The following is a 72,089-nucleotide window of genomic DNA, read 5'->3' on the forward strand; positions in this document are numbered from 1 at the left end:
CTGGGCGTAGCCAGCTTGACGTCACTCATGTGGATGGTGACTGTGGGGGCTGGGCAGGTTTAGAGAAGGAATCCAGGGGACTCCTGTGGGTAGGGTGGGAGGTGGGAAGCTCACCCCATGAGGTGAGGCAGGGGGCAGGACAACTACAGCCACAAACCATCGGCCACCGCACGCTTGCTGCCTTTTGTGTGTGGGAGGAATGGTTTCCGGCTGTAGCCGCAGCCTGCCAGCCCCTCAGCTGGCCAGCTAGAAAGGCTGCGATGCCGAGGTGCATCGAGTGGCGTTTTGCCAGTAGACCCAGCAGTAAGAGGGGGAGGGCACAGCCCTTCCCCACCCGCTACCAGACCCAACATACGGCACCCAGCCGGGCTTTCCTGAAGCGTGGCAGGTGGCGGGGTAGGAAGCGGTGCCCGTCCTAAAGCTGAAGGAAGAGGGCCTTTCTGTGGGAACCGGTTTGGGCAGTGCCCTGCCGACTCATCCTGCTACCCCCGAGTCACCTATACAGCAATAAAGTGTAAAAATGTTATGGAACAGCTTGCCTTCAGAAATTATGGGTCACTGGAGGCTTTCAATAGAAGCTTGGATAACCGTTTGTCCAGAATGGTATAAGGTCTCTCGCTTAAGCAGGGGATTGGACTAGGAAACCTCTAAGGCCTTCCAATTCTGTTATTCTGTATTCTATAATCCCTCTGACAATGCCTTTGATCTGAGTAAAGGAAGAAACAACTACTTTTGGAGAAAGCTCTGAGCAAGAGGATACTCCCAACAGCTACACATATCTGTGCATGAAGATAATGCAAGCTTCAGCACTTCTTCTTCATAGATTCTTGATGCTGTGTGTCAACCTTTCAGTTCTGCCCAGAAGGATTAAAAAAAAAATCTCTGTAACAAGCCAGGGATAATTCTACCTTGCTTACTTTTGGCCATCTTGGCAGTATTTATTGCAGGTTCTTTTCGACATCTTTTCTTCTCTCTGGCATTTTCCTCCTTAACTTTCCCTTCCTTATCCTTCGGTTGCCCCTTCCACAACAAAAGCTTTACACCAGTATTTCATGTCTTCATCCAGCCTTAAGTGCCTTAGATCAATTGCTGTGTAAGAGGTATTTATTTGCTGCTAGCTCAGCCAAGGAGAAAGGGGGCAGGGAACAAATTGCAAAGGAATAGAACAATACAGGTTTCACCCTTTCACCAAGCAACAATTTATTTCTCCCCATTGTCTGGGTATTCTGGAGCTACCATTTCTTCACACGTTTCACCAAATTGTCGGCATTTTATTCTTCAGAATAATAAAAGTTGGAAGGGACCTTGGGGGTCTTCTAGTCCAACCCCCTGCTCAGACCCTATACCATTTCAGACAAATGGTTCTCCAATCTCTTCCTAAAAATCTAAATAATTTAAGATTTATTATTAGTATCATAAAGGGACGTGGTGGCTCAGTGGCTAAGACACTGAGCTTGTTGATCGAAAAGTCAGCAGTTCAGCGGTTCGAAATCCTAGTGCTGTGGAATGGGGTGAGCTCCTGTTACTTGTCCCAGCTTCTGCCAAACTAGCAGTTCGAAAGCACATAAAAAATGCAAGTAGAAAAATAGGGACCACCTTTGGTGGGAAGGTAACAGCATTCTGTCCACCTTTGGCATTTAGTCATGCCAGCCACATGACCATGGAGATATCTTCGGACAGCGCTGTCTCTTCGGCTTTGAAATGTCCCCTAGAGTCGGGAACGACTAGCACATATGTGTGAGGGGAACCTTTACCTTTTACCTATTAGTATCATTAGTATTGTACTTGAAGCCGTCTTCCTAATTAGCAATCCGTTTACAATAAAACACTTTTTCTGGAAGGAGAAATGGTTTTCCTTTTTCCAGCCTGGGTTGTTTTACAAACAGTGTAATTTGATTTTCTCAGTAGAACATGCCAAAAAAGTTACAAACTTTTTTTCTCATGTTGTCTTCGATGCAGCTCACCAACAGAACCTGCGCAGATTTCCATTACCATCTTCAGTGTGTCTTAAATAGGAATAGAAAGATAGTCTCCTTTGAGTCCAATTCAAATTCATGTTATTTCCTTGGCAACAATATAGAAAACAGAACAGAATAATTGCATTGGAAGGGACCTTGGAGGTTTTTTTTATTCCAAACCCCTGATCCAGCAGAAAACCCTATACCAGGGGTAATAAGTATCTGGCGGGCTTCACAAATGACTCCACAGACATGTGGATAACACCTGAGGTAATTTCTTTATTCAACTCGTAAACTGGAATACAAACAACTCTTCCCTCAGAACAGAACAGAGAACGTTCGCTGACAGCTCTTTTATACCGGCTGTCAGTCTAACCAACCAATCATAAAACTTCAACCTTTCCTACATTCCAACAGAGGGCTCGCGCAGGGAACCTGCTCAGTACACAACACCCCTTCATCCCTGGAAAGCACAAGCGTAGTCTTGAAGGTGTGTTGGTCGACGCCGGAGTCGGCCAGAGCGTCGGGGTCCTTCCAGATCTGACCGTTTGTCTGCACCTTCCATGGCCCCGGCTCCCACGACTCTCGGATTTGGACGGTCACCAATGGCTGAAGGTACGGGCCCCATTTGTTCCTCCATTTGGGTGGTTGGTGCGTCTGTTACCGATGTTTCGGCCCCTGCTCAGTACACAACAAGGGGTGTCAAACTCAAGGCCTGGGGGCCAGATCCAGCCTGCAAGTTGCTTAGATATAGCCTGTGGGGCCACCCTGGAATCATTGAAGGAGCAGCCTGCAGTGCCTCTGCCAGCAAAACGGAGCTCAGGAGGGCCGTGCGACAGCCTCCTATAGTGGTCTGCCAGTGGAAATGGAGCTTGGGAAGGCTGTGCTCTGTTTTCACTGGCAGACTGCTGGAGGAGGCCATCACAGCTTAAAAACAGAGCTTGGGACTGTGGGGTACTGGTGCCCTGGGAGTTTGAGGGCCAGGCTGGGTGCTTGCCCTCTGCTGCCTAGTGCTCTGGACAGCCTGCGCCACTGTCTGGGGTCCTCCACGTGGCCTGAGAGGGACAGGGAGTCTCCTATGGAGGACAAGGGTTTGGTGCTCTCCCTGGTCTTGCCTTCCTCTGCTGGAGACAGTGGATTCCCCCAGCGCCGCCCAGGCTACCACAGGCGCCCCTGACACGAGTGACGTCAAGCTGGCCATGCCCACCCTAGCCACACCCACCCAGCCCCCTGAGGTCAAACACAACCCTCATGAGGCCCTCAATGAAATCAAGTTTGACACTCCTGCCCCAGTGGTGGGATTCAAAATCTTTTACTACCGGTTCTGTGGATGTGGTTTGGTGGGCATGGTATGGCATGGCATGGCATGGCATGGCATGGCATGGCATGGCATGGCATGGCATGGCATGGCTTGGTGGGCATCGTTTGGTGGACGTGGCAGGGGAAGGGTACTGGAAAATCTCCATTCCCGCTCCACTCCAGGGGAAGGATACTGTAAAATCTCCATTTCCTTCCGATCAGCTGGGACTCGGGAGGCAGAAAATAGATGGGGACAGGGCCAGTCAGAGGTGGTATTTACTGGTTCTCTGAACTATTCAAAATTTCTTCTACAGGTTCTCCAGAACTGGTGAGAACCTGCTGAATACCACCTCTATCCTGCTCTATATTATTTCAGACAAATGGTTGTTTGATCTCCAATGATGGAACACCCATAACCTCTGAAGGAAGGTTTTCCATTGATTAATTGTTCCAACTGTCAGGAATGTTATCTTTATTTTATTTTATTTTATTTTATTTTATTTTATTTTATTTTATTTTATTTTATTTTATTTTATTTTATTTTATTTTATTTTATTTTATTATTCATATTTCTATGCCTCCCATTCTCCGAGGACTCTGGGCGGCTTACACCAAAGACAGTATACTAAATAGCATATTGCCCCCAACAATCTGGGTCCTCATTTTACCCACCTCAGAAGGATGGAAGGCTGAGTCAAGCTTGAGCCGGTGAGATTTGATCTGCTGAACTAGCAGTCAGCGGAAGTAGCTGCAGTACTGCACCCTAACCACTGCGAACCAAACTATTTCTAGGTTGATTCTCTTCTGGATTAGTTTCCATCCATTGTCCTATCTTCAGGTGCTTTGGATAATAGATTGACCCCCACACACACACTTCTTTGTGGCAGCCCATTAAATATTGAAATATTGCTATCATGATGCCCCTAGTCCTTCTTGTCATTAAACTAGACATACCAATTCCTGCAATCGTTCTTCATATGTTTTAGCCTCCAGTCATCCTTTTTTGGTTCTTAAATTGTAGAAGTCTGCTTGGTTCAGGCACATTAAAAAAAAGAAAGAAAGAAAGAATGTCCAATTGCCACGCAAATTTGACACAGTGGTAGAAAACAGCTAATTGTCAGGTTTCAATTTACTCTAGTGCTGACACTAATGCAAAAATAGTGTTGGTTTTCTGATATTTCTATAATTAAGATTTATTATGAGTATCGTTAGTATTATACTTGAAGCCGTTAATTATTTTTGCCCTTTTCTCTGTTGAATTCTTTATACGTAGTACTTTCATAAATTATAGATATCAACATGGATAAGAACTACATATCCTAAATAAATGTTTATTGACCAGCACATAATGCAAAGACCCATAATAGTTCTTTAATGCTAGAAAATTAGGGAATTAGTAATATGAATATCACTTGGCTTCAGTTATCTAATGATTAGCTGGGAATTTTTTCTATGACTGATTTGCCACATGAAGAAGAGCATCCAAATTACTTAAACTAATAAGAATATTATTGCTTGACTCTATTATTTAAGCATTTTTGGTTACTGTTTGCATGATTTATATATTCAATACCAACAGTCGCTGCAGCTTTGCATGGCGTATTATTAGTCTCTTGTGTTGAAAATGTCTTTGCTTTTCTCCCATCTCAAGGGAACCTAATTTAAATATGAATACAACCCCCAAAAAAAAGAAGTATTAGATACTGAAAGTAATACTCATTTGAAAGAAAAAGAGATTTGTAAGCAGTGATTCAACTGGCTTTTTAAAAAATTAGGATAACTATAATAAGAGTAACAAGACTCTGAGCACAATTCAGCTCATTGAGCTCCCCTAAGCCCTCCTGGTTGTTTAATGTTAGAATTAACTGTGTATTTATTTTTTGCCCTTAGGAATTTAAATCCATAGATCAGGGGTGTCAAACTCGTGGCCCACTGGCCAGATGTGTCACAAGCTGGCCACACCCATGCCCAGTTTAGTGAAAGGGGAAAACAGTCATGTGACAACGCCGTGATGACACAGGTTTGACACCTGTGCCTTAAATCACGTTCCTTTCCCCCCCACCACCCCAGGAGATCAGGTAAGCAGGCAAGAGACAAAGACAGAATGTGGTCTACAGGATATGGTCAATAAAACCAAGATGGCAGCAGCAATGCTGTAATTGAAACTACTCCTGGTGTTTTTGTGTATCACATCTACAATGGGCACAAAAAAATGAGAACTTTGATCTTGTCTTTTGTCTTCTAAGTTCTCGGTGTACATAAAAAATACATTCATCAAGAATCATAAGATACAACACTTAGTGATAGTCATAGGATACTAAATAAGCAAGCAGAATCATACTAGGAAACTAAATAAAACAATATAATCGTAAAGATACAAGCAACAAGGTTATAGTCATAAGCAGAAGGAGATAGGTAATAGGAAGGCTGAGAAGAATAGTCTTAGTAAATAATTTGACAATGTTGTGGGGATTAGTTGTTTAAGCAGAGTGATGGTATGCGGGGGGAAACTGTCCTTGTGTCTAGTTTTTCTGGTGTGCAATGCTCTATGACGTCTTTTTGAGGACAGAAATTGAAACAATTTATGTCCAGGATGTGAGGGGTCTGTAGATATTTTCACAGCCCTCTTTTTGACTCGTGCAGTATACAGGTCCTCAATGGAAGGCAGGTCGGTAGCCATTGTTTTTTCTACAGTTCTAATTATCCTCTGAAGTCTGTGTCTGTCTTGTTGGGTTGCAGAACCAAAGCAGATAGTTATGGAGGTGCAGATGACAGACTCAATAATTCCTCTGTAGAACTGGATCAGCAGCTCCTTGGACAGTTTGAGCTTTCTGAGTTGGCACAGAAAGAACATTCTTTGTTGAGCTTTTTTAATGACGTTTTTGATGTTAGATATCCATTTTAAGTCTTGAGATATGATAGAACCTGGAAACTTGAAGGTCTCTACTGGTGATACTAGATTGTAAGAGGTGGTAGTATAGGAGGGTTTCTCCTAAAATCTACCACCATTTTGAGTGTATTTAGTTCAAGATTGGTCTGGTTACACCACAAATCTAGTTGTTCAACCTCCGGTCTGTATGCAGATTCATCGTTATCTCTTATCTTCAAACTTATACCCCACCGTTTTTACCAATTGAATCACTGGTGGGTTTCAAATTTTTTTACTACCAGTTCTGTGGGTGTGGCTTGGTGGGCATGGCATGGCTTGGTGGGCGTGGCTGGGTAGGCATGGCAGGGAAGGATACTATAAGATCTCCATTCCCACCCTACTTCAGGGGAAGGATACTGTAAAATCTCCATTCCCTCCCCAATCCAGGGGAAGGTTACTGCAAAATTCCTATTTCCTCCCGATCAACTGGGACTTGGGAGGCAGAGAATAGATGGGGTTGGGGCCAGACAGAATTTTTACTACCGGTTCTCCAAACTACTCAAAATTTCTGCTACTGGTTCTCCAGAACTGGTCAGAACTTGCTGAAACCCACCTCTGAATTGAATATACATTAACACGATGAGCTATCATTTCCTGGATCCCTTTAAAAATGAGGTCTTTGTTGATTTGACTCTTTAGCGGATTTTTTGCACATTGTAAGAATGTGCTCTTTGAGCTTTTTCCATGCTGCCTTAAAGCCTGCTTGTATTTTTTCTAACAAAGTTTGTGTCTCTTTTTGTTCTTGTCACTGCAACTTCCCATCTATCCAGAAATAAAAAGGTGTTTGAAACCCCAGAGGACCATGTTCCCCTCTACATGTGTGATACATCTCTTTGCATCATTGCTCTGTCTGCCAAGGTCAAGGAAATGTTGCTACTTCTGTCCTAAGTTATGCCACTCTGTGCCACCCAGGGGAGAAGATGGGAAAGGGTTTTCAATTTCCTTCCTTTTAACCTTTTTAAATTTTAATGCAACACATGGATTCCTCTTCCCCCAGCCATCCAGAAATACTGGTAGATACTATTGTAAATAAAATAAGCCAACTTCAGGGAGAAGTATCTTGAATTGTAAGGTTAGAAATCCTCAGACCGTCTCAGACAAAGGGCTGTCACCCTTTGCTTGAAATAGCAATAACACTTTCCGTATTTTTCGGAGTATAAGATGCACCGGAGTATAAGATGCACCTACCTTTTTTGGTGAGGAAAAGAAGAAAAAGAAATCTTCCTCTGCCTCTGAGCAATTTTGCCTCGTTGCAGCAAACAGCAAACAGCCTGCTTTACTTTCATTTTTGTTTTCAGCATAGCTTCATTAGCACAAGGAAAAAAAATAATCTGCTCCAGCAATTTACCTCTTTGCAGCAAGCAGCAGAGCCCTGCGCAAAACAGCTGAGAGCAAATCAGTTGAGAGTCAGGAGGCCGATCCAATCAACTTGTGCTAATTAGGTTGTACTGAAGCTGAAAGGAACTGTTTTTTCTTGCTGTTTGCTTGCAAGGAGGTAACTGCTGTGAGGCAGAGGCCAAAGGTAGGGGCCAGTGGGTGGGCTGGGCTACATTCAGTGTATAAGATGCACCTAAATTTTCACCCCCTTTTAGGGGGGGAAAGGTGTGTCTTATACTCCGAAAAATACAGTATATATTGCTTCACCGTGCTTTACAGCCATCTCTAAGTGGTTTACAGAGTCAGCATATCGCCCCCAACAGTCTGGCTTCCTCATTTTAACAACCTCAGAAGGATGGAAGGCTGAGTCAATCTGGAGCCAATCAGGATCGAACTATTGGCAATGGGCAGAGTCAGGCTGTAATACTGCATTCTAACCACTGCGTCACCGTACATCTTGGACAAACCTCCAATGATATCTAGGAGTCAGATGATTTCATATAATAGCTGTCACAGGCAGAAAATTCCTCCTCATTTCCTGTACAAGTATTGGAAACCTTCTATCAAGTTTCTTCTTAGCCACTTCTTCTTTAGGCTAAAATGTTTAACTCTTTTAATGTTCTTCATAGGATCTAACCTTGAAGCCCCTCACCTTGTTGCTCTTTGTTGCTCTTCTCTGTACTCATACCAGTTCCTCAATGTCTCCCCCGCCCAGGTGGTATAGTGGTTAAAATGCAGTATTGCAGGCTAACTATTCTCACTGCCAGGAGTTCGATTCTGACCAGCGCAAGATTGACTCAGCCTTTCATCTTTCTGAAGTCAGATTATTGGGGGCAATATGCTGACTCTAAACATCTTAGAGAAGTAAAGCACTATGAAGCGGTATATAAGTCTAAGTGGTATTGCTATTGCTATTTTCTATTTGGGGTAACCAGAATTGGACACACTATTCAGGTGGAGTTTGACCGATGCAGCCTAGATGGTCACTATCACTTTCTTTCTTCTCTATGCTATCGATGCAGTCTAGGATTACACTAACTATTTTCACAGCTTCTGCACACTGCTGGCTCCTGCTTAATTGTTGGTCTATAAATTCCTGTGATTGGCTTGCTTTGACAGAAGTATAATGCTAACGTCCCAGGAGTGGTAATCTGCTACCCTGGTCCAGACTACATCTGGAATATTGAATCCACTTTTACTGGGGGCAATTGGGAAATCACTGACACTTCCTAGCTGACATGTGGACAATTCTGAAAAGAAAAGGAAGTTTCTTCAGTTGATGTTGTTATGAGCATTTAGCTACATCAAATCTGTGGCTTTCTACCTGCAGAAAAATGTGTTTTGTTGGTTTTCCCCTTCTTCTTCTTCTTCTTCTTCTTCTTCTTCTTCTTCTTCTTCTTCTTCTTCTTCTTCTTCTTCTTCTTCTTCTTCTTCTTCTTTATTTATTTATTTATTTATTGGTTCAATTTATATGCCGCCCTTCACCGGAGACTCAGGGTGGCTTACAATGCGTTAAGCAATAGCCTTCATACTTTTGTATATACCTGCTTAGTAGGGCTTTCGGCCCCCCATAAGTGGTGTTCTTTTTTATACAAAGTCAACTTATTTCCCCCACAATCCGGGTCCTCATTTTACCTACCTTGAAAGGATGGAAGGCTAAGTCAAGGCTTGAGCCTGGTGAGATTTGAACTTGCAGTAATTGCAGGCAGCTGGTGCTACTTAACAGCACTTTAGTCTGCTTTGCCACCAAGGCTGCTGCTGCTGCTGCTGCTTCTTCTTCTTCTTCTTCTTCTTCTTCTTCTTCTTCTTCTTCTTCTTCTTCTTCTTCTTCTTCTTCTTCTTCTTCTTCTTCTTCTTCTTCTTCTTCTTCTCCTTCTCCTTCTCCTTCTCCTTCTCCTTCTCCTTCTCCTTCTTCTATGATATTTTCTTTATCAAGAATTCATTTTTCCTCCTGGCAAGAACTTCCTGAGCCCCTTGGTCCCCAGATTATGATCTACAGTCACATGTCAACTAATAGTTGATGGAATAAATGACCATTTTGACAGTAGCTGCATCTTTTTCTTGAAAATAGATCTGGCTGGTCATTCCTCTTGCTATTATTTTCTCCCTGCAAGCCAAATGTTCAATTTCCCACTACTGTGTCTTCCAGAATGTGGAAAAACCTAGAATGCATTCCTTTCTCTGCATCTGTTCTAAAACTGGGTTCTACCAATAAAGGAGAATATTTGTAGCTCAGGGTTGAAATGAGGGGTCCTAGGTGTTCTCTGAGCTTGCTTGTTTTCTTGCAGATGTTTCATTACCCAAACTAGGTAACATCATCAGTGCTAGTGATGATGTTACCTAGCACTGAAGGTGTTACCTACAATAGTTAAGGTAATGAAACGTGTGCAAGAAAACAAGCAAATTCAGAGAGTGGCAGCATTCCAAGTAATGCACCCATTGAAAGCAGAATTCCGAGGCAGGTAGATTCCTCAAATAACACTTTACTGGATACATCATATTGACACAACTGGTGAAAACCGACTCTGAAAGTTCCTGTGGTTTTCACCTAATTAAAAAGTGAAAGTTCCCCCTTCCCTTCAGGTCATCAGTCACATTGTCCAATAGTGGTGCTGTCTGATTACTCCACTCCTCCTTTTCTCAGCCACCTGTTGGAATGACCTTGGTTCCCACAAGAAAACTTTTTATTTTGATGGCAAAGCTGAGATATCTAAATTTCCCCCCCTCCCTTTCTCCCCCTCTGCTTTGTGGCAACCATGAAGTCTCAAAGATGATCTCAGCCAGGTTTGCTTCAGGGTTGACAGTCAGCATCATGGCTCCCTCCCTACTTTCTATTATTGTTCTTTTGTCTTTTCACTACATAAGATCTCCAAGGTCCCTTCCAACTTTGTTACTCTGTATTTTGTATTGTTTTCTGGTATTCTGTATTCCTGAAAGTCTACATTTCAGAATGATCACCTATCATCTTACCTTTGAGACTTCTGTGGTTGGATTCCGTATATGATCTATTTCTAATAATATCTGGCGGATGTCATTAATGACCTCCTGGTGTTAAAAATAATGATAATTTTTAAAGGACTAACTTTGGTTTGCATATGGGAGAGTTGACATCCAAGCTTCAGTTTAGAGCCGGATTTAATAGCTTGGTATCTTTTTTACAGTATATCCTTAATACCTTTAGACATCTTCCAGCTGCCTTACATTTTAAAACATTCTCTGTTTTGAGCAAGTCAGAGAAAAGTATGCACAGAATAGATCATGTCAGCCAGGAAAAAATAAGTTGAATTTCCATCCAATCAGCAAACAGACTGAAAAAAAAAATGTCCAATGCTGTCAAAATCTTGTCCTAAAGTCTAGAGGCTGTTGGGGTCTGGATAGGGACAGGTTCAAGCTCAGTCTTGATGAAATGTGGGGTTTGAGACCACTCAGGTCTGGAGATGTTCTACCTTTGGTCCTTAGTCAGGTTACATTAAGACGGAGTAGTGGTAGTAATCTGCCCTGGGTGCAGGCAACAAGGGGGTAGCAATTTGGGGATTTTATTTAGTGTATGACAATGTTACATTAGTGAGGAGACTACAATGCTAATATAGATGTCAGAGTGCACACAGCTTTACTACGTGAGACAACCCAGGAGCAATAACAGCAAACAGAGGTTTGTAATAAATAGTGATTTTTATCTACAAAAGAATATATACTATACATACATGTGCTATAGGCAGAAGTCAAACAATCAGTAAATTACAGCAGGGAAAAACACACGGTGAGAGTGAGACACCCTAACAGGCTCTTAAAAGGATAACAGTCAAAAACCTTGCTGACTCATTCTCACATCAGTGCATGATTGCATTATCGTAGCAGCTGGTCAGCTCTTAAATCATTACCTTGACAATAGAGTAGTAATTTGTCTCCCTAAGACTGATAGACCTGTTTGGTTCATGCACACACACTTTCCAAGGGGTGCCCCAGTGGGGTGAATTAGTGCCACACCAGAAAGAAAGGTGAGTAGCATTCTGCAGCAGCATCTGAGGCCCTCTCCTTCCAACAAAGCCACCTCACAAATGGGGGTCACAACCGAGAAGATCCAGTGCCAGCATGAAGCGCTGACTCATCTCCTCACCAAAATGGTACCTATTTATCTACTCTCATATAACATGCTTTTAAACTGCTAGGTGAGCAGAAGCAGAGGTGAGTGATAGGAGCTCGTCCTGCCCACACAATGCTAGAACTCAACCTCTGGAGCAAAGACAATCACCAAAGTCATTAAGCCACTGAGCCACCATGCCTCTATAACTTGGGGGTGATATGAAGGCAATGCAGTGGGTTGATGGTGAGTATGGAGCCAAGTCTCTGCGGTCATTGCACCAATCAGGTTACGGGCAGAGTAGCACAGTAGCAACAGAGGAGTAAACTGCTCCAAGTGTCCAATCCATTACATATTCTACTGGTTGTACTTCATCACTTTGGATTGGGGAGGAGTTGGAAGGTCTTCTTGGACTCAGAGCTCCTGCTTGAGGAGCAGACATCAGAAAAGCCATTTCCCCCATTTCAATCTCTTCAACTGCAATTTGGGCGGATATGACCTTGTAGACAACTCTCACTCTGGCAAGGACCTTGGAATACTCATCTGTAATGATCTAAGTGCCAGAGCTCACTGTAACATCATTGCCAAAAAGGCATTAAGAGTTCTTAACATAATCTTGTGTAGCTTCTTCTCTGGTAATATTGTACTGCAAACTAGGGCATACAAAACTTTTGCTAGACCAATTCTTGAATACAGCTCATCTGTCTGGAACCTGCACTGCATATTGGACATTAATACAATTGAACGAGTCCAGAGATATTTCACGAGAAGACTCCTCCACTCCTTTGCTCACAACAGAATACCTTATGCCACCAGACTTGAAATTTTGGGCTTAGACAACATAGAACTTCGCCGCCTTCGGTCCAACCTAAGCCTAGTACATAAAATTATCTGCTACAATGTCTTACCTGTCAATGAATACTTCAGCTTCAACCACAACAATACATGAGCACACAATAGATACAAATTCAAGGTAAACCGCTCCAATCCTGATTGCAGTAAATATGATTTCAGTAACAGAGTTGTCAATGCCTGGAATGCATTACCTGACTCTGTGGTTTGTTCCCCAAACCCCCCAAACTTTAACCTTAGACTGTCTACTATCGATCTCACCCGATTCCTAAGAGGTCTTTAAGGGGCATGCATAAGCGCACCAGCGTGCCTACCGTCCAGGGGCAAGTTTCAAAACCTGTCGCTACCGGCTTGCTCGTGGATGCACGCTCGTATGCGTGTGTGATCCTTCTGCACATGCCTTCTGCCACCGCTACCAGTTCGCCTGATTTGGGGTGAACCGGTAGCAACCCACCACTGCTACCATCCCTGTCCTAATGTTCCCTTTTATTTGTACCCATTTTATGTATTCATAATCATGTTTACACTTATATCTGTTATCTAACACATGCTTGATGAAATAAATAAATAAATTAAATAAATAAATGTTCAAAAATATGTTCTGAAAGAGTTCCCTTGTCTTCAAATTGAGAGACTGTGGTTGTTGTCTTTGAAACAAGGTTGTCATTACAAGGCAGCCTGTTCAGAGACGGCAACACTAGCAAGTCAGGTTGCTTCATCTCCTCTCCTCTCTCTCTCTTCTTCTGCAGATTCAAGTGCTTTTCCACCCTTCATAGATTAAAAAGGAAGGAGGGGGAGATAGAGTTGCAGTGAGGCTTTCTCCTTGCTGAAGTGAAACTTTTTCAGCTGACGTGTCACCCTGGAAGAAGCAGGTGTGGATCTGATTAGACGAGAGAGCTAGACACCGTACAGTACATTACATCTTGGCCAACCGTTGAGAACTTGATGAACAAGTGAACGAAGCATTCATTCTTTTCTAGGTTTGAGAACTTTTGCTTCAGTGTTGCTCCAGTGCCATCGGCATTAGACAACATTAGGTTATAATAATGCATTCAGTACTTAGATTATAACCAGTGATACAAACCAAAGCAACATTCAGTTCAAGTCCATTTTGGCACCTGGAAAGTGTCCAGAATAATTGGACCAAACCCAAGAAGGGCCACTTTGTTTGCACCCAACCCAAAAACAGGAGCAGGAAACAAAAGTGGTCTGTCTCTCATTGACCAGCATTGGCAACCAGGAGATGACTGTAACTCCTAAATGTTGTTTTGTTGTTGTTAGTTGCAAAGTCATGTCTGATCCATCATGACCCCATGGACAATGTTCCTCCAGGCCTTCCTGTCCTCTACCATCCTCTGGAGTCCATTTAACTCCTAAATAGGGAGCTATTGATCAATGTCATTGTAGGAAGTTAGCATCCACCCCTCTCCTAGGAAAATGAAATATTTTAGGAAATATTAAAAGGGCAGAATGTTTTCCCTAAAAGGGAGGCAGAAACTCAGCCCCCCCCCACCTTTGTCAATGGGCCATTAAGGCCTGGGCCATCCTATTCTACATAACAAAGATCTACCTCCTTCAGGCAGAGCCATAGTAGGAATTGCCCAAAGCCCTTTCATTATATCATCACCCAGCAAGAATCAACCAAGCCTGGGACTCAAAAGACAATCTAAAAAGTTAGCCCTGCATGATGGCCCCATGGGAGTCTGACAACCAATCAGAATACAAGCTCAAATTCAAAGCCCAACAAAGGGCATACATATCTCTCTCTCTCTCTCTCTCTCTCTCTCTCTCTCTCTCTCTCTCTCTCTCTCTCTCTCTCTCTCTCCCTCCCTCCCTCCCTCCCTCCCTCCCTCTCTCTCTCTCTCTCTCTCTCTCTCTCCCATGTGCCTTCTTGCCCAGGACCTCAAAACCATGTGGTCCTGTCCACCATTAAACCATCTTTTCAAGCAGTCTCCATGTTTCCAGTGTCTTTCTTCCCCACTTGGAACTGAACCCAGATGGACATTTCTTCCAACATCATCAATGTTCCTCAGTGGATGAAATATAGGTAGTTCTCAACTTACAACCACAATTGATCCCACAATTTATGTTGCTAAGTGAGACAATTATTAAATGAATGTTACAACCTGCTTGCTGCAGTTTGTTAAATGAATCAGTGCAACTGTTAAGTATGTAACATGGTTGTGAAGTGAATTTGGATTCCCCATTGACTGTGCGTGTCAGTAGGTCGCAAAAAGTGATCACACGACCCTGGGATATTGCAACTGCCATAAAAGTGAGTCAGTTGCCAAGCATCTGAATTTTGATCGATATTGACCTCAGGGATGCTCAATAGTCGTAAGTGTGAAAAAAGGTCATCGGACACTTTTTCAGTGACATTGTAACATTGACCAGTCACTAAACGAATTGTTGTAAACAAGACGACTGACTACCTGTAAAGTCTCCAAATTTTAGCTTGATTCCTGAGAACTTTAGAAATGCTGTCTTGTCATTTTCTTGGCACCAATAATGAAATGGTTTCTCCCTGTCTTTTTCCGATGTGTTGTTGTTAAGTATTATTTAGTTTGCTGTGTAATTTGCTTCCTGGAATATCGTAGAGCCCTCCCCTCCCAGTACTAAACAGGACAAAATTGGCTTAGTTTTTGGAGATCAGCAGAGGTTGGGAAGATGTTGCCATCTAGCAACTTTTTGTTGTTAGTTGCAAAGTCGTGTCCGATCCATCGCGACCCCATGGACAACTTTCCTCCAGGCTTTCCTGTCCTCTACCATCCCTCGGAGTCCATGAAACTCACACCAACTGCTTCAATGACTCTATCCAGCCACCTCATTCTCTGTCGCCCCCTTCAATCTTTCCCAGCATTAGGCTCTTCTCCAGTGAGTCCTTCCTTCTCATTAGGTGGCCAAAGTATTTGAGTTTCATCTTCAGGATCTGGCCTTCTAAAAGAGCAGCCAGGGTTCCTGACTCCCCTAGGACTGACTCGTTTGATCGCCTTGCAGTCAGTAGCGGGTTCCACTTACCTTCGCTCCTGGTTCAGAATTGGGAGCGTGTTTGTGCATAGCGCTTCTGTGCATGTGCAGAACCTTCTGTGCATGCGCAGAGCATCCATGTTGATGTCCAGATGGGTGGGCGGAGCCTCCCACCACCACTACTGGTTCACCCGAACCAGGGTGAACCGGTAGAAACCCACCATTGCTTGCAGTCCAAGGGACTCGCCGGAGTCTTCTCCAGCACCATAGTTCAAAGGCCTCAATTCTTTGACGCTATATGGTTCTAGCAACTTAGAAACCTCCTTAAAACCTTTAAAAACTTAGTATGTCTAGTTTAATGAAAAGAAGGACTGGGATGACATGATAGCAGTCTTCCAATATCTCAGGGGCTGCCACAAAAAAGAAGGGGTTAACCTATTCTCCAAAGCAGCTAAGGCAAGACAAGAAGCAATGGGTGGAAACTAATCAAGGAAAGAAGCAACTTAGAACTAAGGAGAAATTTCCTGACAATCAGAACAATTAATCAGTGGAACAACTTGCCTCCAGAAGTTGTGAATGCTCCAACACTGGAGGTTTTTAAGGAGATGTTGGTCAACCATTTGTCTGAAATGGTATAGGGCTTCCTGCTTGAGCAGGGGGTTGGACTAGAAGACCTCCAAAGTCCCTTCCAACTCTTCTGTCATTCTGTTAGCAAGGCTTGAGCAGATGAAGCAGAGAGAAATTGGTGGAGGGATTTAGGATCTCTGTTTCTTTAAATTCTGTCTTTGTTTCTTAAAAGAATATAGATTTTTGCTTTGGGACAAAAGTAGAGGACCTTTTCAGGCAGAGCTGCCCCTCCTCTGGGGATTTAAACCTACTCATTTTCCAACTGATACATGCAATTGTTTTGTGCTAAAGGAGCCATTAGAGACTTGGGGAGGAAATAAAAGGGTTGCTGTTTTTAAATGGATAATGTCTATAAAAACGGCAGACACCAGCCAGGCTGCAGACAAATAGCTCTGCAGCTTTTGCAAAAGTCTGCTTGCAAAAATGTGGCTCTCTCCATGGATAGAAATGGTCTTTACTGAGAAAAGAGTAGACACGGAGGGTGAAAGTTCATTCTCTGAGATTGTGGGTTGCTTTCTGAATATTTCATTACCAGCCTTGGTAACCTCTTCATCAGAGTTTAGGGCGATGTCGGTGTTCTTCTATTTATAAGGGCTTCCGGGCTGGGTGTGTCAAGTGAGGGTCTTGTGCAGTGGTGAAATTCAGCCGGATCTATCCGGATTGTGCAATCCGGTAGTGCCGGCGGCGGGAGGCTCCGCCCACCTGGCTGGATGTCATCACCTTCCATTGTTGACCCTCTGCACATGCGCAGAAGGCTCTGCGCAGGCATGGAGGAGGCACATGTGCTCACATTTGCGAACCGGTAGCGAAGGTAAGTGAATTTCACCCCTGGTCTTGTGATAGGTCTTGTGATGAGTCAGGTGTGGGTTGCCAATTGAGAGTCACCACACTATAAAAAGGACTGTAGAAAAAGTGCAGAGGAGAGCAACCAGGATGATTAGGGGGACTGGAGACTAAAACATATGAAGAACAATTACAGGAACATGGTTAGTCTAGTGAAGAGAAGGACAAAGGGAGACATGATAGCTGACCCTGGGACACTGCAGCTGTCATAAATATGAACCAGTTCCCAAACATCTGAATTTGGATCTCATGATCATGGGGATGCCTTAACAGTTGTAAGTGTGAAAACAGGTCATACGACTTTTTTTCAGTGCCATTGTAACTTTGGTCAGTAAATGAACTGTTGTAAATCGAGGATTACCTGTACCCAGTGGTGAAATCTAAAATTTGTTACTACCGGTTCTGTGGGCGTGGCTTGGGGGGGGTAATGTGACTGGGTGGGCATGGCCAATTTTTTTTTTAACTTTTAAAAGCATTTTTTCTACAACCTCTTCGGCAAAGAGGTTGTAAAAAAATGCTTTCAAAAGGCTCTGACGATCCCAGCTGAGTTGCCTGATCGTCAGAGGGTTTTTTAAAAAGCCTCTGCTGAACAGGCAACTCAGATGGGATCGTCAGAGCCATTTAAAAGAAAAAAAGCCTCTGATGATCGCACGGCTCAGTTGGGCATGGGGGGGGGGCAGGGATTTTTACTACTGGTTCTCCAAACCACCCGCCTCCATCGCTATCGATCGGGCGATCCCATCCACACCGGGAGCATTTCACCCCTGCCTGTACCTTCATTAAAGCAAAGCATTTTTTTTTTTTTTGAAGCTCTGCCTAGAGCTAAAATGCAGGACCAAACTCTACTCAACACAAAGATACACGGCATATATCAACATTTTAAATTTAACTTAATTCCATGAATCAACATTCTTCCTGCTAGATACTGTATTTAAAGACTCTCTGGTGACCCATTTCTTAGAAGGAGTCATTTGGTTTTACTTTCTCTCTCTCTCTCTCTCTCCCTGACCTGGAGAAACTGAATTTTAAAAGAGTGGTTTGTTTTTCCCTTTTGCTCTCTCTAGAGTTCCTGTTTCATGCAGCATTCAGAAGGACCAAATCACTCACACCTTCTCATGATTCTCTTAATCTACTTGCAGACACACTGAAGTTATGTCAGGTAGAAAAATTGCTCAGTATTATTCCTTTAACGCTTCTTATTTGATCGGATGAACAAAAAAAAAAAGAAATTGTTCCAGGAAGTGTTTCAAAGGTGAAGAAAAAAACAATAACTTTTGCTACAAGATGGTCGAAGGTGTAATAATGGAATGTGAGAAAGACCTTGGAAGAAGGAAGGAGGGTGGGAAAAGATTCTGCCTAAGGAGCAACTAACTAACTATTTAAAAATAACACTATTTATATAAATTTATATATTTATATAAAATATATTTATATATTTATATATAAAAAATAATACTATAAAAGAGATGTTGAGAAAAAGTGCAGAGGAGAGCAACCAGGATGATTAGGGGACTGGAGACTAAAACATATGAAGAACGGTTACAGGAACTGGGCATGGCTAGTCTAGTGAAGAGAAGGACCAGGGGAGACATGACAGACGTCTTCCAATATTTGAGAGGCTGCCACATAGAAGAGGGGGTGTCAAGCTATTCTCCAAAGCACCTGAAGACCAGACAACGAACAATGGATGGAAACTGACCAAGGAGAGATTCAACCTAGAAATGAGGAGAAACTTTCTGACAGTGAGAACAATCAACCAATGGAACAGAAGTTGTCTTCAGAAGTTGTGGGATCTTCATCACTTGAGACTTTCAAGAAAAGATTGGGCTGCCATTTGTCAGAAATGATATAGGGTCTCCTGCTTGAGCGGGGGGTTGGACTAGATGACCCATAAGGTCCCTTCCAACAATCTGTTAAATCTGTTAAATCTGTTAAAAGGGGGATAAGCCCAGAACTGAGTAATGGTCAGAGAAAAAATATTAGCTTATCAGGTGATAAAAAATGATGGTGGGAGATTTGTATTCTCAGACTTGCAAGATTGTTGTCAACACCCCTAGTAGACCAGACAGAAAAAACAAAAAGATGAACTAATTCTACTTTATTGTAAAGCTACTTTTTTTTTAAAAAAAACTTGCAAGTCTGTTCTCCTACCAATCTGTGTCTCTTTCCCTCATCTTCCAAGGACATTCTCAAATTCCAAGTAGGTGGGATTCTGCAATCATCTCTGTAACGGGCTGCAGTCTCCCGGGATTCCCATATTTTCACCAAATCCCAAGGAAGGACCACAGGAAGAAAGTCTTACTTTGATGGTTTTCCCATCCTTCTGCAGCTATCCTTCCCAAGAAGGAGTCCTCCCCTTGAGAAATCTTTCTCTTTCCCAGGAGCAGAGATGGTATTCAGCCGGTTTGGACCGGTTCACCTGAACCGGTAGCGGAAATCACTGGTGGGCCCAGCTCTATGCCAACCTATTTAGGTACATTTTTGAGGCCGGGCGCATGCAAAGAACGTGTGCACGTGAGCATGGAAGGCAGGCATGCGCATGAATTGGGTGCATTTGCGGCGAAATGGTAATAACAAAATGTGAAACCCACCGCTGCCCAGGAGGATGGAGGAGATCAGAGAGAGAGAGATTGTTTATTTTTCTTTGTCCACAAACACAGGGAACAATTTCTAACTTCATTTCAAAGGGATCCTAGACCTATTTGTGAGAGACCCAATTGGTATTGTGGTTAAAGACATCAGGCTAGTGAGTTCTAGTTCCACTTTAGGTATAAAGCCAGCTGGGTATCCTTCAGCCAGTCACTTTTTCTCAGACCCAGAAAGAAAGCAATGGCAAACCACTTGCCAGGAAAACTTCAGGGTTTAACCCATAACCCCAGTCATAGCAACCGCAACAGTTTTCCAAAATGTTTGGAACACCCCTATTTTTAGAAATGGACCATTCTGGTTGCCAATAGCTTTTGTTTTCCCACCAGTAAGAGTGTATGCAGCATCGCGCTTACGTAAGTTATTTGGTGTTTTCTGTAGCGGCATTTGAATTTGAATTGCGATCATTTTGACCGCAGATCTTTGTTAAAGTATATATTTTTTATAATGTCAGGGCCATGTTTTCCATGAAAAAAAGGGTGCGATTTGGTGACCCAAACTTCGAAGAAACTGTTCTAACATGGTATGAAGAAGCAGAGAGGGATCTGAGTGAAGTGGAATCAGCAATGAAAATTTTGTAATGGACGATGAGGAACCCACAGCCGCCACCGATTCTGACATCAGCAATGATGAAGCTCCTGATGAAATTGATGACCTAGATACAATCTAGGTCATGCAATAATTTATAAGGCAAGAACAAATTCAAATGGTCTTCTGTACCTTTTGGAAGCAATAGATCCAGAACCGCTAGTCACAATATTGTTGTGCAATTACCTGGACTACAGCCAGCATCTAGAAAACTTGGAAATTCACCTACTCCCCTAGAGATTTGAAAATTATTATTTTGTAAAGAAATTATTAGCACCATCATTCAGTGGACCAATGTAAAAATTAGAGAAGAAAGACTGAAGTTCAAGGATGGAGAAACAAAAAGTGACCTTTTAAAAAAAATTGTAATTTTATTAAAAACACATATTGGACATTTACACAACATACAACATATAAATAACTTATCATATTTAAGCATTGTTTCATAGTGGTCTTCCAATTATTACTTTATTCTTCTTCCCCTTTATCTTAATCTATTACTCTATCTTCTTCCCCTCCTTTTCCTTCCCCCTCCTCTTTTTTTTCCTTTTCCCCTATAGAGAACTATGCATTTTAGTTATCTCTTTACTATTATATATTTCTACCTTCATATTATATACATTTCTATTCCACTCCGCACATATGATACATCTCTATTTTGTACTTCTATTTTTCTCTCCTAATAGTTATTGTTCTTTATTGTTAGTCTTAAATAAATACCATTTATTCCATATTCTATAATATTCTGTCACTTCTTTTTCCTTAATTTCTTTTGTTAATCTGTCCATCTCAGCACATTCTAAGATCTTACCTATTAGTTCTTCCTCCATTGGGGTTCTTTCCTGTTTCCAGTTTTTTGCATACGTTATTCGTGCTGCTGTTAAGATGTGTAGCATCAAATATTTTATTTCTTTGGAATATGGTTTTGTAAAAATTCCTAACAAGAATGTTTCTGGTTTCTTTTCTATTTGTTGTTCTGTTATTTGTTCTATCCACTTCTTAATATTTGACCAAAACTTTTTTTTGCTGCCGGACACATCCACCATAGGTGATAATATGTTCCTTGAGATTTCTTACATTTCCAACAAATTGCACTGTTGTTCGGGTGTATCTTTGCCAGTCTTGTCGGTGACAGATGCCATCTATAAAACATCTTCAACTGATTTTCCTTGTATGCTGCCGATAATGTTAATTTTGCATTCACTTGCCACCTTGTTTCCCACTCCTCCAAGTGACCTTTGATAGAGAATTTGATAGAGATCAATACATTTTTTAGTTTACTGCTTTATACATCAATTTTTAGATCCAAGCATGAAACCATTGAATGTATTTTTGCTACTGAGGTCATTATGACCTCATGTCTATAATAGCATAGCTGAAATAGTACGTCTGTGGTTAAGGGTTAATCCAGGTAGCCACCAGAGTTCCTTCAACTCTGACTTGAAAGAACGAAAAGGGGTCCACTTGTTTTGTCCCTATAATACCAATCCAAAGCTATCTCTCTAATTCCAACTTTTGAGATTCAGCCCAAGATGCTGCACATTCCTAATCTCGACCACACAGCAACAAAGACGGTGAGTAAAGAAATAAAATTAATGTTCTCTGCAAAATACTTCTCCTATTTCTCTTTTGCAAGTGAACAAAGCCTTGGAGTGGGTGATGGATGGAAACATTTCTTTTACGAAGCACTAGATTTGAAGTTCTGTCTCCACTGTTTTCCTCTTCTTGAAATGAAAAGAATTTCTGTCCACTGAATGAGTGGGAACATTTTAAAAAAAAAAAAATTCTGGTGGCAGTTTGTTTATCCTTACCTTGATTTTACTATATGGTGATTAAAAGGGTTTTTTTCCCCCTTCTTCTTTTGCTATATTTTTAAAAGCCTTGGTAGCTTGGCCAATTAGCCTTCCTATCTACCTTCTTTTTTTCCTTTCAGCCACATTGTTCCTTCTGTATTAGATTGCCATGGAAACTATCTAGCCAATCAGGGATCATAAAAAGTGGGATGATGTCACAGTGCTATGTATAAAAATCAGATTTGAGTAGTGGTGATATCTTTTCAGGCAACTAAGTTGAGTAGGGATGTATCTTTTTCTTCTCTTTCCAATGACAGTTTTGTTTTGTTTTGTTGGAAATTATCAGCAAATTCTGTCTCAGAGGCTATTTCATAATTTTCTTTTTCTTTTTCATTACACCATTCTGTTCTTACAGCCAGGGCTTTACTAAATTTATTTATTTATTTATTTATTTTTCATATTTGTATACCGCCCTACTCCCGAAGGACTCAGGGCGGTGAACAGCCATAATAAATACAAATACATATAGAAGTTAAAAACTATTAAGAAACAGATTAAGTAATTTAGGCTCAAAGATTAAAAAACATCCAAATTTATCTAAAGAGGTTTAAAACCCAATTTAAAAGACAGTTTAAAAGCCAATTAAAAAGGGAGAGTTAGGCCAGACCAGCTTGTTGGAATAGAAATGTTTTCAGGGCTCGGCGGAAAATGCGTAAGTCTTGGATGTTTCGTAACTCCGGGGGAAGCCCGTTCCAGATGGTAGGTGCCCCCACAGAAAAGGCTCTCCCCCTGGGGGCCATCAGTCGACATTGTTTGGCCGACGGCACCCTGAGGAGTCCCTCTCTATGGGAGCGAACTGGTCGGTGAGAGGCTATTGGTGGCAGGAGGCGGTCTCGTAAGTACCCTGGTCCTGAGCCATGGAGCGCTCTAAAGATAGTAACCAAAACCTTGAAGTGCACCCGGAAGACCACTGGGAGCCAGTGCAGCTCGCGCAGGAGGGGGGTTACATGAGAGCGCCACATTGCTCCCATTACCACCCGCGCGGCCGCATTCTGGACCAGTTGGAGCCTTCGGGTGCTTCTCAAGGGGAGCCCCATGTAGAGAGCATTACAATAATCCAGGCGTGAGGTGACAAGGGCGTGAGTGACCGTGCGTAACGAGTCCCGATCCAGAAAGGGATGTAACTGGCGAATCAGGCGAACCTGATAAAAAGTCCTCCTGGCTACGGCCGTCATATGCTCTTCAAAAGACAGCCGTGAGTCCAGGAGGATGCCCAAGTTGCGAACCCCATCTGTGGGGGCCAACGACTCGCCCCCAATAGTCAGAGATGGCACCAACTGACTATATCGGGACGACGGAAACCACAGCCACTCGGTCTTGGATGGGTTGAGTCTGAGTTTGTTCCTCCCCATCCAGATCCATACGGCCTCCAGGCACCGGGACATCACCTCGAGGGCATCATTGGGGTGGTCTGGGGTGGAGATGTACAGCTGGGTGTCATCAGCGTACTGATGGTACTTCACCCCAAAACCACGGATGATCTCACCCAGCAGCTTCACATAAATGTTGAATAGAAGGGGCGAGAGGACCGATCCTTGTGGCACCCCACATATAAATGAGCTGGCTCTTCTGAAGTTGAGGCAGAATCTACAGGAAGTTGAACTCTTTGCATTCTTTTGCATTTAGTTAAACTACAGTTTCAAACTCCACCCATCTCCATTTTGGGCATTGTGATTCAACAACCACACACTTTCCTGGACTGGGAGGCAGGGGTGCTATTCAGCAAGTTCTGACAGGTTCTGGAAAACTGGTAGCGGAAATTTTGAGTAGTCCAGAGAACTGGCAAATACCACCTTTGGCTGGGCCCAGAGTGGGGTGGGAATGGAGATTTTGCAGTATCCTTCCCCTGGAGTAGGGTGGGAATGGAGATTTTGCAGTATCCTTCCCCTGGAGTGTGGTGGGAATGGGGATTTTTGCAGTATCCTTCCCCCTGGAGTGGGGTGGGAATGGAGATTTTGCAGTATCCTTCCCCTGCCACGCCCACCAAGCCACACCATGACCACCAATCCATGCCCACAGAACCGGTAGTAAAAAAAAAATTGAATTCCACCAATGCTGGGAGGCCTTGCTCACAGTCACTCATGCCTTGATCATCTCCCGTTTGGATTACTGCAATGAGTCTACATGGAGCTGCCCTTGAAGATCCCCAGAAATTTCAACTGGTCCAGAATACAGCAATGCATACAGCAATGGGTAGCCATAGGTTTGCCTTCTGCTGCACAAGCTGCATTGGATTCCAATTTTTTTCCAGGTGCAATTCAAGGTGCTGATCATCACTTTCAAAGCCCGATATGATCCAGGGCCAGGTTATCTGCGAGACCTACCTTTCTCTAAGGACCTCTATTTTTATAGCCACCTGGAGTCACTTGATTGAGTTGAGTGGCTACAGAAATTGAATGAATGAATGAATGAATGAATGAATGAATGAATGAATGAATGAATGAATGAATCTGCCCATTGTACCAGACCAGATAGAATGTGGACCTTCTTAGTAAAGGTAGGTAAAAGAGTCCCTGTGCATTTTACTCTGTTATTTGTAGCCAATTTTAGGAGGAAGTGCTCATCTTTATTTCTTTAAGCCATTGTACCTGCACTGTCTGAAGACATTTCCATGGTCATGTGGCCAGTATGACATCATGCCACAGTGCAAAACATACGTTGAAACGTGGAACACTGTTACCTTCCCACCGAAGTGGTACCTATTTATCTACTCGCATTTGCATGCTTTTGAACTGCTAGGTTGGCAGAAGCTGAGGCAAGTGACGGGATCTCACCCCATCACACAGTAGTAGGACTTGAACTGCCAGAGTATGAACCTTCTCCAGCATCTTTTAAGCCACTGAGCTACCACGCCTCACAAACATTCTGAGTCCCTTCCCCTAAATATTGCCATTAGATGGGAGTTAGGAAGCAGTGCCTTTTCTGTGATAGCCCTTGTCCTATGTACTGTCTGCCTTCTGAAGTTTGGCAGGACTCCATCCTCCTAGTATTTTGTAAACATTGAAAACCTGGATTTCCCCCAAGCACTGGGTTAAGATTGAATAATTGGATTACACTTTAGAAGTTTGACTTGGTGCCAGTCTTTGCTGTTTTAAATGTTTTAATCTGCTGAGTTTTGTAGTTTTAATATGATTCTATACGCTGTTTTAACTTTTGATTGGGAGCCACCTAGAGTTGATAAGACATCAAGTGGTTATATAGAATAGAATAGAATAGAATAGAATAGAATAGAATAGAATAGAATAGAATAGAATAGAATAGAATAGAAATAGAAATTAGAATGGAATGGAATGGAATGGAATGGAATGGAATGGAAGTAATAGAATAGAATAGAATAGAATAGAATAGAATAGAATAGAATAGAATAGAATAGAATAGAATAGAATAGAATAGAATAGAATAGAATAGAATAACAGAGTTGGAAGGGACTTTGGAGGTCTTCTAGTCCAATCCCCTGCCCAGGCAGGAAACCCTACACCACTTCAGACAAATGGTTATCTAACATCTTCTTAAAAATTTCCAGTGTTGGAGCATTCACAAATAAAAATGTTTTAAACAAATAAATATCTATCTAGATATTTGATATTCTCCTTTTCCCAGTCGAGAACATCATGGCATCAAGAGCCGTGGTGGTGTAGTGGTTAGAATGCAGTACTGCAGGTTACTTCTGCTGACTGCCAGCTGACAGCAGTTTGGCAGTTCGGGTCTCACTGGCTCAAGGTTGACTCAGCCTTCCATCCTTCCGAGGTCGAAAAAATGAGGATCCAGATTGTTGAGGGGAATAGAATAGAATAGAATAGAATAGAATAGAATAGAATAGAATAGAATAGAATAGAATAGAATAGAATAGAATAGAATAGAATAGAATTCTTTATTGGCCAAGTGTGATTGGACACACAAGGAATTTGTCTTAGGTGTATATGCTCTCAGTGTACATAAGGAGAATAAATCATTCTCCTTATGTTCATCAAAAATAAAAAGATACAACACTTAGTGATAGTCAAGGTTACTAATAAGTTATCAGATCATACTAGGAAACAAATAAAAACCATATAAATTGAAAGATACAAGCAACATGGCTACAGTAATAAGTGGGAAGAGATAGATACTAGTAAGGAAGAGAAGAATAATAGTAATACAGTCTTAGTAAATTATTTGACAGTGTTGAGGGAATTAGTTGTTAAGCAGAGTGATGGCATCCGGGGAAAAACTGTCCTTGTGCCTAGTTGTTCTGGTGTGCAGTGCCCTATAGCGTCATTTTGAGGGTAGTAATTGAAACAGTTTATGTCCAGGATGTGAGGGGTCTGTAGATATTTTCACAGCCCTCTTTTTGACTCGTTCAGTATCCAGGTCCTCAATGGAAGTCAGGTTGGTAGCCATTGTTTTTTCTGCAGTTCTAATTATCCGTCGAAGTCTGTGTCGGTCTTGTTTGGTTGCAGAGCCAAACCAGACAGTTATGGAGGTGCAGATGACCAATATGCTGACTCTGTAAACTGCTTAGAGAGGGCTGTAAAGCATTCTGAAGGGGTATATAAGTCTAAGCGTTATTGCTATTGCTATCATCAATGTTAGTAAATGTGAGAACTGGTTTCCTTTGTCTCTGACAAAATGGCTGCAGCAGCTCAGTGTTTTAAACCCGATAGAAGAGCAGCTCTGAAACCCTCCGTCCCATTAAAATATCAGCCGAGTCAGGCAATTTGTTCTCTCGGTTCATTATGGATTTACTGATTATCCTAATAGCAAGACTCGTGGCTAACCAGGTCCTGACAAAGGCCATACAAGCAAACTCCAACATCGGTGATCTTAGTAGCCTTGAATTCACGTGACTCTGTTCCGTGACCCAGACAGCGAAATATTGGTCATTAAAGCTGAGGTGACTGCAAGGAAGACCAGCTCCTGAGCTGATTGGCAGCAGACATCCCCATCTTTATATAATTGCAATCTTCTTTAGGGAGCCATCTATTTTAATTTCACAGGGGACAAGTTTGGAGCAGTGGCAGTTCAATCCGATCCATTACCAAGCGCGTACACCTTTTCCACCCTGCCTCAAATCACCCCAAATTAGGCTATTAATCGGGCAGTTTGCCATTGCTGTAACAGGAAGAAAAATAAGTCTGCATCTGTTCTACTTGATCTTTGTCATTTGGAAAGCAGCCTCCGGTCCTGCTGAATTTGGATGACCTATGAAGCACATTGTGAAATGGAGAAAGTAGCAACATAATATTTAGATTAAAAGACGTGTCCCGAGAAATGTTCGTTCTGGGAATAGCTGGTTCAAAACATTATTTTTTTTCTTCCATTTCATCGTTATGCTATCAGAAATAGCCTTCAAAGTTAAATGTGATATTGAGTGTCCTTACAAAAATGGGTCACATTGTTTACAAGGGTTTTTTTTTAACCTCCTTATTATTATGTGGTCCCTTAATTCCATGACACAAAAGAAGAGATGTTTCAGAAGTTTCAGTGCACAGAAATTGTATAGTCTTGCCAATTTTAGGGAAGGTTTGAGACTTGTATGATGATGTTTAGGTATATGATTATGTATATGGTTAATTTCGCAATCATAGTATTAATTATTTATATTTATGTCAGATTAGGGTGGTGCAGTGGCTCAGTGGTTGAGATGCTGGCCATGTTGGCTGAAAAGCCGGCAGCCCAGGTTCGAGACCCGAGCGCCACATGATGGGGTGAGCTCCCATCCTCGCCTCAGCTCCTGCCAACCTAGCGGTTCAAAAGCATGCAAATGTGAGTAGATAAACAGGTACCACTTTTTGTGGGAAGGCAAGAGTGCTCCATGATGTCATGCTGGCCACATGACCACATAAATGTCTCCGAACAGCACTGGCTCAATGGCTTTGAAACAAAGATAGGCACCATCCCCTATGTTAGGCAGTGACTAACATAATAAAATCCTAAGGGACTTCTTTACCTTTCTGATTTATGTCAGATTAGAGGAATGTAATATTTCAACAAATGATATTCTATCATTTCCCAGTTCCAAACTGATTTTTGAGGTACATTTGACATCAAGAATGAAATTATCCCAAAGAATAAAAATACAGTAATGTGTAAAATCAATTATCGAGAAAATATAAGATTTCTATGTATCAATTTAACTGCACCCTAGAACATACAATCATGTAAGCTAACCAGAGGTAAAAAGCCTGGACTTAATCCAAAAAAGTGTCCAGGTCTACTATAATATCTGAATAATGCTGAATCCATAGTACTAGAAATGTGTCAGACTTCGATGCTATCTCAAAATAAATGAATTTCCAAACTGCCAATCTTTAAGGAAATATTTTCTTTAATTGAGCACAGCAACCGGATCATGACTCAATGCAGGCAAGACTGACCTTTTGCCCCCCAATCCCTCCCTTTCCGATCCCCAAATCTCTGCTTCTCATTGGCTATCTTCCAAGTCATTCTCCAGACTTCTTGTCTCGTCATTTCCCAGAAATGTCTCCCCCCTCCTCATTTCCACGACAACCCAGCTTCAAAGGGATTTAGCAGGCAAAAGTTCAGAGCTTATCTCTCTCCTCTCTATGCCAGCGCTGAGGCACTGACAAAATGACAATAGTGCTAGTAAATATACTATATATGTACATGGAAATTGAATCACTGTTTTGGTAAGACCACACCTGGTCTACTGCATCCAGTTTTGGTCACCACTGTCAGGGTTCCGATGGATGTCCTAATTAAATCATGAGTCTCAAGCCAAGCTTCAAAAGGAACCCAGTTATTTATTAGGAGCTTCATGTTGGCACATTCCCAAATGAAGCTAACTCTGACCCCACATAAATTACACCCCAATCCTGACCCTGTTTCCCCCTCCCCCCAGAGTGTGTCATCAATCACATTTGCCAACATAGCAATTTTGCGGGTTGTAGAGATCACTCCCCACTGGCCACTGTGGGTAACCCTGGGAGACAGCCTTGAGAGAGATAAGTCTGGAATGTGCATCTGTCTTTGGCTGCCATGCTGTTTCATCAGTTTCCCATCCACCTTGCCTATGGCAACTCGAGAGCAGGCCAGGGATGCTTTGTGAGTTGACAACCACAATACAAAATAGAAGCTAAGACCCTAGAAAGTGCTGAGAAGAGCAACAAATATGATGAGGGGACTGTCTGGAGGGTAAATCTTAGTACAATGAATGACTAAGGGGACTAGGCATGTTTAATCTAATGAAGAGAAGGCTCTGGAAAGACATGATAGTTGTCGTCCAATGCTTGAAATGCTGTCCCAGAGAAGAGGATGTTCATAGCACTGAAGGCAAGACAAGAAGCAATGGATAGAAAGTCATCAGAGAGAATCCAACTCCAAAAAAGGAGGAATTTTCTGACAGCAAGACTGATTACTCAACACCACAATATTTTCAGAAAGAAAGTAAACACTGGTGCACTTATGCATGTCCCCTTAGGGACCTCTTAAGAAATGTGAAATGTCCACGGTAGACAGTTTAAGGTAAAAGTTATGGGGATTAGCGAGGCTAACAACAGGATCAGTGTGTTCCAGACATTCTTGGGACCTCCAAGGTCCCTTCTATTCCTATGATTCTATGATCATTTATTTATTTATTTATTGGTTCGATTTTTATGCCGCCCTTTTCCGGAGACTCAGGGCGTCTTACAATGCGTTAAGCAATAGCCTTCATACTTTTGTATATACCTGCTTAGTAGGGCTTTTGCCCCCCCCCCAAGCGGTGTTCTTTTTTATACAAAGTCAGCTTATTGCCCCCACAAACTGGGTCCTCATTTTACCTACCTCGAAAGGGTGGAAGGCTGAGTCAACCTTGAGCCTGGTGAGATTTGAACTTGCAGTAATTGCAGGCAGCTGGTGTTACTTAACAGTGCTTTAGTCTGCTGCGCCACCAAGGCTCTTGGTGATCATCATCATCATCAAACAAGCCTCTATGAGAAACAGGGTGGAATTTGGTTGGAAGTGTGGATTCTTCTATTTTTCTCTCTTGGCTTCAAAACTGCTATCAGAATCCAGGCAGATCATATCACCAGTGGCAGAAGGAGCCAAGTAAATTGCAAACGAGAAGCTGGGAAAGTGACTTTTAAAACTGCACTCTATTGTCTCTACTCTTCTCAGGGAGCTAACTTTCTGCCAAGTTCATTCTGTTCTTCTTGTGTGTCAAGGGAGCCACCGACATCCCTGTCTTTCCAGGGCTGTAAAGTTTCACCTGGTGAAATTACAGTTTGATAAATATATAGCTTTCCATTGTCTCTGCCATTGACATAATGTTCTTTGTACATTTCCTTTACCTGACTTTGAGTATGCTTGTCAGCACTGAACTGCCCTGTAGCTGCTCCTATATAAAAAAAGGAAATCTGTGCCTTCTAATTCTAGTCACACGGCCTCTTGGGCCTCAATTCATCACTTAAATTTGTCATAAGTGCATTAAACTGAGCATTGAAATTGTTCTTGTCAAATCATCTCCAAGACATATTGAGCTAGACTGAGCGCCCAGCCCCAGCACTCGGCACAGACATCTTGGCTCTGTCAAAATACATCAGGCATTTTCACCCTTTTAAAAAGTCTTTAAGCCATTAAATTGCATTATAATTTCTACATTTTGATAGAATGTAGCTCCTATTTGCATCCGATGTAGTCATGGATCAGTCAGGATTTTTTTTTTCTTCCCTTCCCTTTTCTCACTTCACATATTAATCTCTCTCTCCGCTGTATCCCCATCTCTTTGCTAGGATTTAGACAGAATTCAACCCTAATAATTTGCCGCAGGCTAGATTTTAAAATGCAAAGTGTCAGATGGAAATACAAAATGGGAAGGAAGGCAGTGGGGAACGAGAGGAAACCTGAACCAAAAATAAATTATTTTTCTAGCCATAAGGAGCAACGCTATGAAAATTCTCCTTCGCCAAACCGTTCCAGAAATTCAAGAGTTCCAAATAGCCTGTTCTTATTTCCATACTGAAAGTGGCTCCTGCTGAAATTTATAGCTCTCTGGGTGGTGGCCCAAGGAAGGGATGAAATGACTTTGGAGTCCTTCTTTCAAGGACAGAGATAGCTCCATGTCATCAGCCTTAGATGTCAGAGTTTCTTGCAAAAAATCAAATCCAGAAACACACACAGATAAACTGATTCAGCAGGATGCATTAACTTCTCTTTATATACATAATAACAGATGAAGTAAATTTTACAATACCAATAGCAGAGTTCTTTAAACGTGGTAACAAGTAGAGAGATCAGTTACAAGCAAAACACACAGGCAGCAGTACAGCAGAGATGCAAGTCCAAAACTGGTTTCAGTTTTGTTTCTCTGCACAGATTCAGAAGCTGCAGACTAAGACACGCCCTGGCTCCAGTCTGCCTCAGCTCCCATTGGCTGACTTAGTTGCTATTCATTGGCTGACCTTGTTACCATGTCCTATTCCAGTTGATGAATATACTCTGACATTAGAGGAGACATCTGTAGGAGTGGGTGACTGGGGAAGAAAAAAATCAAGATGGCAGTTATAATCATACAATCAAGGCCCCAACAATATTTTTGTAGTTGTGTCATTACATGCACATACAAAAGTGGCAGGCGTTTGACTGCCATCTTACTTTTTATGAACACCTCCCTGAAGATGCTTCTACTTGGAGTGGGATTTGCCTGGCAATAGAAACTTGAATGAGTAAAAGAAGAAATGTAGGTTGAAATGGACAATGTTAGCAGAATAATGTGGTTCTACTGGTCTTCCATTATACTACCAACATCCCAAATCTCTTCCAGCATTTGCATTAGTTTACATTGTAGCTCAAATTTAGTGTCACTTTTCCTCAATGAGGCACTTCTTCTATGGAAGTGATGCAAATTGTCCCATAAAGGCGGAGAAGCAACAATATTTGTACCTTTTGAAGGCACCTTGAGATCCTTCAAGGTCTCCTCTCACAGATCCCATAATCTCCCTGTTGTTTATATGCAGAAGCCTTTTCTGTCAGTGGAACTGTTAAATAATGCTTTTGAGCAGACCTGGGCATTTTAAGGGGTGCAGGTCACATATGACCCTTGGACTGTCCCTGTCCGGCCCACATGAAATCAATCAGAAATTAAAAATCTAATATAAATAAGCTCTGAGGGATGTGGTGGCTCAGTGGCTAAGACACTGAGCTTGTCAATCAAAAGGTTGGCAGTTCAGCGGTTCGAACCCCTAGTGCTGCATAATGGGGTGAGCTCCTGTTACTTGTCCCAACTTCTGCCAACCTAGCAGTTCGAAAGCACGTAAACAATGAAAGTAGAAAAATAGGGACCACCTTTGGTGGGAAGGTAACAGAGTTCTGTGCCACTTTGGTGTTTAGTCATGCTGGCCACATGACCACGGAGACATCTTCGGACAGCGCTGGCTCTTTGGCTTTGAAATGGAGATGAGCACCGCCCCCTAGAGTCAGGAACAACTAGTATTTATTTATTTATTTATTGGTTTGATTTATATGCCACCCTTTCCCAGAGACTCAGGGCGGCATATAGTACATATGTGCGAGGGGAACCTTTACCTTTACTTTTTATAAATAAGCTCATCAAAGGGGGAAGGAGAAAAAGTTGAGTCAGATCCAGCTCTGTGCAACCACCATGCACTCCTTCCATTGGCTGGCAGCTGTGGGAGACGAAGGAGAGAAAGCGTTTTTATGCCCTTGCACAGTGCTCGGCCCTTATCTAGAGCAACCTAAGGAGTTGAATTGATGGAGTTTGAAGACATCAAATCAGGTTACAGTGGTTCGGCCTTTCACAACAGTCCAGTTTCTCATGTAGCCCTTTGAGAAAATTAATTGCTCACTCCTGCTTTTGATGGACGCTAAGTGAATCAAAGGGCAAGCTTCTATTTCAAACGTTTTGAACTCCATTCTGATTTTTTATCTATCTATCTATCTATCTATCTATCTATCTATCTATCTATCTATCATCTATCTATCTATCAGCAAGTACAAGGAAACAAGTAATAGGATAGACATAGACACATGAAAAATTTTTTGGCACAAATAAAAGAAAATAAATAGGCAAAACATAGCCATAAACACATAAAATGAGTACATATAAATGGGAACAGTAGGACAGGGATGGTAGGCACACTGGTGCCCTTATACACGCCCCCTTAGGGACCTCTTAAAAACATGAAAGGTCCATGGTAGACAGTTTAAGGTAAAAAGTATGGGGATTAGAGAGACTAACAACAGGATCAGGTAGAGTGTTTTTGCTCAGCCATTCCAAAATTTTTGAAGTCTCAGTTTCAGAATCCAAGTCCCTCACCTTCCAATCATTCTGGATTTGCCTCTTACTAGAGGTATTTCTAGCTGGGGTCTATGACAATTCGCCACGGCCAACTCACCATCGCCATTTCACCACAGGACAACTCACTGCAGGACAAAGGTTACACTAATATCAAAGAAGGAAGTGGAATAGAATCATAAAAAAAAAAAGGATGCAAAAGGAGGGGCAGAATGAACGAATGGCAAAAATTAAAATATTTTTTTTAATTTATGTTAAATAATTAAATAGAATTGTTAAATTGACCTGCGGCGAGTTGGCCATGGCGAGTTGGCCATGGCAAGTTGAATGTTGGCAAGTCATCCCATTTCCTTCTAGCTGGGGCATATCAAAAGCATGCAGGCAGTATTTTCTCACTTTGAGGGGCTGACAATATGCTTTTAAGTAGTAGCAAGAACAAACTTTTTAAAATAATAATAATAATAATAATAATAATAATAATAATAATAATAATAATAATCAGGGACTCATTCTGAATTTTAAGATTTTGGGTTTTTTTTAGTATGCAAACAAAGCATGAAGAAATAAACAGGCGAATGGGGGCAACATATAATACAGAAATTATAATCAATTTCAAAAATGAAGTGTGTGCATGAGAAATGGTTTACCACTGCATTCACCTTCGATCCTCATGAAAAGGTCCAAGGTTTGAGCTTCGTTCAGGCTCACCCAACAAAATTTTCTATTCACTTGCAGATCTCTGAATGAAGTGGGCTAACAAAATGCTTTCTGACAATCCAAAACCTGATTTAGCTAAGAATTTATACCCACTGGCCTATTGTCCATTATCTGAATGGACAGGGGAGGATTTCTGGAGGAAAGAAACCCTAGCCCTCACAGTTTGGGGAACCCTGTTTTAAATTTGGCATAGTGCCTATAATTCTTGGCTTGCAGATATAAGCTTGTTGGTTTGAAGCAGAAAACGGTCTTGCTTTTTAAATTATCCTTCCACCCCCCCCTTTCTTTCCCTAAACTTCCTAGTTTTCTTTGTGCTTTGAAAACCAAAAAGATGAAAGCAAAACAGGGGGTGAAAAAACCCAGAAAATTTCCAGTGGTGCACGTTTTTACCTCAGTCACCTGAAATTTTATTTTATTTATTTATTTTATTTGTCGAGTATGTATTAGAGTTGCCAATTTTTTGACCATTCCAACACAAAGTCAAGGTCTTTTTGTAGGGTAGTAACCAGCGGTGAAATGTAAAATTTGTTACTACCGGTTCTGTGGGTGTGGCTTGGGGGGGATTAATGTGACTGGGTGGACGTGGCCAATTTTTTTTTTTTTTTACTTTTAAAACCATTTTTTTCTACAACTTTTTTGGTCAAAGAGGTTGTAAAAAAGTGTTTTTAAAAGCCTCTGACGATCCCAGCTGAGTTTCCTGATCGGCAGAGGCTTTTTTTTCTTTAAAAACATTTTTTCTACAACCTCTTCGGCCAACGAGGTTGTTTAAAAAAATGCTTTTAAAAGCCTCTGATGATCCCAGCTGAGCCATGCGATCGTCAGAGACATTTTTTTTTTAACTTTTAAAAGCATTTTTTTGGCTGAAGAGGATGTAGAAAAAATGCTTTTAAAAATAAAAAAAGCCTCTGATGATTGTGCGGCTCAGCTGGGCATGGGCGGGGGGGGGGGCAGGGATGATTGCTACTGGTTCTCCGAACCACCCGCTGCATTGCTACCGGATCAGGCGATCCAGTCCGAACCGGGAGCATTTCATCCCTGGTAGCAGCATTGTTGGTGGTGTTAAATAGTTTTACATCATCGGCGAAGAGAATACAGTTGCTTATAATATGATCACAAAGATCATTTATGTATAGTATGATAGGATTTCACATTCAGCTCCAAAAGAATTCAAATAACTTATGGAAAACCTATAGGTCCAGCAAGAGAATTATTCAGTGGAAGGGGCTGATAGCCTAGTGGTGGGACAGAGCACATTGCAAACTGTTGCCAAAGTGTCAATCTGGACAGAGTTGTGTTAAGTCATTTTAGAGTTAAGCCAGCAGGAGCACAAGACTGAGATAATATGAATAGTAAACACTGGTGTCTCTTGGTCTGCTTCAACCACCCAAGAACCAGCTTAGTAGATACAATAAACAAAATAATACTCAAAGCAATCATTGAAAATGTCAAGGGAAATGATAACAATACCTTTGTAGCGCATTAGTCAAGAACCAACTCAATGCAATATGCTTGCATTATATTTTGTAAGCTTTAAACAATTTCAAGAGCTATTAAAAAGATTGACTTAGGGCAGGCTTTTGCAAAGTTTCATTGGTGGGGGCGTAAAAAAGAATATAATTTTCTTTTCCTGATCTTTTGTTCATTATTTATTCAGTCATTCACTCGAACTTCTTTGCCATTCAATTCCAAAATTGTGAGCAGCTTACATCAAGCAATAAGAAAATTAGAAAGAAAATTCTTCATAGTCTAATAAAACAAAATTCATCTAACTATACCACTCAACAGGGGTGGGTTAATCCTCATTATCCCCAAATATTTTCTAGAACAGGTCTCAGAATTTTGTAACATACAAGGTTGTTGGGAACAAAAAAACTACATATTTGGCAAAACTTTCCTCTTTAAAAAAAAAATGGGAGAGAGAAGAAAAATAGGAAGAAATGTGCAGGAAGAAAATACAAAAATGAGATTAGAGTTGACCTTGCAGATTCCTTTTAGTCCTTGAAGCAGAGAAAGAAAAATCAAATCTATTAATTTTATTCTCTTGCATCTACCGTGCTGTGAGAGGGCTTCTTGGAATACATACAGCTTCTAATCTTATTTCCATTTCTTCTTGTATATGTTGTATTAAATACTGCTTTATTTGGTCTAGTTTTTATCCTTTTATAAACATCGCATAAAAGTTTGAACTCTCACCTCCACCGTACGGTCACTGGAATTTAAATGTTTAGTGTCACAAAAGATTAATTCTATCCAAGAATTGGTGGCCTCCAAGGTAAACTTATGTGTTGTTGAAGAAAAAAAACCTACTATCATGTGGATATGTTCACATAATAATGTTAATTCTACATTTAGGTTAATCAAACACAATTGTGGTGAATATGTTGTGTTCAGATAAATCATTTCATGCCTTAATGTGATGGTTGGTTCATGCAGCATGCTAAGAGAATAGTCAAATCATACAAATAAAGGAAAATATTTGTAAGGTTGAAATGAGAGGTCCTTGATGCTCTTGGAGCTTGGTTGTTTTCTTGCAGATGTTTCTGTAACAAACCAGATAACATCATCAGTACTATCACCGCTCTTCTTCTTCTTCTTCTTCTTCTTCTTCTTCTTCTTCTTCTTCTTCTTCTTCTTCTTCTTCTTCTTCTTCTTCTTCTTCTTCTTCTTCTTCTTCTTCTTCTTCTTCTTCTTCTTCCTCTTCCTCTTCCTCTTCCTCTTCCTCTCCTTCTCCTTCTCCTTCTCCTTCTCCTTCTCCTTCTCCTTCTCCTTCTCCTTCTCCTTCTCCTTCTTCTTCTTCTCCCTCTCCCTCTCCCTCTCCCTCTCCCTCTCCCTCTCCTTCTCCTTCTCCTTCTCCTTCTCCTTCTCCTTCTCCTTCTCCTTCTCCTTCTTCTTCTTCTTCCTAGCACTGATGATGTTATCTAATTTGGTATTGAAACATTTGTAAGAAAACAACCAAGCTCAGAAAGCACCAAAGACCCCTCAGGTCAAATCATAACATACCCGGCCCCATTCTAGCCTATTCTATGATATTGTTGAACCCAGCTTACATATGGGAAGGTGAGTAAACTTCTTTATCAACTCTGTTTAAGCGAAAGGAAATGAGATATAATACTGTGGTTGCATTGATACATTTATGAATTCAACTCCTATGTTCAATCAAGATCTTCTAAATTAAAAAGCATTCATTTCAACTTTAGGGGAAATTCATGTTTATGGCATACTTTATTCATGTTTACTCATGATTTAAGTGATGATTGAATTTTCAATCATCAAAGAAGTTCCTCTGATTGAAATGTAGCACCAAATCAGTGGTGGGTTGCCCCCGGTTCGGACCGGTTCACAAGAACTGGTAGTAAAACCGGCGGGAGGCTCTGCCCACCACCCCGGATGTTGTCATAGGCTATCTGCGCATGCGCAATCCCATTGCGAACTGGTAGTAATGGTAAGTAGAACCTACCCCTGCACCAAATGCAGCCTGTTTAAGGCAATGGCTGTGCTGATATGGGTATTGTGTATCACTAGGCCAAAAATGCTAAAATGTAAACTGGAATAATTGATTTGTATTAGAACAAAGTATAAGCTCAATGAACTAATTAATGTCAATTGACAGATCGCTCAAAGGGAACTTGTTGTCATATTTGGGATTTCACAGGATGGTATGATTCCATTACTATTCTTTAGTATTGGAAGCATTAGAAAATGCAAGATTGGTTCCTAAAATGTTAATAGCAGAGCCGAGGTAAAAGCTTTAAAAGTTGGAATTGGTCAGCAATTGTTGTTATGTTATGAGAATGAAGGTGAATAATTCCCTGTAGTAAGACCACAGTTAGAATACTGCATTCCAGTTTCGGTCACCATATTATAAAACAGATGCTGAGACTCGGAGACTGGAAAGAGTGAAGTTTAGAGGGCTGCAGACTAAAACGCATGAAGAACGGTTGCAGGAATTGGGTATGTCTAGTCTAGTGAAAAGAAGGACTGGGGAGACATGATAGCAGTGTTCCAATTTTTGAAGGTCTGCCACAATGAAGAGGGGGTCAACCTACTCTCCAAAGCACCAGGAGGCAAGACAAGAAACAATGGATAAAAACTAATCAAGGAGAGAAGCAACCTAGACATAATGAGAAATTTTCTAACAGTGAGAACAATTAACCAGTGGAATGGGTTGCCTTCAGAAGTTGTAGGTGATCCATCACTGTTGGCTTTTAAGGGGAACTTGAGAGCCACTTGTTCAGAATGGTATAGAGCAGTGGTCTTAAACTTGGCAGCTTTAAGACTTGTGGACTTCAACTCCCAGCATAGCTGGCTGGAGAATTCTGGGAGTTGAAGTCCACAAGTCTTAAAGCTGCCAAGTTTGAAGACCTCTGGTACAGAATCTGTTGCTTGAGCAGAGGTTTGGATTAGAAGACCTCCAAGGTCCCTTCCAACCAGTGGTGGGATTCAAGTAATTTAACAACTGGTTCTCTGCCCTAATGATTTCTTCCAACAACCAGTTCACCAAACTGCTCAGAAAGTTAACAACCGGTTCTCCCAAACTGGTGCGAACTGGCTGAATCCCACCACTGCTTCCAACTCTGTTATTCTGTTTTGTGACAGCCAGCAAAACATGTGCTTATCATTATGACCCAGCTCAGTCCATAAAATGTCATCACAAAGCTTCATCTGCAGTGGAGAAAAATCCAAAACTCAAATTCAGGCAGGGCAATTCATAATTTCCTCGATAACTCAGATTATTATATTGCAACTCTCAAGGCCTTAGAACAATGTTTAATATATATTAATATATAGAACCCACATTTTATGAACGAACTTATTTTAAAATGTAACTTGTAACTTAATATATAACTTCTTGAATTTTTTATACCTTAGAAAATTGACCGCACATTTTCATCTTATGTGTATCGTATTAGTATGTGTTCTTTTCATACATTTTTACTGCTGCTATCCATGTATTTCATGCCTTATTCTAAATAAATAATGTTTAAGTAGAGTTTGAAAGCAAGGAAGAAAATTTTGTTGCAGCATGTCAATGTTAGGCTTTCTACTTCACAAGCCACTCAAGAGGTAACTCATAGATGATCTCAATATGTTACCCTGCCCACCATAGAGTCTAGACTTAACAGAATAAGAATTTGAAGGGACTTTGGAGGTCTTCTAGTCCAACCACTTGCTCAAGCAGGAGACCCTATACCCGTGATGGCAAACCTATGGCACACATGCCAGAGGTGGCATGCAGAGCCCTCTCTATGGGCACGCGTGCCATCACCAGCTGCTCTTCCGGGTTCTGTCACATGTATGTGCACTGGACAGCTGGTCTGGCACTCATTGGCACCAGCCAGCTGCTCTCTTCTGGGTACTGGCGCATGCATGTGCATGCTGGAACCCGGAAGACAGCAGCTGGCTGGTGCGCATGCTCACCAGATCAGCTGCTCTCTTCCAAGAAGTTCTGGCATTCCGGCACGCATGGGCTCCAGTTTCGGCACTCGGTGCCAAAAAGGTTAGCTGTCACTGCCCTATACCATTGTAGACAAGTGGTTGTCCGATCTCTTTTTAAAAGTCTCCTGTGATGGATTATCCACAATTCTGAAGGCAACCTGTTCCATTGCTTAAGATGGAGACCCTATATACCATTTCAATATGTTCAGCTCTAGTATTCACAAGCTACTTTACTAAGGCCATTTCATTTCAGAATCATTTTTGTGAGGAACGAATGCAATCCTGTAGAAGTGGAGGAACTGATTAAAGTTCAACTCACTGAAGGAGACAACTATTTTGAAAAGATGGCATCACAGATATCCCCCAAATTATCAGTATTGTGATATTCCAGAGAGACACATCTTGCTGATCTCATGCCTTTGCACCAGCTGTGAAATCCAGCTGGATCTATCCGGCTAGCGCGAACCGGTAGCACCAGTGGCAGGAGGCTCCGCCCACCCGTCGGGACATCATAACATCCCATTTGGATTGTACTGCTATTTTGCACCAATCAAGGCAGCTTATAGCATTAACAACAGAATTTAAATGCAAGAGAGAGAGTGAGTGAGAGAGAGAGAGAGAGAGAGAGAGTGGGGGGGGGAGAGGGAGAGAGGGAGGGAGGGAGGGAGGGAGGGAGAGAACCAGAAAATAAATATTAAAAAAATCTAATAATATTGTAACAGAGGCAGTGGAAGGAAAAACAACATTAAAAAAAAATTACAATAATGAAATGAATGCTCCTCTCAAAAGGCACTATGCCCATTGGGACCAATTACAGCTGTGTAAGTCTCATGTCTCAAACAAAGCAATCTGTTCTGGAAGATTAATTTTCAGAAAATTACAAATGACCCCTGGAAAGGATGAATTGACAGGTCCTGGGAGAAATGACAAAGTTGTGAAGACCACCAGAGCTTCATAGGCTCACAGGGATGGAAGGAACATTGGAACTCTCTTAATCCAACCTTTCGCCCAAGGCAGGGATCCTCAGATTATCTAAAACAAATAATTGTCCAACCTTTGCTTCTAAACCCCCATTAATAGAACATCCGTAATTCCAGCAGGCAAGCCGTTCCATTATTTAATAACTGTCCCAGACAGGAAATTCCTCCTTATTTCAAATTCCTCCCTCCCTCCCTCCCTCCCTCCCTCCCTCCCTCTCTCTCTCTCTCTCTCTCTCTCTCTCTCTCTCTCTCTCCCTCCCTCCCTCCCTCTCTCTCTCTCCCCTTTACCCATTGGTTCTTGACCTAGTCTCAGAAACTATCAAGAACAAAACTGACTTCCCTTCCCTGATAGCCCTTCAAGCATTGCCAGATGGCCATATGTCTCTCCTTAGCTTTCTTATCCTTGGGCTAAACACTTCTAAATTCTTTTAATGGTTCTTGATAGGATTTAGCCTCTGAGGCCTTCACCATCTTTACCGATCTTCTCTGCATTCATTTTACTTTCTTGGTGTCTTTTTGTATTTGTGGTGACCAGAAGTGGAGACGTTATTTAGGTTCACCTGACCAGTACAGCATAGAGCAGAACTCTCTCTCTATCATCTCATACTGTACGTCTATTGATAGAATCCAAGATTACATTACAATGACAAATATATAGTAACAGGATCATAGGGGGAAAATACCAAGAGTTCGTTAGCATCTTTTACAACTAACAAAGTTTACTAAAAAGCATTAGTCTATGGAGAGTGTCAGTCATCCAGGTCATGGTTGTCCCAAAGGTGCTTTTTCAAGAGGCAACTGGACTTTCTTGGGGGGGGGGGGTTGAAGACATTTCACTTCTCATCCAAGAAGTTTCTTCAGCTCTGACTGGATGGTGGGGAATGGAAGGACTTATACTCCTTGCAGACACTAGTCATTTGCATTCTTTTAGAGAATCAACCACTTGGTGGTTTATCTGTGTCTTTAGGGTCACCTGAGTAGTGCAAATGAGTGTGCAGGCCAAGACTCTCTAAAACAAGGGGTGCCAAACTTGTGACCCATTGGCTGGATGCGTCACACCCAGGCCATGCCCACCCCAACTCCATGAATGGGAAAAGCACTGTGAAGTCACGTGATGGCAATGTGACACCGTGAGCTTGACACCTGTGCTCTAAAAGAATGCAAATGACCAGCTGTCTGCAAGGAGTATAAATCCTTCCATTCCCCATCATCCAGTCAGAGTTGAAGAAGCTTCTTGGATGAGAAGCAAAACGTCTTCAAACAAAAATAAGTGTTTCAGTTGCCTCTTGAAAAAGCACCTTTGGGATAAAACACATTATGTGTCATGAATTAGAAACTCCCTTCATAACTCCTGATTTTTTGCCACCATAGACAAACAAATCTCCCCTTCCAAAAATTTGGAAAGAAGTATCACTTTTACGGTCTCCTGGGTTGTTCAGATGCTTCATGTGTGGTGTCCCAGGATGTCTAAATCCTTCCCACACATATTACCATCAGGTCGGGTACTTCCCATGCATGGAAAGTTCCTGAATGTTTTGTCTCCAAGGTATCTGTGCATAACTAGTACCGAACTACCACCATGGGGCCAGGTGTTCCATCTAATCTCTTCACCAAAAAGGAATGGTTTGGGAAGCCCATAGATCAGGATAGGTGAATCTTGGATTGTGATCAGTAAACCCATCCTCTTTAATACTGTTGTGGCCCACCAGTAGCCAGCGGAGCTGCTAGCAGATTCAGACAGTGAGGAGGATGGGGAGGAACATGGGCCAGTCCTGGAGTCTGGGGAAGGCTCTGAAGAGCGCTCTGCGTTGTAGGCAGAGAGTGGGCCAGGGCCGCATGACAGTTATCAGCTCCTTTGGAGTCAGACATCAGTGAGGCAGACGAACAGCTGGAGCCTGTTCCTAGTGTGAGCATTGCAGAGTTGCCAGATGAAGGGAACAGCTAAAGAACAAGGGTCAGCTTGGGAGTAAGTCCACAGGTGGACGATGAATGGCCCCTCTCAGAGGGAATAAAAGAGGAGCGAAAGGGGAGGGATGTTTGCAGGAGACAATTAGTTCGCTTAATTGGTTCGTGACCCTCTGAGATTTCTTGCCAAGTTTTGAAGATATCGTCCTGGCAGCTCTCCAAGCCAGATAAGGTCTGTGCAGGGGTGAAATCCAATTTTTTTCCCCTACTGGTTCTGTGGGCGTGGCTTGGTGGTCATGGCAGGGGAAGGATATTGCAAAATCTCCATTCCCACCCCACTCCAGGGGAAGGATATTGCAAAATCTCCATTCCCACCCCACTCCAGGGGAAGGACACTGCAAAATCTCCATTCCCTCCCCACTCTTGGGGGAAGGATATTGCAAAATCTCCATTCCCACCCCACTCTGGGGCCAGCCAGAGGAGGTATTTGCCAGTTCTCCGAACTACTCAAAATTTCCACTACCGGTTCTCTAGAACCTGTTAGAACCTGCTGGATTTCACTCCTGGGTCTGTGACTGTAAATTCATCCTTGAAAGACTTTGCTGAATGTGAATGAGAGAAATTCACAGAAACGGGATAAGGAGTCTGCTTCATGGTTTGGGAATGCCTAGGTCAGAAAAAAGATGCAAGTATATCTGGATAGCCAATAGCAACCATCTAATACAGGGGTGTTAAACTCGCGGCCTGAGGGCCGGATGCGTCAAGTGCTGGCCATGCTACCCCTGGTTTAGCAAAGGGGGGGGGGAGAGAAGTTGTGATACATCACATGACGACAACGTGTCCTTATCTAACATATTAGGTCAAACCACTGCTCAGTATCATCCCTTCTCAGCAGACAAAAAATCAAACGTGGCCCTCTCCTTCAACAATAACTTCTCATCATCACTATTCCCCTAGAGCTTTCCTCAATATGCCTTCAAAATGCCATTTCATCTGAAAAAGAAACTGAACCTGCCTCTATTATGGGTAATAGACATGAGAGTCTTGTATTCTTTTCTTTTTCTTTTTTCCCAAAAAAAAAAAAAAATCCAGTTTTATGCCTTTCAATCCCAAGAGATCTTTGGTAATTTAAAGAGGCAAAGGGTTTTTTTTTGTGTGTGTGTGGTTTTTTTTTGTTGCTGTTGTTTTTTGTGTTTTGGGTTTTTTTTTTGCACGTCTTGTGCAAAATTAAAGCTAATAGCATTCTGGACTCTCCTGACTGATATCCCAAGGGAATCAGTTCAATTGAGCGGCTTAGCTGTGGGTAACAGCACTCTATTTTGCCCCCCTTTCTTTAATCAGCAATGTGGTTATTGTTTGCACTCTTCTTTTTCGCTCAAAATGTGTCCATCGACTGGGTGATCACGAAAAAAAAAAAAGCCATGTGGAATATCTCTGTTCCAGACCATATTTTTAATGCTTCAAATATACCGTACGGTTGATAACAGATTAGCATTTTATTTAGTCATTTAAAAATAAATAAATAAGAAAACACCAACAGGGTTTCCCCCCCCTCCCTCGAATGTATGAAAAATGGAAAGAAAAGGCAAGAATTTCAATGCTTACCTCTTAAAAATAAGTAGACCTGTATCTTATTTATTTATTTATTTATTTATTTATTTATTTATTTATTTATTTATTTATTTATTTATTTATTTTAAAATCGAATTTATTGACCCGTAAGAGCTGGAACAAGACTTTGGAGTTCCTTTATTCCAATTGTTTTTTTTCAAACTGCAACGTTAAGATATGTGGTCTTCAACATCCAGAATTCCCCAGCAAGCAAATTAAAGTTGCCAAGCTTGACATAAAAAAATACTGATCTATCCCAATATCTTGCTCCATGCAGAATCCATGGAGCATTTCTGACAAAGACCATCCAGCCTCTGGTTGAAGACCTCTCGTGAAAGAGAACTCATCGCCTCATTTAGTAAGCAGTTCCATTGATTAACAGCTCATAAAATCCAGAAGTTCCTCCTGCTGTCTAATCTGAACCTACTTCTTTGTCCTTTAATGTATTGATTCTACTGCTGCCTTCTAGGATTACAGAAAACCAATTCACACATATTTCTGTATGATATGCCATCTGGTATTTGGAAAAACCTTTATTTTAGATATGCTCTTTTGTTGACACGGTGTATAAACCCCATTATGCAAACCAAACCAGGAAATCCACTCGGCATGAAACCTAAAGCTACTTTTATTAACATTGACTATAGCAAGGGTCAGCAATCTGCGGCTCTGGAGCCGCATGTGGCTCTTTCATCCCTCTGCTGTGGCTCCCTGTTGTTGGTCAGCTCCACAATTGATAGGGCTTTTGGTTAGGACGAGTAGAGGAAAAAGGATGCCGTGCTAGGAGGAGACTCTATGGTGCGGGAACCGGATTTCTGGTCAGCAGAGGAAAAAGGATGCCATGCTAGGAGGAGACTATGGTGGGGGAACCGGACAACCGGTCAGCTCCAGAATTGAACGGGAGCTTCCGGTTTGGACCTTTGTGGCTCTTTGAGTGTTTAAGGTTGCTGACCCCTGGACTATACTGTAGTAACAGAATCATGCAGGTCTGACTGTAGTTTATACCCATATGAATTTGGGAGGCATCCGCTTGGACTTTTCATGCATGCTTTCTCCTTGTTTTTGGACTTAAGTCATATTTTCCCCATGTCATTTTGGTGACTGATCCGAGCCCTCACTTTTAAGATTATGTCCGTTACTCTTTATACCAACTGAGTTTATGAAAAACGTTGCATATTTTCAAGTTTCAAGAAGTCTCAGCTATGGTTGAGGTTGAAGGGAAGTATATGCTTGCACTACATTAAAGTCAGGTGTCGTGAGGGGTTCCTCTGAGAAATGGATCAGACTGCCATATCTGCCTTGTTCGTTTCAGACTTTTAATCTATAAAGTTCAAGAAACAATTTCCTAACATCTAGTTTAACACTTCTAGCTAACTAGGTGGCTCAGTGGCTAAGACACTGAGCTTGTTGATCAGAAAGGTCGGCACTCGGCGGTTCGAATCCCTAGTACAGGTCTCCTGCGTGAGCAGGGGGTTGGACTAGATGACCTCCAAGGTCCCTTCCAACTCTGTTGCTGTTAAGTCAGCCTCTAGGCCCGTGATGGTGAACCTATGGCATGGTTGCCACAGGTGGCACACGGAGCCATATCAGTGGGCACGCAAGCATTGCCGTAGCTCAGCTCCAGCGTGCGTGCGTGCGCTGGTCAGCAGATTTTTGGGCCTTCCGGTCCCGCCGGAAGTTGGAAAATGGGCTGTTTCCTGCCTCCAGAGAGCCTCCAGGGTGGGTGGGGAAGGCCGTTTTCACCCTCCCCAGGCTCCTAGAAAGCCTCTGGAGCCTGGGGAGGGTGAAAAATGGGCCTACCGAGCCCACCGGGCCATCGCGTGTTAAAAGCGGGGGGGGAGGTGTGCACACATGCACGGGGCGCATTGAATTATGGGTGTGGGTATGCATGTGGGTGACCTCCCCGCGCTCCCCCCACTTTTGGCACGTGACGGCAAAAAGGTTAGCCATCACTGCTCTAGGCTTATCAGTAAGGCTATGCTACATTATATTTTACGCAATGTTCAAGGGTGGTATTCACTTATTTTCCCTTCCTGTTTGTAAATGTGAGTGCGTGTGTGTCCATGGATGCGCCTGGCCTTCCGCACATGTGCTTTGCTGGCGCGCACACCTGCCGCGCATGTGCCCAGCCTCAAAAATGTGCCTAAATAGGATGGCATAGAGCTGGGGCGGGTGGCCAGGCCCACCTGCGATTTCCATTACCAGTTCAAGCGAACCGGTCTGAACCAGCTGAATACCACTTCTGGCAATGTCTTTAGTGTTTGTCCTATGTATAATTCTGTTCCCCTTTGTTGCCTGAGTTTATAAAACAGTATTTAGCCACTTTCAAGTTAGTTGGCTTTTACTGCTGTCACCTGCTGTTCTGAACTGCTGCTGAAGCATTAGCTTTTTCAGGCTGTGTTTCAGTGGAAATAAGAATGGTACTTTAACCAGCTGCTGGCTGGCTGGCTGTAGACTCTCAGCATCTGGTGGGCTGGTGAGACTTCTGGTCTCTCCTTGACCTTTCAGCTTGTCTCCTTGTGGTTCACTGAAGTCCAAGTCTGTTCTTCCTTTACACATCAGGTGTTCTTGAATTGACACTTGCTCCATTCCCCCAGCTGCTAATTCTTCGTTAATGCTTTTTCATACAACAATTTTCCTCCAAGTGTATTATACGCCCATACGGTGGAATTCTAAGCATTTTCCTTTTATAATTGGAAACAGAATAAAAGAATTTAGCAGAATAACAGAGTTGGAAGGGAGCTTAGAAGTCTTCTAGTCCAACTCCCTGCTCAAGCAGGTGACCTTATACCATTTTAGACAAATGGCTGTCTAATCTCTTCTTAAAAGCCTCCAGTGATGGAGCACCCACAACTTCTGAAGGCAAGTTGGTTCCACTGGCTAATTGTCCTCACTGGCATGAAATTTCTCCTTCATTCTAGGTTGCTTCTCTCCTTGATTAGTTTCCATCCATTGTTTCTTGTCTTGCCTTCTGATGCTTCCAGTGTCCATCCAGTGCTCTTTGGGCTACTTAAAGCCCCAAGGGAGGGAGAAAACAAAAAGAAGGAAGAGCTCATATTGATCACTGCAAGGTTTTTCTTCTATAGGTTTATATATTCAGTTATTTTGCAGAATAGATGACAGGAGAACCTTCAAACTTTGTAATTGCTTGGTATCGGGAATAGAATAGAGCCACCTCTTGAGGGGCTGTCTTCTTAAGTTTGCAGGGAAGAACAAACAAGGAGTCCATTTGTTGTTGAGAACAATGAAATATTTCCAGTGAGTTCCAAGATGGGGATAGTGGGGGAGATGGAGGCACAATTGTCAATTTTCCAGAAAACCATTTTCAGGGTCAGCCATGAAATGGCTAGAGCAGGGGTGTCAAACTCAAGGCCAGTGGGTTGGATCTGGCCTGTGGGGTGTTTAAATCTGGCCCGTGGGGCTGGCTTGGAAAAAGCAAAGGACCAGCCCGTGGTGTGTCTGGCAGCCAAAACAGGGCACAGGGTGATCAACATTGTAATTCTACGCGGGCCGGCCACCTCCTGCAGCACCCTGCCAGCAAAAACTGGGCCCAGGGTGACCACGTGAGACCCCCCTGCACCCCATTTTGGCTGGCAGGATGCTTCAGGAGGCGGTTGTCTGGTCTCCCTGCCCTGGCTGGCCCATGGAGAAGAACTACAATCCTGATCCAGCCCTCGAAGAAATCTAGTTTGACACCCCTGGGCTAGAGAAACGATAGCTGGAATTCTCCCAATGTCTGTATGAGCATTCAAAATATTTGCCAATACAATAGTTCAATTCGTGCACTACAAGAAGTTTAGTAGCCTTTTGAGAAATCAAGATAGATAGTCTAAACTAGATGAATTTAATTGGCAATTATGAGGTGACAGCATGGCTCTATTAGCTTTCTCCCAGAGAACAAACAGTTTTTGTTATTGGAGGTGACTTAAATGGCAGCTTTTAAAAACCGCGACAAGGAATCTGAGGCAATGACCTGGAAAACTGAGAAAATTTCCTTCAACTTTTCCATCAGAAATATATGGAGAGAGAGAGAGAGAGAGAGAGAGAGAGAGAGAGAGAGAGAGAGAGACAGACAGACATACAGAGAGAGAGAGACACAGAGACACAGAGACACAGAGAGACAGAGAGACAGAGAGAAAGACAGAGACAGAAACACAGAGACACAGAAAGAGAGAGAGACACAGAGACATAGAGAGAGAGAGAATACTGAAGTGAACATCATTTGCCATCAGGAAGCGAGAACAGCATGCACTCACATTTTCAGTGCGTGGTGAACTGGTGGTAAAATTATGTGAAACTCACCTCTGATGCTAATCATTAGTTGAGAAGATCCCTGTGCATAAGCATGAGTAGCAATAGCAACAGCAGACTCACATACCCTTCACAGTGCCTTACAACCCTCTCTAAGTGGTTTACAGAGTCAGCATATTTCCCCAAACAATCTGTATTCTCATATTTCTGACCTTGGAAGGATGAAAGCCGGCCATCAAACTGCTGGCAGTCGGCAGAGTTAGCCTGCAATACTACATTCTAACTACTGTGCCACCACAGCTCTATCCATAAATCAGTTTAATTGGGATCTTCACATGTGGATCTGGTCTTTCATGCCTGACAGTTCTTCTCCTTTAAAGGGAAACAAATGTCTAAAGCAAATTAGTTCATTAAGTTTAAAATTAAAATAGCCATTATGCTTATTATCGCTGTCACCAATTTGTATTTGGCCTGTATGTCTCCCTGGGTATTCCACCATAGGGATATTGTGACCTAGGCTCACTTAGTCATTACAGGACACAATTAGTCTCAAACAAAACTATTTTATTATAACAGCTGTGAATTACTTCATTCTCAGCTTAGTCCAAATTAATTCCAAAACAAATCTTTCAGGCTTATCAAAAACCTTTATCTTCTTTGGCACCCTGCCAAAGGCCTTTCTTGGCAAAGCCCCACGAAGTTCAGAAACAAGAGACGCCAACTGGAAAACAGATTTAGCAACGTTGTTTTCCTACAATGAGCCCAAGAGCCTTTGCTGCTCTTTAAGCCTTACGGGAGGGGCCAATCATCTCCTGGCTTTACTCCCGAGTTGTCCTTTTTGCTTTAGCTGCTCTTGCCTTCTGGCAGCTCTCCATATGCGTGCACTAGGAACAGGCTCCTCCTGTTCCTCTGCCTCTCTGCTGTTCTACTCTGGAGGCTCCGGAGTCCACACATCACTCCCAGATGGGCCCGGCTTCATCTCTGCCTCCGATGCACAGCCCTCATCTGGGCCTTCCCCAGACTCCAGGACTTGCCCATGTTCCTCCCCAGCCTCCTCACTGCCCAACTCCGCCGCTAGCTCCATGGGCTGCTGTTGGACCACAACAAGGGAGAGGGGGAAAAAAAACTCCATAAAACTTTTTTTTGCATAGCAGAGAGAGAAATTTCCCTTGAAGAAGTAGTATAAATGATGAAAAGCAGAGTCAACCATCGCCTCTGTAACTGTTACCACAATACATCTGCCAAAACAGGGCATAGGTTCCAGTGTATGTTTTGAGTATGCCCATATGCATTTTGTCTCCGTCTGAAAGAACCAAGTCCTATTGAGAGACCGAAAAAAACTAGAGCCTTGCTATTCTTTTTTTAAAGGGACATTGTCATCACCTTCTCTAACGGCAAAGCTAATTTCACTCCAACAGGCAGAGCATGGCTGCTGAAATAAAAGATAAAAACAGTTCTTCAAGGATGGTCAGAGACCAAATGGAATCTCAGTGGCAGCAGCTGCTTTGCCTGTTCCTCTTATCCTTGGAGAAAGGAGAAATGCAGTCTAAGGAGCCTTTCTAATACTCTGCCCTTGTAGCATTCAGGAATGCCACATCCTTTAATTGCCAAGCTGCACAAAGCATTCACATCTTACGCGTTGGAAAGGAGGCTTTCAAAAATTGTTGAATCGGCCCTGGAAAGAAATTGACAACCAGTGGAAGCGAGCAAAAGCAGAGGTGTTCCATGAGCATATCAAAGTATGTCCATGACTGCTCACACTATCCCATTGTGGACCAGATGAGGCTTCCAAGTGGTCTTCCAAGGGCAGCCCCATCATGTTGCTCAGCTGATGTGACCATGGCATGAGCGACTGTCTGACTAAATCTAGGAAAGGAGGCAACTGCTGCATCAGATGGAGTTGTGCAAAGGCTTTGCTCAATTAAGATGATATCTACTTTTCAAACCTTTAAAGGGACACGGTGGCTCAGTGGCTAAGATGCTGAGCTTTTCGATCGAAAGGTCGGCAGTTCAGCAGTTCGAATTCCTAGTGCTGTGTAACGGGGTGAGCTCCCGTTACTTGTCCCAGCTTCTGCCAACCTAGCAGTTCGAAAGCACATAAAAAATGCAAGTAGAAAAATAGGGACCACCTTTGGTGGGAAGGTGACAGCGTTACATGCGCCTTTGGTATTTAGTCATGCCGGCCACATGACCACGGAGACGTCTTCGGACAGTGCTGGCTCTTCGGCTTTGAAATGGAGATGAGCACCAGCCCCTAGAGTCGGGAACAACTAACACATATGTGCGAGGGGAACCTTTACCTTACTTTTCAAGCAAGAGCTGAGACTCCAGAGAGTGTCTACCGTACTTAGCTATTCAACCCATCACAGTTGGGAGCAGATTATGTTACAGGTCCTCTCATTTCAGGAAGTCCATCTAGTAAGACCAAGAAGAAAGGGCATCTCCATTGTGACTTTTTCCTGTGACCATCATCCCTGCAGAAATAAGATTAGATTCCACTTGGATACTCTTTCAAAAGGCTGTGAAGCCATGGTTTTGTCAGTGAACCTGGGAACCATCAATTGTTGGTTTGCTTATTGTTGGAGATGGGAGTTTATTGGGCTTTGTATTGGGGTTTTTATGTTTGTAAGCCTCCCAGAGTAACCGTGATTGAGTTGGTTGTTCATATGAATTTTCTAAATAAATAATGCATGTGTGTCTATGAAGAAAACAGTTTAGACATCTCTTGTTCTTTCTTTTTTCTTTTTGTAATGTTTTTTCTCCTTTCCTATTTCTTTTGAACAATTTAATAATAAGTCATGGTTGTTAATCTGTGGCCCATAGCAGAACTTGGCTGATTTTAGCTGAACTTTAAAAATTTAAGCAGATTCGGACCAACACTTAGACAAAAAACCAACGGAAACCCTCAGACCTGCAATCAGTAATATAGACTGGGAAGGATTAAAAAGTCCCTGAAGAATGTAAAGCAAAATATTTCTGTGCTTTTGCTAAGAAAAGTCACAGGTATTATCTTACCTTACAGCGATTTTTAAGTATTCGTACAGAATTCCTGAGGATTATTGTGTTTGGTCATCTGTCCTTTTGTTTGGTCTTTCCAGCAAATAAATCTTGGATATGAAGGAGAAAATCCCTCAGAATTTTTTGTTTATTTATTTATTACATTTTTACCCATCTTTATGTATTGTTTTAATAATTCAAGTGAGTGAACCTACCTAATGCATATGTCAGGGTTCCAAGTAACACCCCCAATGAAATAAACCTCCGAGGCTTGAGTTTCCTCAAAGTTCCATTTTATTTATTTATTTTTAATTTGATTTATATGCTGCCCTTCTCCGGAGACTCAGGGCGGCTTAAAATGCAATAGCCTTCATACTTTTGTATATTTATACAAAGTCAGCTTATTGCCCCCACAATCTGGGTCCTCATTTCACCTACCTTTGAAAGGATGGAAGGCTGAGTCAACCTTGAGCCTGGTGAGATTCGAACTTACAGTAATTGAAGACAGCTGGTGTTAATCACAATGCTATCAGTCTGCTGAGCCACCATTTTATTAGAGATGTCATATTGGCACATCTGGGAAAACCCAAATCTGAAAGTTTCCAGGTTTCCCCCACCTAAAGGAAGGTCCAAGTCCCTGCCCAACACCCACATGTCCATCACATGGTCCAATCAAACATCGTCCCAACTGGAGATGCCTCCCAGATCCAACCATCCAGGTGCAGGGCAAGTTGTCCTTGACTTTCTGAGAAAGGAATGTTATTATGACTACATATCACCCATGCTCCGTACAATCCCCCCTCCCAGTTTCCCACAGTAGTAAACGTGGCAAGTCTGAAGGCCTAATGCAAAAGATGGCTTCCGGGATCTTCCTGACAGGATCTTCCTCCTCCTATTTTCCCCACAATAACAACAACCACCTTGTGAGGTGAGTTGGCCTGAGAGAGGGTGACTGGCCCAAAGTCATCAAGATGCCTTTCATAATATGGTTGGATTAGAACTCACAGTCTCCTGGTAATTGGCCCAATGTCACCCAGATGGCTTTCATGACTAAGCTGGGACTAGAATTTACCATGTCCTGGTTTCTAGGGCACCATTTTAACCGTTACACCAAACTGGTTCTCCTTTTTCTCATCACAACACTTTGTTCTCCTCCCTGCATCTGCTTTTTAGAGAGGCCTCTTGCTTGGACAGATTTGTCATGAAAATCTTTTTATTCATGTAAAACTGCTGCATTAATTACTCATATACTGTTCGTATAAATAGGAGAAGGAGGAAGAGTTGTTCCTTTTGTTGTGTCAATGGGGAAGAAGAGTGATGGTGACAGCGAAGAAGAGAAGGACATGTCATGTGAAAAGGAAGCAACTGTAGCAGATTTTTCCCCCTCCCTGAAAATAGAGATTCTCAAGAAATTAATTATTCATATTCTAAGAAGACCTGATCTAAATTTACTGATCTGCCACTGTTCATCCTTCTTCAAGATTCTGACAGTCTCTGGCTCAACAAAATCTTACCAACTTACTTTTCATTTGGTTCAGAATAAAAATGCATTTCAAAAGCATATTTAAATGCGATGATGATTTTTAATGCGAGCAGATCATTCTAAAACACTGAAATGGGATAGAATCAGTGGTAGGTTGCTACTGGTTCGCCCTGGTTTAGGTGAACCGGTAGTAGCGGCAACTGGAGGCTCCGCCCACCCACCCGGACATCATCAAATACCCTCTGCGCATGCGCAGAAGCTTCTACACATGGGCAAAAATGGTGCGCACATAAGCGAAATGAGCACAAATGAACCGGTAGCAAAGGTAAGTGAAACCCATCACTGGATAGAATGGTCTGTTAAAAAAAAAGAATAGAATTCTTTATAGAATAGAATAGAATTCTTTATGGGCCAAGTGTGATTGGACACACAAGGAATTTGTCTTAGGTGTATATGCTCTCAGTGTACGTAAGGAGAATAAAATACATTCATCAAGAATAAAAAGATACAACACTTAGTGATAGTCAAGGTTACTAATCAGCTATTAAATTGTACTAGGAAACAAATAAAAACAATATAAATTGAAAGATACAGGCAACATGGTTATAGTAATAAGTGGGAAGAGATAGCTACTAGGAAGGAAGAGAAGAATAATAGTAATACAGTCTTAGTAAATTATTTGACAGTGTTGTAAGTAAAATGGACCTGAAGTAGATCATTGTTCCTAAGCAATCATTTTGAGGACAAACTATAAATAAGCGCCAGAAATCTAGGACTCCAAGTGCCTTCTATATGTAGCCATGAATTTTGGTTTCCCATATCTTGAATAAGAGTCATTCCCTCATGCCATTGTACTGGGCTGGAGAAGGCAGCTGAGGTTATGGTTTATCCAGTGGGGGAAGGGCAAAAGGTGAATGCAGCAAACATCCCACCTGCCTCGCTTTCAGTTGATGGTGACAGTTAAAATTATCCAGAAGAAGATTTTCCTTCAGCAACTGCTGGTGATGCCATGGCCACAGCAGTGGTGGAATTATTATTTTTTTACTACCGGTCCTGTGGGTGTGGCTTGGTGAGCATGGCAGGGGAAGGATGCTGCAAAATCCCCATTCCCTTCCCACTCCTGAGGGAAAGATATTTCAAAATCCCCATTCCCTCCCCACTCCTGGGGGAAGGATACTGCAAAATCTCCATTCCCACCCCACTCTGGAGCCAGCCAGAGGTGGTATTTGCCAGTTCTCTGAACTACTCAAAATTTCCGCTACCGGTTCTCCAGAACTTGTCAAAACCTGCTGAATAGCATCCCTTGGCCACAGCCAAGGATTGCTTCCAGTGGCAGAATGGAGGAGTCATGGGAAGAGGGATTTGGGGCCTGCAGTTAGCAGGGTCAAACTTTTTGAGTGTCAGATTAAGGCAACAGGGAAGGAGAAGCACCCTGAATGGAGAAAATGACACCAGGCATCTGGCCTTTATGAATCTTATTCCCTGCATGCAACTTTCCTGTCTGCCAGTTAGTTGGAAATTTAGTTTTAATTCAAGTTTTTAACGTTGGGTTTTGCCTCTCGCCTAAATCGTAAGAAAAGCTTTTGGGCTTAGCTTTTCCTTGCAGATCCTTTGCCTCCTTCCTTCACCTTCCTCCTTTCCAACAGGGTGTCAGGCCTGGAAGCCATCTTTTGTATTAGGCCTTCAGACCTGCCATGTTTACTACTGTGGGAAACTGTGAGGGGGATTGTATGGAGCATGGGTGATATATAGTCATAATAACATTCCTTTCTCAGAGAGTCAAGGACAACTTGCCCTGCACTTGGAAGACTGGAACTGGGAGGCATCTCCAGTTGGGACAGTGCTTTGATTGGACCATGTAATGGACATGTGGGTGTTGGGCAGGGACTTGAACTTTCTTTTTGATGGGGAAAACCTGGAAGCTTTCAGATTTGGGTTTTCCCAGATGTGCCATTATGACATCTCTAATAAAATGTAGCTTTGAGGAATTTTAAGCCTTGGAGTTTCCTTTCATTGGGGGTGTTACTTGGAACCCTGACAGTGGACCCCAGACTCTCACTGGCCGAATCCCCCCTCCCCCTTAAAAGATATGAAAAATACTGGGAGAGTTTCCTTGGTGGCCAAAGAAGAAAGCTAATTAATAGTGGAAACACAAAGCAATATTTTTTGTTACTCAGATGAGTATGTTTGTCTGTTTTTTTTTTCCTAAAGAATAAATAAAAAAACCAGCCACGATCTATCACAGCCCCCCAAATCTGGTGCCTCTAGAGAGGACAGCTGCAGCGCCTGTCATCCCTGCCAGTGTGTGTGTAAGGTGGGGCGGGGGTGCCGGTTTTATTATATGTCAGAGGGACACAGTGGCTCAGTGGCTAAGATGCTGAGCTTGTCGATAGAAAGGTCAGCAGTTCAGCGATTTGAATCCCTAGTGCCACGTAACGGGGTGAGCTCCCGTTACTTGCCCCAGCTTCTGCCAACCTAGCAGTTCGAAAGCACATAAAAAAATGCAAGTATAAAAATAGGGACCATCTTTGGTGGGAAGGTAACAGAGTTCCATGCCCCTTTGGTGTTTAGTCATACTGGCCAGATAACCACAGAGACATCTTCGGACAGCACTGGCTCTTCGGCTTTGAAACAGAGATGAGCACTGCCCCCTAGAGTCAGGAATGACTAGTGTTGTGGACCAAATGCCTGTCAGTCTGAATCCTGAAGTCCCACAAGATCTTGAGTTTCTCGTTCTCTAAAACTTTCTCAATCTGATGTTCCCAGTGGTTTTTGCTGTACTCAAATCCAAACTTCTGGCACAATTTCCAGTGAACGATCTTAGCAACGCGGTCATGGGGTTGTAGGTAGTCAGTTTGTGAAATTTTGCTGCACCTACTGATCAGGAGATCGACTGTCTCATCTTTCTCATTACAGAAGCGGCATTTGCTGTTGGTGGTAACATGTTGAATCTTTGCCTTCATGCAGTTTGTTGCTAGGGCTTGTTCTTGAGCTGCCAAAATAAAGCTTTCTGTTTCTTTTTTCAGTACTCCTGATCTTAACCAGTTCCAAGTTAGTTTCTGGTCATCTTTGCCTTCAATACTTTTCAAGTATTGGCCATGCAGAGTTTTGCTTTTCCAATTTTCAGCTCGCTGCTCAATTACTTCTTTCTTATATTCTGCTTTTATTTTAGTTGTCTTTAAAAGGCCTCCTTTATTTAGTTCCTTAATCATTGGTTCTTCACTTTTCTGATTATTACTATTACTATTATTATTATTATTATTATTATTATTATTATTATTATTATTATTATTACTATTACTATTACTATTATTATTACTATTATTATTATTATTATTACCTAGGACGCTGGCAGCAACTTGTATCAACCATTAGCACCAGTCAATGGTATTTGTGACACATTTTTAAATGTCCAGTTGACTGAGTTTCATTTTTAATGAATAAAAGAGAATAATAATAATAATAATGATAACTTTATTGTCATTGTACGTGTATACACATTATACCCATACAGCAAAATTCACTTAACACCTAAAGACCAGGTCCAACACACATAATAATCCCCAAACACACTCCCACCCACCACAATTCCCCACCCCTAAACAACCCAAACATCCACACAACAGACCAAGTAATGCTGTCCAACAGCTCACTGATGGTGAATGCATTGATTGAAGACATGCCCCTATTACTGCATAAACAGTTCTCCGAAACTTACTCTGGCTGTTAGAGTTAACTGTTGCTATAAGTAAGCGATAAATTCAACTTCATGCATTGAAGTATCAACAGAAAGGGTAGGAAATTGGAAATACGAGCCAGTTGCAGTTCTCTTCGCCTATACAATAGGAAACCAAATAGCAGAAAGGTGGGTAAACAGATTTAATAATAATAAAAATATGTGAGGGTCTCCCCTGCAGCAATTTCAGAAACCTCTCAAGATGTGGGAGTCTGCTGAACTTTAAGAGCTCCATCTAATCCAAAACACGCACACACACACACACACACACACACACACACACAGGTATTCATCATGATGGTGCTTTTAAAGAACCTTGATATATTAGCATTGGAATGTAGTGGTTAATCTTCTCATCTCACTTCTTTCAAGCAGACCTAAAAGCATTCACTTCCTTTCAGATCATGTAAAGATATCATAGCCAGCAGCATAAAGCAGAGTTATTGTAAAATGTCTCTTGATCCAGACAAGTACTAATTGTGCATTGGGGGAAAAGGAGACACATAAGCAGTTTCCCAACCAGCAACATCTAAAGACACAAGCCCAGCCCAAGGACTGTAGAACTGACGCCAGGATGTCTCCAGTACGCTATACCCGTATATGAACTTTTCTTAGATTAAGTTACATTTTAAATAATAATGTATTACTAGTCAAATCATTTAAGTCTTAGGAGGTCGTCTGTTCTTGAAAATTTAGATAATCTCCCCCACCACTTTGAGATAATATAATAAAGCAGTGAAAATTCATGGCATTTTGCCCAAGAATACTAAATTCTTGTGAGATTTGGTGATCTTGGAAATTTGCAGACAATCTGAGAAAACAAATTGGAACAGTTTGTTACTATCTGTCAGGGACAAAAAACCAGGTCAGCAAATAAAGGTTCAATTAAACTGATCTATTGCTAAAAATCTATGCATATGGATCTTCTCAACTAACAGTCGGGACCTGCTAAAAGTTAGATAAAGGTCAATGGCACTCAGAGGGAGTTGCACTTAGTTCATTTATGGCTACGTAGGAATTCTAGGCTGAAACCAAGGGTGAAATCCAAAATTTTTCCCTACCGGTTCTGTGGGCATGGCTTGGTGAGCATGGCAGGGGAAGGATATTGCAAAATCTCCATTCCCACTCCACTCCAGGGGAAGGATACTGCAAAATCTCCATTCCCACCCCACTCTGGGGCCAGCCAGAGGTGGTATATGCCGGTTCTTCGAACTACTCAAAATTTCCACTACCGGTTCTCCAGAACCTGTTAGAACCTGCTGGATTTCATCTCTGGCTGAAACCTCTTTTCACTCCACCCCCAAGTTCTGCCATTCCTTCTCCAACATTATCTGAAGTCATACTGGACTGAAAATTATATTTTTCAGTCGCCAAGACAGTTCACACAATTCTGGGAAAGTTGGGAATATGTTTCTTGAAAGACGGATTGAAATAAAAATTCACACATAAGTTCCAACAGTTTTTACTCTGAAAGGTGAAACCGAAAAGAAAAAGAAGCTGTAGCAATAGAATGAGAAATACGTTTTATTTGGTGTGAATACATTGGTTTTGAGTTCCTCAACTATGCAAGAACAAAAAAAAAAACAAAAAAAAACCCCCACATGTGCCCATTGATAAGCCCCATTTTCAGAATGCCGGGGGCAGCTTGCAACTTAAATATGGAAAATAAGCTTTCAATTATAGCAAAATATGGGCAAACAAAGGAAAGAATAACTTGCTGAAATGGCCTGCCAGGGGACACAGTCTGAGAAAAAAAAATGCATAGAAAATATATGTGCACACTCAATAAAGTGCAAACCCAACGTGCTGAACAAATTCCTTCCACTTTTTTTTTTTTTTTTATTTGCCACATTTTTAGCACCGGAGTTGGGAAAAAGACGAATTCAGTTAACAAAGAGAATTTCTCTGAAAGAGAAGAAAAGGCAATAATTCAACCGAAGAAATGCAGATGATGTTATATCATGATGTAGCTTAATTAGACAGATTGCTGCTGATTCTTAGCTTTTTTTCCTCCCAACTAGAAATAGCAGCAATTAAAAATAAAATCGAGACCTTCAATCCTTTGCTCTAATGCATCCAAGAAGGTAAGGCAGCCCCATGAATAGATGAGCATGTCATACAATTCCTGAAGTTCATAAAAATATGACTAAAAGGGGGAGTACTTCCCTGTCATTCTTTTTATAATCAGCTTTTAGTTCAGACGTAACTAGAAGATGAAAAGAAGCAAGGCTTTGCTGTCAGTTGGTTAATGAATGCCCCCTCCCCCCCCGAGATAGACAATGGTGGAGAAAAACCAACAATATAGGTACAGGCTAGGTGAAGGGATGTGGTGGCTCAGTGGCTAAGATGCTGAGCTTGTCGATCGAAAGGTCAGCAGGTCAGCGGTTCGAATCCCTAGTGCTGCATAACAGGGTGAGCTCCTGTTACTTGTTCCAGCTTCTGCCAACCTAGCAGCTTGAAAGCATGTAAAAAATGCAAGTAGAAAAATAGGGACCACCTTTGGTGGGAAGGTAACAGCGTTCCGTGTGCCTTTGGTGTTTAGTCATACTGGTCACATGACCACGGAGAAGTCTTTGGACGGCGCTGGCTCTTTGGCTTTGAAACAGAGATAAGCACCGCCCCTTAGAGTGGGGAACGACTAGCACATATGTGCAAGGGGAACCGTTACCTTTAGGTGAAACTTGGCTTAAACCCAGTAACAGTGGGAGGGATCTTGGAGTCCTAGTGGACAATCACTTAAATATGAGCCAAAAGTGTGCGGCAGCAGTCAAAAAAGCCAACACAATCCTAGGTTGCTGTCAGCTGACCTGATTGAAGCCTTTTTGACCGCTTCAGTGTTTCCACAGCTGCATTAATAGAGGGATAGAATCAAGATCACATGAAGTACTAGTACAGTTTTACAAAGTCTTAGTAAGACCATGCTTGGAATACTGCATCCAATTCTGGTCAGCACAATATAAGAAGGATGTTGAGACACTGGAAAAAGTGCAGAGAAGAACAACAAGAATGATGAAGGGCTGGAGGCGAAAACATACAAAGAACGGGTACAGGAATTGGGTATGCCTCGTCTACGGACTAGGACTAGGGGACTAGTCCTTAGGGGACTAGTGGAGAGATGATAGCAGTATTCCAATATTTAAGAGACTCCTACAAAGATGAGGGGGGGTCAAACTATTTTCTAAAGCACCACAAGACAAGACAAGAAACAATGAGTGGAAACTAAATAAGGAGAGAAGCAATCTAGAACTAAGGAGAAAATTTTCTAATGGTGAGAACAACAACCAATGGATCAACTTGCCTTCAGAAGTTGTGGGTGCTCCATCACTGGAGGCTTTCAAGACTTTCAAGAGACTGTAACCATTTATCTGAATGGTATGGGGTCTCCTGCTTGAACAGGGGGTTGAACCAAAAGACCTCCAAGGTCTTTTCCAACTATTGTTCTATGTTCTGTGAGAAATCTTTCCCTGGTGATTTGGAAAACCAAATGCATCTTGGTTAGTGCAGTAGGACTTCATTGGAAGGCCATCTTCTGAAAGATGGCATTGGTTGGCCACAGTGAGAACAGACTGTTGGACTAGATGGGTAAGAGTTTCCATCCAGAAAGAAGCCACTTATGCTTTTATATTCTAATCCTGCCAGAAACTGTGGCCAAAACCTGGCTCACCTAAAGCAACTAAATCACTTTCAAAATACAACATAACTTTAGTAAGCATGCAAACACAGAGAGTGTATGGTGGGCTCCCAGCAAACACTGGCAAGCTACTGATCAGCCTTGAGCAAAAGGAGAACCACAGTTTATGTGTGAGGGGTCCTTGGTGCTCTCTGACCTTGATTGTTTTCTTGCAGGTGTTTCATTACCGAAACTAGGTAATATCATCAGTGCTAGTGATCAGCGCTACTAGCACTGATGCAGAGGTGGGTTCTAACCGGCTTTACTACCGCTTCTCTTTGTGCATGCGCTTTGCGCGCTATCACCTCTTCAGTCGCTTCGCTCGCATGTGTACCAAACTTGCGCTTTGCGCAAGCGTGTTGCGAATCTGCCCAGTTGAGGTATGGCAATCCAGTCTGCCGCACCTCTCAGCTGGGCGAAAAAAGAAGAAATATAAGGTCGGAATAACGCGGGGGCGGGCAGGAGGGCCCAGCTCCCAAAGAAAGAGAACCGGTTCAGTGACATAATAGCATCACCGCTACTGGCTCGGCCGAACCGGGCCGAACCGGGAGCAACCCAACAACTGCACTGGTGATGTTACCAGTTTGGGTAATGAAACGTCTTCAAGAAAACAATCAAGGTCAGAGAATACCAAGGACCCCTGATTAAACACTTAAAAGAGATAAAGAATAAATCTAAATTGGGTCTAGTGCTGTTTTGTATTTTCCCCTGAATCCTATTTCCACTGTTGCCTCTTCATCCTCAAAGGAAAGTTGGATGTCTTTTAATACCATGTTTCCCTGAAAATAAGCCCTCCCCTGAAATAAACCCTCCCCAAAAATATTTAAACACATGCGTAGCCAGTCCCTGCCATTTCCTCTGGTTAGAGTTAGGGAGACAGAGCTGGAAGACGGCAAGAGGAGCTCCGTCTTGCTCCACGCGCCCCAAAATAATAAGACCTCCCCAAAAATAAGGCTAAGCGTTTATTTCAGAGTTCAAAAAAATATAAAACAGGGTCTTATTTTTGGGGAAACACAGTATTTACTATAAAGATTAATGGGTTTGGGCCATTTATCATTAAAACAATCTTGAAAAGCTCTAAAATAAAACTAAAAGCTAATGGAATCTAGAGCGAACGGCCAGGAAGAAGAGTCGCTACCAAGATAACAGTCAGATAATCGAGGATGGAGTCTGGGAAAGAAGTGCCATTATTTCCCACCTTAGTCTTCTCTGCTAAAAGCTCAACATTCCATTGGGAGAGAATTTGGGAGTAAGAATTTTTCAGAACCCCAAATATTAAACACATTTCTTATATTTTCCTATGACTGTCTTTTAGGTTAAAAACCCACATTGATCCTCATGAATAAAGTCTTGCAAATGTATTTTCTGTCTCTCAGCCAAAATCACTGTAAACAACTTAATAATCACTCACTAATAATATTGGCTAATAGTTTTTTTTTTTTTTTGTTAAAATCAAACCTTGTCCCTTTTTAAGCATTAATGCTACATTAGCCTCTTTTTAGCTCTCTGGTCTCTTTCCCCTCTTCAAAATACAATTCATCGTACTTTGTACAGCTTGTAAAAATTATTACACTATCTCCTGCTTGTAATTTTAATATCATTTTCTTTTTTTTCTTTTTGCAATTTGTATGGCAACCACTTCCCTAGTTTATTTGTAAACCCTCCCAAAAAAACGTTGTTTTGCATAATTCATCTTTATTTCCATTTCTCTTAGTGTTAACATAGATAATTGTTGCTGTAGAAACTTAATTTGTTGAGAAATATTTACCTTCTCTGAAAACTTCTTTAATCCCTCTTTTGTTTTATCTTAATTCAAAATAGCTTGCGTTTTCTCTTGCCTCTTTTTTTTTTTTGAGTTCACTCTTATGTTGTATAAAATAACTTCTCATGAAAGTTTTGCTTGTTTCCCAAACCATTCTTATATTTTTTTACTTTTATTAAGATTACTTTCACTTCTGGAGAAAGAATTGGTGGACTAAAGATGACTATGGTGAACAACAAAGAGCTGGCAAGTAAACCAGCTCCTTGAACCTCTCCAGACAAAGGAGAAGATTAGAGATCACTCACAAGTTCTCCAGACAGTTGTTCCTCTTGAGGAGACTGCAAGACAGCAGTTTCTGATGGATTTTGGGCACTAGGGGATGAAGGAATAACCATCCTTCCCAAAGCCTGATCAGCACCTTTGAAAGTTCATCTACCTCCTTTTCTAATCACTTTTGGAAAGCGCTTGTTAATTACTTTTTCCAGCCATTAGAAACCTTTGGGTTGGCAAGTTTGGAAGTATCAGGCAAGTTTGTCTTCAATCCTTAATGAAAGAAAGTTTTAATTACAAGCTTCAGGACTGAGCTATCTGACTAATGACCAACCATTGCTCAGATTCAAGTCTGAAAACATAAAACTCAAGGCAAAGGTAGGAAAAAATAAAGTCACGGAATTGAGCTACAGTAGATATAAGATGTGCTGTGTTTTGGCAGAGGGCAATCCATTGTTGTAGTGATTTAATCCTAGTAAGCAATAAAGGTTCTTATCTGGTTTTTGTAAGTTGACTTCAGTCAAGTTTGAATCAAGGAGCCTAACTAAATTGAGTGCTTGGAAAGTTGCTCTCAACAACTGTGATATATACCAACTTCCCTCCGCACACAAACATACGCTGATTTACACAAGATACAGGATTAGGTTTTGAGTGTCCTCATCATTTTGGTTACCTAATTCAATTTGTTTGAATTCCTCTTAAACCTGGAGATTATAATTAAGGTGATGCTTGAACAAAGCAGAATAATGCAGAAATATCACTTTCTATTACTCGGGAAGCATGTTTTTATCGAAGTAGTTCAAATTGTCTTTGGCTTTTCAACAGTCCTTGTCCTTCAGACTGAATGAACTTATTATGCACTACAATTTCAAGGGCCTTTCCATACTAGCTATTGTCAAGCCCAGAAACATCAAAGAAGAAACATCTGACCATTGTTATCTAGCACTGAAATTAAGCTTTTAAAAGCCATGGTCTTATAGGGTTTTTACAGTACTGAAGAGATCTTGTAGCCATCTCAGTTTTAAAATCCCTATCAGAGATCATCAAATAAAACTGGTCCAAAGGGGCAATAGAAGGTAGCTGAGCTCATCCATCAAAGAGAGCTATAGGCCCACGGAATGTCCCAAAGGATAGTACACATTAGCTTCTGTGCTTACCTTGGCTTCCTTTGTGGTCTGTTCAATTGCCCAAAGCTTTTGCTTCCTTCACTTCTGGCTCAGCTCCTTCTATTGATAATTCCTCCAGCCACTGAGTGCAATAGCCCTCAAACTGAAGGATTTGGGCCAGGGGTGAAATCTTCTTACCTTCTGCATGCGCAGAAGGTAAAAAACACATTACTTCCTGGTTAAAACCAGGAAGTAATGACACCCGGGCGGGTGGGCCGAGCTTTGCTCCACCATCACTACTGGATTGCCAAACCAAGGGTCAAGATCACTACTGGACCGGGCGATCCAGTCCAATCCGGGAGCATTTCACCCCTGATTTGGGCTGAGTGCTGCAATTCTCACCTCACCTCACCAATAGTACAGAAAAAGAGACTTATGATGGTTTTTCTCACTTGCAACCTTTGCACCATCCCCATAGTCACATGATCAAAATTTGGACACTTGGCAACTAACTCATGCTTATGATGGTTGCAATGTTCTGGGATCAGATAGTCATCTCTTGTGAACCTCTGACTAGCAAAGTCAATGGGGAAGCTAGATTCATTTTACAGTCACGTTACTAAGTTAACCACTGCAGTGATTCTGTCAAGCACCCAGGAAATCAGGAGATTCAGGCAGTGCAAATGAGTATAAAGATTTATTGCCAGCCTAAGCTCTCTACAAGAATCTGAGCTACTAATCACCTTCTTTTAACGACTCCATAATTCTTTGTGGGGTGGAGTCTGGGCAACTGAATGGAGCAGAGTGTTTACTGCGGAGTTTTTTTCAACAGATATATTCTCAGTGTGCCCAGAGAGACAAATATCTCCCTCTACCTAGGATCGAACTCATAGCCTCTGAAGCTACTAATCTGAGAAATACAGAATCTGAGCTACTAATGGTCAAGGCAAATTAGTGGGAGATAAGAAAGGCATTCAAGGTGGGCTGGACTGAGATCTCTCGTGGGCATGCAGGAACTCGTGACTTATAATGTGTTTGACCCCTCTCTCGGGCTGATCCTGATCCTCTCCTACAGATTCAGTTAACAACTGTGGCAAGAAAGGTCATAAAATGGGGCAAAACGACTACCGTGTTTCCCCCCAAATAAGACCCTGTCTTATATTTTTTTGAACCTCGAAATAAGCATTTGGCCTTATTTTCAGGGTGGTCTTATTATTTTGGGGCACATGGAGCAAGATGGGGCTCCTCTTGCCATCTTACCTGATTTCCAGCTCTGTGTTTAAATATTTTCAGGGAGGGCTTATTTTGGGGGGAACACTTATTTTAGTGCCTGCACTCAAAAGCCTCATTGAGCTTATTATCAAGGGATGTCTTATTTTCGGGAAAACAGGGTATCTTGCTTAGCAATAGACATTTTGGGCTCCATTGTAAGTCGTAAGTTGAGGACTACCTCAATGCTACCTCAATACCTAATGCTGAAGCTATAGCAGGAAAATTACCAAGAACAGCTGGCTTCTGATGGAGAAATGCTTTTATTGGCTGGAAGTGTAGCTTCAGCAGGAGGCAAATATAAACTGGAGTCTGTTAAAAATGAGTCTAAAGTTGTTACGCATGTTATGCAAAAATCAGAAAAAGAGCTGTTTCTTTCTGGCTCTTTCCCATAATATTAGAAACCCAGTCATCCAATAAAACATCCAGCGAGAACATTTTCTCCGTGCTCAGAAGGAATAAATACCTGAATCAACAATGCAGACCACGATCTCTCAAAAACAGTAAGTGCTGATCCGTATGTAAATCCATTTCTTTGTCTGATTCTCCAGGGATACTGTAAAAGAATGTTTCCCATACTCCATTAGAAGATATCTTTTTTAGACATTTGTCGGCATTGCCCTCTCTTTCGTAATCCGCTATTTTATGTCAGATAACTTGTCGATTGAAACAACTTCTTATTTCCTGTTCACTGATTTTTCTCTTTGCTGGTTGAGTTTGAGGAGCTTATCAAGCAGACTCGCACTGCCTTTGAACACAAACAGCAGTGGGTTTAAGTTCAGAAATAAAGCAAACCATTATACTAAAATAAGAATATGTTTTAAGGACAAGTTTGTTCGCCTCAGTTCATGCTGGATACTGATGCAATCGAAGGTCCCTGTTTGCAGATCATCAAAAATTCTTTAAAAAAAAAGCGAAGGAGAAATGAACGAACAAAAAAGTAAGTCGTTTTTTTCCCCAGCTGAAATAATCTCAGTATTTTTGCGTTCCTACATTTTTTTTCCCCCAGGCATCGTTATTGGTAAATTTTTATATAGAATAGAATAGAATAGAATTCTTTATTGGCCAAGTGTGATTGGACACACAAGGAATTTGTCTTGGTGCATATACTCTTGGTGTACATAAAAGAAAAGATACGTTCGCCAAGAATCATAAGGTACAATACTTAATGATAGTCATAGGGAACAAATAAGCAATCAAATAGTATTAGGAAACAGTCAATATAAATTGTAAGGATACCAGCAACAAGGTTACAGTCATAAGTGGGAGAAGATGGGTGATGGGAACGATGAGAAGATTAATAGTAGTGCAGACTTGGTAAATAGTTTGATAGTGTTGAGGGAATTATTTGTTTAGTAGAGTGATGGCGTTCGGGAAAAAACTTCTTGCGAATAGTTGTTCTGGTGTGCAGTGCTCTATAGCGTCGTTTTGAGGGTAGGAGTTGAAACAGTTTATGTCCAAGATGTGAGAGATCTGTAAATATTTTCACAGCCCTCTTTTTGACTCGTGCAGTATACAGGTCCTCAATGGAAGGCAGGTTGGTAGCCATTGTTTTTTCTGCAGTTCTAATTATCCTCTGAAGTCTGTGTCTGTCTTGTTGGGTTGCAGAACCAAACCAGACAGTTATAGAGGTGCAAGAAAATATGCAAGAAAAAGATGTGAAAAAAGATGTGTGTTCAAAAGGCAACTGGACTTTCTTTGTTTTTCCTTGAAGATGTTTTGCTTCTCATCCAAGAAGCTTCTTCAGTCCTCTTGGATGAGAAGCGAAAGGTTTTCAAGGAAAAAACCCAGAAAGTCCAGTTGCCTTTTGAAAAAGCACCTTTGGGACAACCATGACCTGGATGACTGAGAATCTCCACAGACATATGCTGCTCCTGTTTCACAAGGATGGTTATCCAGAAAAATGGGAATATGTTTTTGATTTGTCGTCTTTCTGTCACTTTCAAATGTGGACAGGAACTTTTTAGATAGAGACCAAATCTGATTTATTTTTTTATTTTTATTTTATTTAGTTTGTCAAACATGTACAACATAACAGGTATAAGTATAAACATGGACATGTACACACGAATGAGTACAAATAAATGGGGACAGTAGGACACACTGGTATGCTTATGCATGCCCCCTTTACGGACCTCTTAGGAATGGGGTGAGGTCCATGGTAGACAGTTTAAGGGAGTTAGAGGATGTAACAACGGAGTCAGGTAGAACATTCCAGGTGTTGACCACTCTGTTGCTGAAGTCGTATTTTCTGCAATCAAGTTTGGAGCAGTTTACCTTGCGTTTGTATCGATTGTTTGCCGGTATATTATTAAGGTTGAAGCTGAAGTAGTCATTGACAGGTAAGAGATTGTAGCAGACAATTTTGTGTACTATGCTTAGGTCAGACTGTTGGTGGCATAGTTCCAGGTTGTCCAAGCCCAAAATTTGATACAAGTCACATCCCAGAAACTTGAAAATACCGTCTTGGGGAAAGCAATCCCGATGTAGACTAACTCATAAACTTCTCTAATTTTTGTCCTTTTTATAAATTAGTAGATCTATCTATCTGTCTGTCTGTCTGTCTGTCTGCCTGCCTGCCTGCCTGCCTACCTGCTTACCTACCTACCTGCCTACCTGCCTACATACCTACCTACAGTACCTACCTACCTACCTATCAAATTTACATGGCCACCCACTTTCTTTCCTTTAGAACCAGCTAAATGTCTATACACAGCAATCGGACCCAAAAGTAAAACTTCTCCCTGGGATAGACAAATAAACCTAAATTAATTCCCAATTAATGCAATTATATGTGATTCCAAGCTTAAAGAAATGACAGTTTGAGTTGGTAATATTACAAAGCGTGGACTTTGCTAAATAAATTTACCAGGCTTAGCTACCTAGGTTTATTACAAATTTTAATCTGAGTTTATTTCTAATCAATTCTCAAGAATTCTATAGTAGAGTTTAGCTTCCAGGTGCTTCCATCCATTTTTTTTTTCTAGAGGGGAATAACTTCCAAGAAGGAAAAAATAGATTACCTGATCAGTCATCTTCCAGGTGATTCCTACAATATCTGTTTAGCATAAGACTAAATCATAGAAAAAGTAGTTATATAAATAACCTAAGCAATCTAGGGAGATCTTTTATTCAGAAGAAATAAAATAATCTAGAAAATAGTGATGGACGTCTAAATCCAGCTTGATAGAGAATAAGCATATTGTTGTATCCCTTCTCTTAGTTTCAAGGATAATCAACCAGAATTCCCTCAGTTCATCTTCAAAATATTTAGCTTCCTGTCCTTGATCTCCTTCACAGCCCATCTGTGATGCTATTAATTAGAATTATTTTTGCAGTGTGATGTCCCAATCTGGAGATGCTACCTGAGATTGGGTATGCAAAACAAAATGCAAAACAAAAACAAAAAACAAACAAAAGTAGAACGATTAATTTCTGTCATTTGGAAGCTAGACTTCTATCAATGTAAGTTAAAATTGCTTGTTGTTATTTCTTGTTATCGTTTTCATTTCAGCGGTTTATTAAGGTTTCTCATTATCTGTAGCAAATGGAGAAGAGTTATAACCATAATGAGAACCAAAAACAGATACACTGTCTCCCTTTTGTCAATTAGAAAAAGTGTCAGGGAAAATAACAAACTATGTCCTTCTCAACTGCGGTTATGGACCTCTGCAGCATTACTGAAAATCCACTATTTTCCTCTGAGTAGTTCAACGGAACGGAGAACAAAAGCCGAGATGGGGAAAGGATGAAAAGAGGTGAGAAATACAGCCCTGAATGTCCATTGTGTATTACCATCAAAGAGGAATTAAATTACTCCAAAAGGGGGGAGGGAAAGTACATACCGTCCTTTACAAAGAGTTGTACTGTACATTTCAAAAATACTATAATTTCCTTTAGACCACAGGAGGGCAATTTGGGTGACCATTTAACCTTTTAGAGAGAAGTTGAAGATCACAAAGTGGGTGCGTTATTATTATGATGATGATTAGCGTATGGCATTGTTACAGCAGCCAAGAGACCGCAATGCTATTGCAGGTTAGTAGTTTGGCTTGCCAAGGTGCCAGCCCTGTTATAGGATATGCTTGTGCGCTTCCCAAAATGTGCCACAGGAGGGAAAGATGGCTTTGCACCAGAGAGAAAGACAAGTGGCTCTTCCTACATTGCCACCCAAGGCCCCCTCCTTTCCCAGAGCCGCCTCACAGATGGGCAGTGCAACCAGGAAGGTTCAGAGCTATTGGGAATCTGACTGCCTGCACAGAGTATCAGCTTGTCTCCCCACTGAAGTGGTACCTATCTATGTACTTGTATAGAATATGCTTTCAAACTGTTGGTGGACAAGAAGCTGAGGCAAGTGACAGGAGCCCGCTCTGCCATGGTGTGCATGGGCTCGAACTGCCAGAGCTGAGAGTATCTTCAGCATCATCAAGCCACTGAGCCACCATGACTCTCAGTGGGTGGATCACAGCTGTTGGACACATCTCAACCAAGGGAAGGAAACTGTGATTCAGACTGTCTGCAGTAGGAGATTTTAAAAAAATTAAAAGATGTCACATTCAAAATGGCAGTCACAGCTGCCATCTTGAATGTTTAACTACTCCCTCCAATAGATGAGTTGATCTATAGTTGTGACCAGTTTAATTTTGAGAGCCACAGTAGCTTTTTAACTTTTCTAACATTGTCTTTACTTCAGAGGAACGTCAGAACATTAAATGAGATATAGTGTCCTGTTAGGGTCTATAGGTAGCCCTTAATTTATGATCATAATTATGACCTTAATTAATGACATTTGGGGTGAGAATTTTTGGTTGCTAAGCAACACGCTCAACAAGCTCACCATCACATGGTCAGACCCGATTTGACACAATCTTTTGTGCCACAATCTTTAAATGACTCACATTGTTGTTCAGCAAATCACATGGTCATTAAGTAAATCCCATGGTTGTTAAGTGAATCCAACTTCCCCCAATTGATTTTGCTTGTTGGAAAGCTCCCAAATTGTAATCACTTGACCATAAGAGGCTGCAAACAACTTAACGCCCGGATTGCGATCATGGCTACAGGAATCAGAATCGAGCTGGAAGGGACTTTGGAGGTTTTCTTGTCCATCCCCTTACTCAAGCAGGAAACCCTACACCAGACTGCCCAGGCTCTTCCTAAAGTGATGAAGCACCCACAGCTTCTGAAGGCAAGCTGGTTAATTGTCCTCACTGTTAGGAAATTTCTCCTTAATTCCAGGTTGCTTTTCTCCTTGATTAGTTTCCATCTGTTGTTTCTTCTCCTGCCTTCTTTGGTGCTTTGAAAAATAAATTGATCCCTTCCTCTTTGTGGCAGCCTCTCAAATACTGGAATACTGCTATCATGTCCCCCCCTAGTCTTTCTTTTCTGTAGACTAGCCAAACCCAAATGCTGCAACCATTCTTCATATGTTTTAGTCTCCAGGCCAGTGGTGGGTTACCCCCGGTTCAGACCGGTTCACAAGAACCGGTAGTAAAACTGGCGGGAGGCCCCACCCACCGCCCCGGATGTCGTCATCAGCGATCTGTGCATATGCAGAAGCAAGGCACGCGCACAAGCGAAGCGAGCGCGCACAATCCCATTGCAAACCGGTAGTAAAGGTAAGTAGAACCCACCCCTGCTCCAGGGCTTTAGTCATCCTAGTTGTTCTTCTTTGCAAAATCTCTACATCTTTTTTTGTAACATGGTGACCAAAACTGGATACAGTATCTAAGCGTGGTCTTAACCAAGGCTTTATAAAGTGTTGATTCTGTCACTGTTATGTTTTTGTCAGCCGACTTCCATCCTAAGACTTACGGTAGCCTGCCATAGGACGTTATCACGTCTCTGTAGTAACAGAGATAAGACTGTCTTGTGATTTCTGAGCTACTGCGCATGTCCAAGTTTAAGGAAGAAACTTCCTGATCTTTTTCTTTTGTCCGTCTGTGTGATAGAACTACACATGCACAAGCGAAGCGAGTGCGCACAATCCCATTGCAAACCGGTAGTAAAAGTAAGTAGAACTTACCCCTGCTCCAGGGCTTTAGTCATCTTAGTTGTTCTTCTTTGCAAAATCTCTACATCTTTTTTTGTAACATGGTGACCAAAACTGGATACAGTATCTAAGCGTGGTCTTAACCAAGGCTTTATAAAGTGTTGATTCTGTCACTGTTATGTTTTTGTCAGCCGAGCTTCCATCCTAAGACTTACGGTAGCCTGCCATAGGACGTTATCACGTCTCTGTAGTAACAGAGATAAGACTGTCTTGTGATTTCTGAGCTACTGCGCATGTCCAAGTTTAAGGAAGAAACTTCCTGATCTTTTTCTTTTGCCCGTCTGTGTGATAGAACTACTGGTAACAATGTAGTTAGTAAGTTTGTTTTATTTCTTTATAATAAAATGTTTCTTAGAATATATTTTGGGTTTTCTTTCTTTAAAGTATACAGCATGGAAAACAAGGTCCATCCTCCTCTAATTAGGTGCAATTACCCAAAGGGAGACAGGGTTGATTTACGCTCCGACAAATTCCTACCCTCTGTTAATGCAACCTAGGATTGTGTTGGCTTTTTTTTGGCTGTCAAACATCACATTAATGGACTCCGTTTTCCAAATTAAAATCAAAGATTCAACCAGAATTCATTTCATGATCTAAATTCCATCCACAATCTGAAGGGAATTGGTGCTGTTACACACACACACACACACCTCTGTGTGCTTCTGTACTATTAAAGATTTTGTACCTTCGTCCGAAAACATGCAGGCCTCCAGGTAAACCTTAGTTCTGTCGACATATTCCTATGAAAAACATAATCCCCTTAGTGTTCATCAGCCCGGCAAGTTTGGCTTTCTCTCCAGATTGATTGACCCCTGTCAAAACATTCGAAATTGATGCCTGTCCAATCTGCAATTCATTACGAGGAGTTGTTAGCATAACAAAAATATAACTGCACCTTCGTGTGTAATGGGCATTCAGTACACATTGCACCCCCCTCCCTCCCTTTCAGTGGCCTGTCAGAGCTGATCTAAATCAACAAGTAAACTAGGAAAGCTTTATCGCCCAAGTAGGATTTCAGTTCCCAGAATGATAAGGGTATTATGACAGGTATTGATTTCCTAAGATGGCAGTCAGCATTGAAAGATGGAGCTGGTGTTTTTCTTTTCTTTTCTTTTTTGTTCTCACCTTATATTATCCATATTGGGAGTCTGCCTGGACAGCACGTAGGATTGCTCAGGCTGCTCATAAACTGAGAAGCCACATACAGTAGAACCTCTGGTCACAACCATAATTCGTTCCGTAACTTTGGTCGCAACCCGAATTGGTCATGACCCGAACCTAATTTTAGAAATTTGGCAAAAAAAAAAAAAATGGCTCAGAAGGGAAAACTAGTGGCGGGAAAAAAAAAGTGAATTTTTTGGGTTGGAACCTGATTTGGTCGTAGTCAGAAGCGTTCATGACCAGAGGTTCAGAAGGTCATCGGATTCCCGACCTTCGTACCTTTCGCTGCGCCCTTAAAACATTATTATTCCATCAAGCAGGGCTGGCCTAAAATATTATTTTAATGGGTTATTTTTATTTTAGATTATTGGCCAAACTATTTAATAATTTTAAATTGTTTTTAATTTTTATATTGTTGGTTTTTTATCTT

The sequence above is a fragment of the Pituophis catenifer genome, unplaced genomic scaffold (genome assembly GCF_029215685.1).
Source record: "Pituophis catenifer annectens isolate HBS135680 unplaced genomic scaffold, rPitCat1.0.hap2 SCAF_3, whole genome shotgun sequence".
Taxonomy (NCBI): domain Eukaryota; kingdom Metazoa; phylum Chordata; class Lepidosauria; order Squamata; family Colubridae; genus Pituophis; species Pituophis catenifer.